At 36.6% G+C, this 72,089-nt stretch overlaps 3 protein-coding genes, 1 non-coding gene and 1 pseudogene across 4 annotated transcripts; 3 read left to right on the forward strand and 2 right to left on the reverse strand.

The window, feature by feature from the left end:
• Positions 1–9,220: 9,220 nt before the first annotated feature.
• On the reverse strand, positions 9,221–9,323 carry LOC116594578. Its single transcript, XR_004287292.1, has one exon. It is a non-coding gene; the product is annotated as a U6 spliceosomal RNA (small nuclear RNA).
• Positions 9,324–9,976: 653 nt separating this feature from the next.
• On the forward strand, positions 9,977–10,927 carry LOC116592509 (olfactory receptor 10A7). Its single transcript, XM_032345692.1, has one exon. It carries the CDS (start codon positions 9,977–9,979, stop codon positions 10,925–10,927), a length of 951 nt encoding a protein of 316 aa, XP_032201583.1.
• Positions 10,928–22,832: 11,905 nt separating this feature from the next.
• LOC116593568 lies at positions 22,833–23,518 on the forward strand (annotated as a pseudogene).
• Positions 23,519–24,450: 932 nt separating this feature from the next.
• On the forward strand, positions 24,451–25,389 carry LOC116592448 (olfactory receptor 2AP1-like). Its single transcript, XM_032345646.1, has one exon. It carries the CDS (start codon positions 24,451–24,453, stop codon positions 25,387–25,389), a length of 939 nt encoding a protein of 312 aa, XP_032201537.1.
• A 28,068-nt stretch (positions 25,390–53,457) lies between these two features.
• Positions 53,458–54,393, reverse strand: LOC116592449 (olfactory receptor 6C74-like). Its single transcript, XM_032345647.1, has one exon. It carries the CDS (start codon positions 54,391–54,393, stop codon positions 53,458–53,460), a length of 936 nt encoding a protein of 311 aa, XP_032201538.1.
• Between the last annotated feature and the right edge of the window lie 17,696 nt (positions 54,394–72,089).

Genomic DNA, 72,089 nt, shown 5'->3' on the forward strand with positions numbered 1-72,089 from the left:
TGCTGCAGGGAAGGTGGGTGGGGGAATGGGCTAAATGGGTGATGAACATTAAGGAGGCACTTGATATAATGAGAAATGAATGTTGTATGCAATTGATGAATCACTAAACTCTACCTCTGAAACTAGTAATACACTGTGTGTTAATTAAACTGATTTCAAATTAAAAAATAGATAAAATACATTTTCTTATAACTTTTTCTTTGACATGGTTAGAGATTTTCTTACTAATTATGTATCCAATTGAAGATTAAAAAAATACTTTAAACCATCTTCCCATTGTTAGTGCACTTATTTGGAAAATAAGGATTAAGGAATAGTCCTTTAACTTTTGCAAATGTAGCAGGGAACTTCGTATTTCTTTTCGAGAAGGAAGTAAAACTAGGAAGTGTTGAAGTTTTCTATTCGTTAAACCCACTGCTCGTGTTTAGATTAACCTTGAGCTCCTATGGCCTTTTCAAGACTTTTTGTCCCCCTTAGATTTCATTAGAATTTTTAGGAATCATTCGCATTGTGCTAATTTGTAGGCATTTTAACGTTATATTTATTTATGAGTTGGTTCTACAACAAATACATTTTAATAAAATAGAGTGATTTCCATAGTTTTGTTAGCTCATTACAAAACACTGCAAAGAATAATGATGTCTCTACTTACTAAATGAAGTAGTCTGAGAAATTTCAAGGATAAAACATTCCAAGTGCTAAAAAAAGAAAGAAAAATTACTTAACTTCTTTATGACATTGACCATGTTAGATACTATAAGACACTGCTTCCATGGAACAGTATATGAATCTTGGTACTGTTTACAATATTCTCATATTAAAACAAACCAACAGCTAAACTATTTAAGGCTTAAGACAACAATAAATTACATGTTGATTATCAGCTTAATTAACTTGATGTGTTTAATCATTTGAAAAAGATGATTATTAGGATAAATTGTGTTTAAAATAACATTTTAAAATGAAATAAAACTGAAAATTAAAAATCATGCCAATTTCAAATACATGGTACAAATTTCTTTTATCAGCATTGGACCAAAATCTATTACACAAAAATGTACAAAAATCTTATGGGAAAAATTAAAATTTATGTTCTTCACGTAGTCTTGGCATATTGATAATTATAATCCTGAGGAACCTGACCAGTGTGCCCAATAGACTCATCAGAAAATATCTATTATTGAGAAATACATATTGAAATGCAAACATTATAACTTAAAGAAAATATAGATAGTTCCATGAAAATTCTATATCCTCCCCTATGAGATAAAACAGTCGTTTAATTAACAGTAGGTCCCTCTAATGTCCCTGGGATCATTTCCCCAAGGCCATTTATACTTTTAAGTATTATTTCTAAAATATATCAACCATTTAGTGCCAGTGCAAAGCAGGCTCGTCTGCCTAACATATTTGCTTAATTCTTTTTTTTTTTTTTTTAAGATTTTATTTATTTACTTGACTGAGAGAAAGAGAGTCATTCTCTCCCCTGAGCCGAGAGCCCTACATGGGGCTCAGTCCCAGGATCCCGAGATCATGACCTGAGCTGAAGTCAGACGTCTAACTGACTGAGCCACCCAGGCACCCTGGCATTTGCTTAATTCTGAAGATCTGAGCTAATCAACAAAATTTCTTGTTTTTAAAAATATCATTAAGTTTCCAATTAAAGAAGAAAATATGGGATTTTATTTGGTAAGATATATCCCAATATTCTTTATGACATTTCATTCTTCAAATTTAAGAAAAAAAAAAAACTAGTTTTATCAGGGTATCTGTATAGAATAATAACATTTTAAGAAAAATGAATATGGGACTTCATTTATGGAAAAAGGAGTAAGTTTATGCTTTATTAAAATAAAAAAAACAAAAACAATAGGGCTCTTGTTCTGTCTAGAAAGCTATAGTATGCTAAAGAAAAGAGCATTAAGAGAAAAAAAAATGAGAGTTGTATATTTAAGGAATGCTGGGGATAACAACTATACAAACTATTTCAGTTCAGATCCTGGGTTCGTTCATTCTCCAATTTACTAACTTATACTTTGTGTTGTTCTGTTCTAGTTAGAAGATTTAATAACAACCTGAGCTTTGGCTTGTTTTCCAAATACTAATGATGTAGTTGCATTGATCCATAATATTTTTTTTTTTAATGAGAAAACATGTATTTGTGAAAAACAGGCCAGAATGAAAGGTAAAATCTATTTCTTCAGAAACGTTTGAAGTTGACATGCTTAGGAGTTGAAAAGCTCTTTAACCTCATTAGACATAGCTAACTACAATAGTGGACTTGAGTAAATGTCATTAAATTATCAAAATGTCATTCAACAAGTAAAATAGTATATTCTCCAGAGCTATGCAGTAATCATGGCAACTCAGTCACAGTTTGAAAATTAAAAGGAAAGACATTAATATAAATCTGTGGTAGTGACTATAATCACTGCTGATGAATCTTTTTTTTAAAAAGGATATATATATATATATATATGTATGTGGATATATGTGTGTGTGTGTGTGTGTGTGTATGTGTATGTGTGTGTGCAATGTAATGTAAAGGCAAGGTGAAAAATGTACAGTGCTAATTATCAAGAAATCAAGAAACTGACAATTTTCTTGGGCAGCCTTGTTCATATTTACATTAGAGACCATGGATGGTACACTGTAGATTTTGATCACTCAGAGTTCAACCGTTCAACCTAGCATTGCTCTCTGCTACATCAATATCAGAATTCTGAGAGACAGTGGTGGTTTAGGCATTTTAGGCATACACAAAATCATAATATAGTAAATATAAATGAACAAATATCAATAAAATATTTATACCTTCATCAACCCTTATTCTTTTTTTCTCAACACAAAAAGTGGAATATTTTTAGACCCATAACAATTTTAGAGTTGTGGCAAAATATTGGTGAGCATGATGATACATATGAAGCTTTTTATCAGTTTTGCTCAATGTACCAACAATATTGTTGTTGCTATTACCAATGGCGAGAATGGTATTGAAGTAGTTTTGCAATTGTGGTGAGAGGGTATTGGGCACAGTCACTATTATATGTTATCTATTATCCTAGAACCCCTAGGGGAGTGGAGAGCATGGGATCACGAGAGTTCCTTCCTTACACTATTGAGGACTTTGGCTCAGAACTTACATAAGCAAAAAAGACAGGTGAGAGAGAACCAGGAGTACATATGTTTAGGGTGGAATTAAAACATGGAATCTTCAATTGAATCAATTGTTTCAGAGTAGATCTATATGCTGTGAGTTTCCAGCTCCTCCTTTCAGAGAGGAAGCCCATTTTAAATATAATTTTACTCTACAATGAAGTAGTTAGGTTTTTTCCTCAAAATACATATTTTAAATTTGAAATATGTATTGTAACGTAATAGATCCAATATTCACCTAGCTCCAATATTTGAAAAACACAGAAACATTGCTCATCTCAGCTTCAATGTACCATTATGAATAATTGTTTTTTCCAACATGTTTCTGTGATGATTAATGTTTGATATGTTATTGCTAAGTAAAATTTGTACAGAAAATATTTGTATAATTCTACTTTCAGTCAAAATATTTTATCCTAAATAAGATACAGTGCTTGAGTTCATAATAATTGAGTCAGTACTTTTATGACTGGACTAGATTTTTAGTGGACATTCAATAGGGGCTCTCACTTCTGATCATGTGATCTTGAAAACGATTGGCTGCTGTTGACGGTTTGGGTAAACTACTTCATAATGTTGCTGACTTGGCAAACATTTGGGGTATCCAAGTTGCTTGCAGAGACCTTGAACTGACATTAACCCTTCCCTCAAGTGTATGTCCTGGGTAACAACCCAAAAAGTCACAAGGAAATATAAGTTCCTGCTAGACCCTGCCCAATTGCCCTTGTGATAAATAATAGTCTCCCTTATCTCCCAGGTGCTTCTCTTTATATGCCCTTAGATAAAACTGCTGGGAAGCATAACAAAATCCTGTTCTTTTCCATTTAAATTGACCAACATGGACTTAGCCAGGGAATCCCCAAGTACTCCACACTTGGGCTCTAATAAAAGCATGTGCCCTAGCTCCTGTTCCACTCTTTCTGCCTGTGCAAGTGTTGACTTCCTGATGTGCCTCCTTGAGAGAACCTTGTGCCTCTTCCAGAAACCAGTGGGTAAAAAATTCTGTTTTCTTTCCCTTGTGGTCTTTTGTTGAACCATGCTCAACATGGTACACACCAACTTTACTTAATAAATGATAATTTGACAAAGTCACAACACAGTGGGAAGCAGATCTGTTTTGATGGACAGAAATTAAAATGAGTGTTGGAAGGTGGACTTCTCTATTGAATGTCATATTCATTCAGAAGTTTTGTTTTGTTTTCTATTTATCATGAAAAAAATATATATCTTGCATGAATCTTATTCATTGCTTATCACCTTGGTGCATATTTTGTCTTATCAGTGATCACTGTCTGAAGCTCATATTCTTCACCAGAAGCATGCTATTATCATAATTAAGTGGAAGTAGTTTAGGCAGATAGTCATTACAATAGGATCATCTACTACGTTTTTTTTCCCTTTTTTAAAAAAATTACTTTTCAGCGTAATAAAATTCATTGTTTTTGTACCACACCCAGTGTTCCATGCAATACGTGCCCTCCTTAATACCCCCCACCCCTTCAAAGCCCTCAGATTGTTTTTCAGAGTCCATAGTCTCTCATGGTTCACCTCCCCTTCCAATTTCCCTCAACTCCCTTCTCCTCTCCATCTCCCTATGTCCTCCATGTTATTTCTTATGCTCCACAAATAAGTGAAACCATATGATAATTGACTCTCTCTGCTTGACTTATTTCACTCAGCATAATCTCTTTCAGTCCTGTCCGTGTTGATACAAAAGTTGGGTATTTATCCTTTCTGATGGAGGCATGATACTTCATAGTGTATATGGACCACATTTTCCTTATCCATTCATCCATTGAAGGGTATCTTGGTTCTTTCCACAGTGTGATGACCGTGGTCATTGCTGCTATAAACATTGCGGTACAGATGTTCCTTCTTTTCACTACACCTGTATCTTTGGGGTAAATACCCAGTAGCACAATTGCAGGGTCATAGGGAAGCTCTATTTTTAATTTCTTAAGGAATCGCCACACTGTTCTCCAAAGTGGCTGTACCAACTGACATTCCCACCAACAGTATAAGAGGGTTCCCCTTTCTCCACATCCTCTCCAACACACATCGTTTCCTGTCTTGCTAATTTTGGCCATTCTAACTGGTGTAAGGTGGTATCTCAATGTGGTTTTAATTTGAATCTCCCTGATGGCTAGTGATGATGAACATTGTTTCATGTGTCTGATAGCCATTTGTATGTCTTCATTGAAGAAGTGTCTGTTCATATCTTCTGCCCATTTTTTGATATTATTGTCTGTTTTGTGTGTGTTGAGTTTGAGGAGTTCTTTATAGATCCTGGATATCAGCCTTTTGTCTGTACTGTCATTTGCAAATATCTTCTCCCATTCCGTGGGTTGCCTCTTTGTTTTCTTGACTGTTTCCTTTGTTGTGCAGAAGCTTTTGATCTTGATGAAGTCCCAAAAGTTCATTTTCGCTTTTGTTTCCTTTGCCTTTGGAGACATATCTTGAAAGAAGTTGCTGTGGCTGATATTGAAGAGGTTACTGCTTATGTTCTCCTCTAGGATTCTGATGGATTCCTGTCTCACGTTGAGGTCTTTTGTTCATTTTGAGTTTATCTTTGTGTATGGTGTAAGAGAATGGTCGAGTTTCATTCTTCTACATATAGCTGTCCAGTTTTCCCAGCACCATTTATTTTTTCCTGCTTGGTTGAAGATTATTTGACCATAGAGTTGAGGGTCATCTGTGAAAAGAGAGACTTTGACTTCTTCATTGCCAATTTGGATACCTTTTATTTTTCTTTGTTGTCTGACTGCTGTTGCTAGGACTTCTATTATTATTTTGAACAAGAGTGGTGAGAGTGGGTATCCTTGTCGTGTTCCTGATCTCAAAGGGAAGGCTGTAAGCTTTTTCCCATTGAGGATGATATTTGCTGTGGGCTTTTCATAGATAGATTTTATGAAGTTAAGGAATGTTCCCTCTATCCCTATACTTTGAAGTGTTTTAATTAGGAATGGATGCTGGATTTTGTCAAATGCTTTTTCTGCATCAATTGAGAGGACCATGTGGTTCTTCTCTCTTCTCTTATTGATTTGTTCTATCACATTGATTGATTTGCGAATGTTGAACCATCCTTGTAGCCCAGGAATGAATCCCACCTGGTCATGGTGGTAACCTTTTTAATGTGCTGTTGGATCCTATTTGCTAGGATCTTGTTATCCATCAGTGATATTGGTCTGAAATTCTCCTTTCTGGTAGGGTCTTTGCCTGGTTTGGGGATCAGGGTAATGCTGGCTTCATAGAAAGAGTCTGGAAGTTTTCCTTCTGCGTCAATTTTTTGAAATAACTTCAGAAGAATAGGTGTTATTTATTCTTAAAAATTTTGGTAGAATTTCCCCAGAGAATCCATCAGGTCCTGGGCTCTTGTTTTTTGAGAGGTTTTTGATCACTGCTTCAATCTTGTTACTAGATATCAGTCTATTCAGGTTGGCAGTTTCTTCCTGGTTCAATTTTGGTAGTTTATAGTTTTCTAGGAATGCATCCATTTCATCTAGTTGCTTAAGTTATTGGTTTATAACTGTTGATAATAACTTTTGATGATGGTTTCTACTTCTTTGGTGTTAGTTGTGATCTCTCCCTTTTCATTAATAATTTTATGAATTTGAGACTTCTCTCTTTTCTTTTGGATTAGTGTGGCCAATGGTTTATTGATCTTACTGATTCTTTCAAAAAACCATCTTCTAGTTTCATTGATACGTTCTACTGTATCTCTGGTTTCTACCTCATTGATCTTTGCTCTAATCTTGATTATTTCCCTTCTTATGTGTGGAGTTGGTTTGATTTGTTGTTGATTCTCCAGTTCTTTAAGGTGTAGAGGCAGCTGGTGTATTCTGGATTTTTCAATTTTTTTGAGGGAGGCTTGAATGGCTATGTATTTCCCACTTAGGACCACCATTGCTGTATCCCATAGGTTTGGACCAAACTCTCTTCATTTTCATTGGTTTCCATGAATTGTTTAAGTTCTTCTTTGATCTCCTGGTTGATCCAAGCATTCTTAAGCAAGGTGGTCTTTAGCTTCCAGGTGTTTGAGTTCCTTCGGAACTTTTCCTTGTGATTGAGCTCCAGTTTCAAAGCACTGTGATCTGAGAATATGCAGGGAATAATCTCAGTCTTTTGGTATCAGTTGAGTCTTGATTTGTGACCCAGTATGTGGCCTATTCTGGAGAAGATTCCACGTGCTCTTGAGAAGAATGAGTATTCTGTTGTTTTAGGGCAGAATGTTCTGTATATATCTATGAGGTCCATCTGGTCCAATGTGTCATTCAATGCTCTTGTTTCTTTATTGATTTTCTGCTGCAATGATCTGTCTATTTCTGAGAGATTCATGTTAAGAGTCATATCTTGACTTTTTATCTTGATTAACAGTTTTCTTATGTAATTGGAAGCTCCCATATTGGGGGCATAGATATTTACAATTGTTAGATCATCTTGGTGGATAGTCCCTTTAACAATTATGTATTGTCCTTTTGTATCTCTGACTACAGTCTTTAGTTTAAAATCTAATTTATCTGATATGAGAATAGCTATCCAAGCCTCTTTTTGAGGCCCATCGGCATGAAAGATGCTTCTCCATCCCTTAACTTTCTGTCTGGGTGTATCTTTAGGTTCAAAATGGGTCTCTTGTAGACAGCATATGGATGGGTCCTGTCGTTTTATCAATCTGCAACCTGTGTCATTTTATGAGTGCATTTAGGCCATTCACATTGAGAGTGATTATTGATAGATACATTTTTATTGACATCGTGTTACCTTTGAAGACTTTCTTTCTGTAGATTGTCTCTATATTTCTATTCAATGCTATTCTTAAGATTTTTCCTCTTTTATAGAACCCGCCCCCTTAATATTTTCTGCAGTTTTGGCTTGGTGGTCACATACTCTTCCAAGCCTTGCTGGTCTTGGAAACTCTTTATCTCTCCATCCCTTTTGAATGTCAGTCTTGCTGGATAAAGTATTCTTGGCTGCATGTTCTTCTCATTTAGTGCCCTAAATATATCTTGCCAGCCCTTTCTGGCTTGCCAGGTTTACGTAGATATGTCTGATGTTATTCTGATGGGCTTTCCTCTGTATGGAAGAAGCTTCTTTGTCTTGCTGTCTTCAAGAGAGCCTGTCTACAATTATGATTCCTCATTCCTACTATCAGGTAAGGACTTTCGAGAATCTATAATCGTGGGGGTAGACTGTCCTGCCTCTAGTATATGAACGCTGGTTCCATTTGTGAGATTGGGAAAATTTTCATGGAGAACTTGTTCCACTATATCTTCTAGACTTCTTTCTTTCTCCTCCCCTTCAGGGATTCCAATAAATCTGACGTTAGAACATTTTATGGCATCATTTATTTCCCTAATTCTGTTTTTGTTGCTTCTAAGCTGTTTGTTCCAGGCTTCCTCCTGATCCTTTCTCTCTGTTTGTCCTCCAGATTACTAATTCTATCTTCTGTCTCAATTACCCTTGCTTTTAGAGAATTTAGATTAGATTGGAACTCATTGAGAACATTGTGAACATCATCCCTGGTGGCTTTCAGTTCTGCCCTAATCAATTCTGTTTTGTCATCCATGGCTTTCTCCAACCTAGCTATTGCCTGGATAATTGTTAGCCTGAATTCCCTTTCCAACATATTGTCTATGTTGACAGCCATTAGCTCTGTTGCAGAAGGCCCATCCTCTGAATTTTTCTTTTGTTGGGCATTCTTCCTACTAGTCATTTGGGTGAGAGATGGCTGAACAGATGTAGCTGGATGTATTGACCATGGTGCAGTCAAAGTGCACCCTGGAATGCTTCTGAGCAATCAAGAGTCCCCACCCAAATGAAAGAAAAAAGAAAGAAAAAGAGATAGAGAGAGAGAGAGAAAGGAAGAAAAGAAAGACAAAAAAGAAGCCTAAGCCCAAATGGGCCCCAAGGTAAGATTTATGAAGTATACAAACAAAAACAGACAAACAAAAAGACTGATAAAAGTATATGACAAGAGAAAAAATATTTATATATATATAAAAGCAAAAAAAAAAAAAAAAGAAGAAGAAGAAGAACCTCATCAGCAAGAACCCCAAGTATAAGATTTAAAAATATGGAACGCTTCACAAATTTGCATGTTATCCTTATGCAGTGGCCATGCTAATCATGTATTGTTCCAATTTTAGTACATGTGCTGCTGAAGTGAGCACCATCTACTACTTTTTAAAAGTATGAAGTAAGTCCAGGGAACAAAAAGATAAATTATGAGCTAGTTTCAATTTTCTAATTTTTTATTATATTAATTACATGTTTCTACCGAATGGAGTACATTCCACACCATTATTCACTCTGTGCATACGTGAAATAAGTCAAGCAGAGATAGTCAATTACCATATGGTTTCACTTACTTGTGGAGCATAAGGAATAACACAAAGGACATTGGGGGATGGAGAGGAGAAGTGAGTTGGGAGATATTGGAGGGGGAGACAAACCATGAGAAACTATGGACTCTGAGAAACAAAGAGAATTTTGGAGGGGAGGAGGGTGGGAGATTGGGTGAGCCTGGTAGTGGGTATTAAGGAGGGCACGTATTGCATGGAGCACTGGGTGTGATGCATAAACAATGAATGCTGGAACACTGAAAAGTAATAAAATAAAATGAAATGAAAAAAAGATATATATATTTTTCTTAATTTTATCTTATTTTAAACATTCTTTCTGCTTCAGAGAAATAGAATGGTGAGACATGTGAGCACAGAGATGCAGTTATGGCTTTTATTGATATTTTAAAAATTATGTAGATATTTAAACAATATCCTTTGATGCACATATTTTGATTCTTACAGAGAAAATACTCTAAGATATGATTTGTGAAAATCACACCAGAGTCACTGAATTTATTCTTCTCGGTTTTACAAATAACCTTGAGATGCAAGTTTCCCTCTTTATTTTGTTCCTCATCATCTATACAGTTACTTTGTTGGGCAACTTCCTTATCATCACAGTCACCAGTGTGGATTCTGCTCTTCAAACACCCATGTACTTCTTTCTCCGAAACCTATCACTTCTTGAAGTCTGTTTTACCTTGGTCATGGTGCCAAAGATGTTGGTGGATCTACTGTCTTCAAGGAAAATCATCTCTTTTGTAGGCTGTGGGATCCAGATGTACTTTTTCTTCTTCTTTGGCAGCTCTGAATGCTTTCTCCTATCTATGATGGCATATGATCGCTTTGTGGCTATTGGTGACCCTCTCCGTTATTCAGTCATAATGAATAGGTCCTTATGCTTATGGATGGTTCTCGGCTCTTGGATGTCTGGTGTTCCTGTCTCTATGCTACAGACAGCTTGGTTGATGGCCCTTCCTTTCTGTGGACCAAATACTATAGACCACTTTTTTTGTGATGGTCCTCCAGTGCTGAAACTAGTCACTCAGGATACAACCATGTATGAAATGCAAGCACTTGCTTCCACACTACTATTTATCATGTTTCCCTTTTCCCTCATTTTGGTCTCCTATACCCGCATTATCATCACTATCCTGAGGATGTCCTCTGCTACTGGTCGCCAGAAGGCATTCTCTACTTGTTCTTCACACCTCATTGTGGTATCCCTTTTCTATGGGACAGCCAGTTTGACCTACTTAAGGCCCAAATCCAACCAGTCCCCCGAGAGCAAGAAGCTAGTGTCATTGTCCTACACTGTCATCACTCCTATGTTAAACCCCATCATCTACAGCCTCAGGAACAATGAAGTGAAGGGGGCAGTCAAGAGGACATTTACTCAAAAAGTCTTGCAGAAGTTAGATGTGTTTTGAGTTCCATTTCTTAGTGTTTCTAAACAAAAAAGAGACAGCAGAACCCACAGACAAAAGCTTAAAAGGAGTACAAGATTAGCTCTGATTTTTTCAGTGTCACTTGTTGTGATAGACGGGTCTTAGTGTATCAGTCAGACTCCCAGCAAGAGACAGATGGTACTCTTGGGATAATTGAGAGAATATTTATGAGGGCTCTGTTTGTGAATTGGGGGGCAAGACTAGATAATTGTCATACAACTCATATGATGGAAAATCCACAAGTCTTGATCTGAAGGTGTAAGGAGAAGAAGTATTACCTGGAACCTGGAGGATGCTACAACTATATGTAAAGCCACACAACTGGAGAGCCCTGTTCTTTAGAGGAAAAAGGCAGCCATCCTGGTCTTATGCTATTCTGAACCTCTCAAACCTGATGATGAAGATTTGATGATGTTTCTTCATCAAACCAAATCTGAGACAGAGGACAAGAATTTCTGCCGACGCAGTATATAAAGTCCAGCCTTGTGGGGCACAGATCAGAATAAAAAAGTTATGAAGCATAAATGAAAATACTTACCAGAGACCCCATATATTCTTCACATAATATGATGCAAGTATAATCTTGTAATGTGCTTTAGATAACTTTTAAAAAGATGTATCGAAAAGTGGGGACTTGTAGTTGCCAAGAATTCACGGTACAAATTCTTTACATAGGTTGCTGCTTTAAATGAGGTTACATAATAAGATTACCTTCATATGAATATTTTATAATATGGTTCTGGACCTCTTTGATCATTGGCTTAATCATCTATTAATTTTTATTTTATTTTTAAAAGATTATTTATTTGAGAGAGAGAAAGAGGGGAAGGAGTAAGGAAAGAGAATCCCAAGCAGACTGCATGTTGAGTACAAAGCCTGACAGGGGGCTCAGTATCATGATCCTGAAATCATGACCTGAACCAAAAACCAAGACTCCACACTCAACTGACTGAGCCATCCAGGGTTGCTTATTAATTTTTATTAATTAGCTCTTGCTTAGAATTTAAACAAGAAATACTTGCTTTCCACTATAGTAAAAGCAAGAATAGTGATAATAATAGCCAACATGATTTATCAAAGCATTAATAAATGCCCTCATGGGGTGTCCAGGTGGCTCAGTCAGTTGAACATCTGCCTTCAGTTCAGTTCATGATCCCAGGGTCTTTGGATCGAGTCCTGCATTGGGATCCCTGCTCAGTGGGGAGACTGCTTCTCATTACCCTTCTGCCCTCCCCATGCTCAAGCTCTTTCTCTCTCAAATAATTAAATAAAATCCTAAAAATCCTTAAATAAAATCCTAAAAAAAGATTCTCACAACAACCCAATGGGTAGATCCTATTATACATTTATTTTTCATAAAAGATGAATTAGGATCAGAAAATTTAAGAATCTTGACAAGATAGGGTTATTGAGAGGTAGTCACAGGAATTCAAATTCAGACCCTTCTACATTTGAAATTCAATATGTTAATTTTTTTAAAAATCTCTAGGACATTTTCATCCTGATAAAGCACCACTTATACATGGGAATATTGTCTGTAAGTCCATAAATGCCTTAAATCAACTAAGAAGACAAAATGAAATTGAGTCAAATGTAATTTTGGAAAATTTCACATTCCCACTCTCATAAAGATATATATTGAATATCCAGTTTATACCAATAGTATTTATTGCTCTAAATCTTCATTAGTCAGCATTTTTCTTAACTGTATAGGTTTTTCTTTAAGCAGCAACTAGCCTCTAGCCTTTAGAATAACATTCTTGGTCAATATCCCAGAGAAATTTAAAATCTTCACAAATTTGCAATTTGTGATGTTTATTTTAATTTTGATTTTCTGAAGTTTATATCCATTGAGCATAATGAGAGTTTGGGGTAGGAAATATCAGTGCCTTTAAATCTTTCTCCTTCAGTGGTCTTTTAATTGTTTAAGCTTAACTCACAATTCCAAATTAATGTTGCTAAATTCAGTGACCATCTGGTAAGACTATTGCAATGGTTTTCTTTTCTTTCCTTTTCTTTTCTTTTTAAAATAGATCTATTTATTTATTTGAAAAAGAAAGCACAGTGGGAGGGATAGAAGAAGAGTGAGAAAATCTCAAGTAGGTTTCCCACTGAAGGTGGAGCCTAACATGGGGCTCAATCCCCTGACCTTAAAATCATGACCTGAGCAGAAATCAAGAGTCAGATGCTCCCTGGTTTTTTACTATTTGAATGTGACTCAGAAGTAGATTGTGAGGTCGTAAAATCAGTTTAGTAGTGAATGTGTATGTGTTTAATAAGCTAGCATAATAAAATCAAGAATAGAATAACAGTAATTTATGAAAAGAGTTTATGGAAACACCTGATACATAATAAACCCTATTTGAGTGTATGATAGTATTATTTTTAGAATAACATAAAATATAGATTAGACCCAATATATGAAAGAGTATGCTTTAGTTATGCATTTTTATGTTTAGAGTGAAATGTAAAATTAATTTCATCCTGTAAGATGCAAGATAATTTTTCATAAGATATTCACTTATTTCATATCTTATCTGACTTAAAATCCATGGCTTCTTTGGGGAATTTATAATATAATTATTATGTTTCATATAATTTTCATATAATTTTTTAGTATAGTTATACATATATATTCATATAGTTTTATAAATTGAATGTAAGTATAAATAAATGTATAAATTTAGTGTAAGTATAAATAAATTCATAAATTTAATGTAAGTCACAGAGCCACAATCTCCTTGAAGAGACTTTTTTCAAGCTTGTCATCCTCAATTTACAAATTTACATATAGTTTTATAAATTGAATATAAGTATAAATAAATTTATAAATTTAAGTCACAGAGCCACAAACTCCTTGAAGAGGCTTTTTTTCCAAGCTTGTCATCCTCAATTTACAAATTGATTTCTTCTTTAGAGTTCCAAAAGCTAATTAATAGTCATTATTATATGTGAAGAGATGAATAAAAGGACTTATTTGATGAGTTGTTCACCCCCAAAATACTAAAATTGTTATCACTAACAATTCCAGAGTTTTCTTTGGACAAATATTTTCATCACTTTTTTTTTTATGGTGGTGATACAATTGTCTTTTTTAGTTGTATGAAAAAAAGGAATTTTTCTTAAGTTTAAAATTCCATAGATTTCTTCCATATATATGCCCCTATATTGTTATTTAGAAGACTTTCTGGAAATATTTCTTACAAATGTCTGTAATTTTGAGTGTCGAAGGATGTCTTAAAAGGCCAAAACTGGTACCTCTGGTACCCCTAAAATAAGAATTGGTTAGATCTTACTTTACATGTCATCCAATCCTGTCACATATATGAGAGCTGAGGCAAGAAGAACAATTAACATGTTGATATTTCAATGTAGTTTAAGAAGTCTATCTGGTTTATCACAAGGGTGGTCAGGTCAAATTAGTGAATCCAGTCCAATGTATAATATTGCTTTATATTTATATTTAACATGCAGGAAATAACACAGCCCAAAGAGAGTTTTAATTGTGGTTAGGAGACAAAACCTAAGAGCAATTAATAAAAATGTAATTATATAATGAGGAGATAAAGCAAAATTCTCAATTGCCAAAATCAATGCTACAAAATGCACATAATACATGTTTATAATCTCAGACTACAAAATAATATTGATAGTGAGTGCTGTGGACTTTCAGGTAGTAGAGTGAATGAAATATACTTCAAATGCTGATTCATTATGGTATGAAACCTACATATTTGATAGTCAGATAATCAATGTTTTGAACTCAGGACCCAATACTCAATAACTGTTTATCCCCCATGAACCATCATCTGTGCTACAGGCTTGTTGCAAAGTCCTGTGAGTTTCTATTGTATTACCACAATTCACTATATTCAAAAAGGAGGAAATAGTGATGAATTACTGACCACTTAGCCTCTGGACTCCATATTTTGAGTCTTAGGGAAGGCAAAACCATTTTCCATGGATAAAGTGAAGGCCAAACAGTATTTTACCAGACTCCCTTAGAGCTAGTTTGTGGGCTCGTACACTAAGCTTAACTAGTTCATCAAAATCAAAAGCTTCTGCACAGCAAAGGAAACAGTCAAGAAAACAAAGAGACAACCCACGGAATGGGAGAAGATATTTGCAAATGACAGTACAAACAAAAGGTTGATATCCAGGATCTATAATGAACTCCTCAAACTCAACACACACAAAACAGACAATCATATCAAAAAATGGACAGAAGATATGAACAGACACTTCTTCAATGAAGACATACAAATGGCTATCAGACACATGAAAAAATGTTCATCATCACTAGCCATCAGGGAGATTCAAATTAAAACTACATTGAGATATCAACTTACACCAGTTAGAATGGCCAAAATTAGCAAGACAGGAAACAACATGTGTTGGAGGGGATGTGGAGAAAGGGGAACCCTCTACACTGTTGGTGGGAATGCAAGTTGGTGCAGCCTCTTTGGAGAACAGTGTGGAGATTCCTCAAGAAATTAAAAATAGAAATTCCCTATGACCCTGAAATTGCACTACTGAGTATTTACCCCAAAGATACAGATGTAGTGAAAAGAAGGGCCATCTGTACTCCAATGTTGATAGCAGCAATGGCCAAACTGTGGAAAGAACCAAGATGTCCTTCAATGGATGAATGGATAAGGAAGATGTGGTCTATATACACTATGGAGTATGATGCCTCCATCAGAAAGGATAAATACCCAACTTTTGTAGCAACATGGACGGGACTGGAAGAGATTATGCTGAGTGAAATAAGTCAAGCAGAGAGAGTCAATCATCATATGATTTCACTTATTTGTGGATAATAACAAATAGCATGGAGGACATGGGGAGATAGAGAGGAGAAGGGAGTTGGGGGAAATTGGAAGTGGAGGTGAACCATGAGAGACTATGGACTCTGAAAAACAATCTGAGGATTTTGAAGGGATGGGGGGGTGGGAGGTTGGGGTACTCGGTGGTGGGTATTATAGAGGGCACAGATTGCAAATAGCACTGGGTGTGGTGCAAAAATAATGAATACTGTTATGCTGAAATAAACAAAAAATAAATTTAAAAAATTAAGCTAAAAAAAAAGTTTTCATCCTACACAAAAATAAATGCTGTAATTTTGTATTGTGATGGGTTTTACTCATTTGAGAGAGCTACAGAGACAGAGAAAGAGAGAGCACAAGCAAGGGGAGAGGTAGAGATAGAGGGAGAAGCAGACTCCCCACTGAGCCAGAGCCTGACACAGGACTTGACCCCAGGACCTGGAGATCATGATCTGAGCCAAAGGCAGATGTCCAACCATCTGAGCCACCCAGGGACCCTCAATTTTTAAAATTTTAATGTGCACAGAAATCAAATGTGAATAAAGCAAATTCAAACAAGTGGTAGGAAAAAAAGTAATCTTACTTTTAAAAAACTAAATGCATTGACATCAAGTAATATTTGATGGGGGAGCTAAGAGTACTCAATGGAGAAAAGACAGTCATTTCAATATTGTGCTAAGAAAATTAGATATTCACATGTAAAAGAATAAAACTAGACCTTTATCTTATACCACTCACAAAATTTAATCGGATTAAAACTTAACTGTAAGACCTGAGACTCACTTTGGTCATCCATAAAGGAACACATTCTAAAATTATATGAAACAAAAATTTGACAACAATAAAGAGTAATGTATGGATTATAAATGGCAAAGTGGTTAGGAGACGGTGTAGGAATTTTCATGGACAAGTTTGCAAAAGGAGCTTAACTTTAAGTTGAAAAAGAAGCATGCTTGGTGTTTAGCAAGAGAACACAGACAGCAAAGATCCAAAAGAAAGTAAAAGAAGCTGTTTGCATATTAACTGGCATTTTCTCTTTTTCTTATACACTTGTTTATAGATTGGGCTTTTATTTTATTTATTTATTTTTTAATTTACAGGTTTATGTTTTTAATGATTCTCAAGTATTGATTTCTCTTCAGCATATTCCATACAATATATATGATCATTGTTGTGAATGGAATTGTGTCCTCCTAGAGATAAGTCGAGCTCCTAATAACGGATATGTGTGAATATGACTTTATTTGAAAACAGGGCATTTACACGTGTAATCAGTGATGATAAAGTTATGCTAGATTGGGGTGTGACATAAATCCAATGACTAGGGTCATTATTTAAGGTGAGATTCAGAGACACAAAGATATACAGATCCACAGGACTGACAGCCATGTCAAAATGGAGGCTGAATATGGAGAGATGTGACTGTAAGCCAGGAGTACTACAGCTTGTTGGCCAGCACCAGAACCTAGAAGAAAAGCATGCAACAGATTTTTTCCTCAGACCCACCAGACTTTTGGCCTCCTGAACTGTGAAAGAATGAATTTCTGTGGTTTTAAGTCACTGGTTTGGGGTAATTTGTTATGGCAGCCCTAGGATAGCAATATGGTTGCCACAGCTTTTTAGTGATTAGATGATTCTTCATGAGCTGTATGGTAGATGGGTAGGAAGATGGCCATGTCCTTTGCAATGTTACGCTACAGGTCCATTCAGCGGGAAAATGTCTGTTTATCATTCTTTGAATTTAGCTTAGTCCTATGACTTGCTTTTGCAAAGAGATGCGACAGAGGAATATTGTGACAGTTCAGAGTGTAAGAATCAAGAAACCAAGAATGCATTCTCTCTCTGCTTCTTGAACCCCACAATTCGCATGAGAACAAGCAAAGGTCAGTCAGCTGGAAGAGACAGCTATTGAAGCTGAGCTGATTCATCCCTCCTGAAGCCATTCTAGATGAGCTTACAGCTAGTTGATTCCCCAGGATGTGGGAGAACCATGTCCATATCAGCAGAACTGCCTAGCTGAACCATAGACTCATAAATAATAATATATGCTTGCTGTTGTAAGACACTAAATTTTGGGGAGCTTTGTTATATAGAACTGGCAAAGTGATAAAAGATGCATGACTAATTCCAGATAATTCCTGGTTAAGGATCACATTCGTCTTGACTCTAACTAAATTGTTCCTACTGTAAAGCACGGTGCAGAGAATGTTAACCACGTATTGTAACAGAGCCTACTTACCATTTTTGTTACCCACGTGATGTATTGAAATCTCCCTGCTTTCATATATCTCTCTGAATAATAACTTCATTAACTCAAGATTCCAATATTGTTTTCCATTTTTTCTTGGACTTTTTTACATGGCTCAGATTTCCACTTACTTTCTGGATCTCATCACTACACTGATCTCAGCAGGAACTCTAGCTCCAGGTAGAAAATATTCTTAACCACCCCATTAGTCCCCAGATACCACTACTCTCAATATAGTCTCGATACATCACCTTTTAGAAAATAAAACCTGCATTTACTCACTGAGGTTTATGACCTAAAAAAAAAAAAAAAGTGATTAAGAATAGCTATTTTAAAAAGAATAGTTATAAATAACATTTGCTGTATGCTATATTTTAAAACCAGAAAAAATGGTAATGCTATGATGTTGAGTATTTTGGGAAAATATACAAAGGAAACAGAATATCGGAATAGCTTTTTGTTTATAATGCTTAATTAGAGAAATTAGATTAGCAGTTGGTCAAAAAATCGGCCCTTTATTCCTTCTCCTTTTGGAAAATACCCACACGGTTGCAAAGCTTAATAATCCTTTCCCACTGAACTTATCTACTATGTGAGAGTATGGGGTCGGTTGCAAGGTAAGAATTAAAAGGGGTATGAGAAAATTTTAAGATTGGTGAGTATATTTATTTTCTTGATAGTAGTGAAGTTTTCATAGGTTATGACATATCTCAAAACTTATGGAACTATATATTTTAACCATGTAAAATTTACTATAAATCAACTATACCTCAATAAAACAGAGTATCTAATTTAGACATCTAATTTGGCTTAAATAAATCCTCAACAAATATTTACTCAGCAAAGATATCATGCTGTGTGTCCTTCTTGTAGAGATTACATATATATATATATATATATATATATATATATATATATGCACACTCTCTGATATATCATAAAGAAACTGGTAGTTGCCAAAAACTTGCACAGGCATACAGAGAAGCTAGTACATAAAGTCTTTCATTTATTGGAGCTTACAGTTTAGTGAGGATGCTAGATGATAAGCACATAGCAAATAAAGAAATAACAAAATCTAAGAGTGGTGTGAACAACAACAAAAATATCTATTATGCATAAAATATCAAGCCAGCTAAGTGTTAGACAGTGATTGAGTAGTGGTTATCTTGATAGTATGATCAGAGAAACTTCCCTTGAGACATGCCCAATTCTGAGATCTCGGTGATGTGAGGGAGTTAGTCATGTGATGTTTAGAGAAAGAACAGCCATTGCAAAGTCTTTGAATTGACTTTGAGTGGGCTTTGAGTTGACTTTAAGTGGGCATAGGAGACAAAGAAATAGCAAAAGATCCATTCACATAAACCAAAATGAGTAAGAAAAATAGTGGTAGATAAATTCTAAGAGCAATGGAATGACAAGAAAGGCTTGGCGGGGGATTTCAATCTGCTTATATGCTCTTGGTTTCTTTTTCTTCTTCTTTTTTTAAAAGATTTTATTTATTTATTTGACAGAGAGAGAGGTCACAAGTAGGCAGGGATGCAGGCAGAGAGAGGGGGAAGCAGGCTCCCTGCTGAGCAAAGAGCCCAATGTGGGGCTCAATCCCAGGGTCCTGGGATCATGACCTGAGCCAAAGGCAGAGGCTTTAACCCACTGAGCCACCCAGGTGCCCCTTTGTTTCTTCTTTTTACCTGCTAGTTTGACCTATGTTTGTTGGGACAGAAAGCCAGGCATTCCAGAGTATTTTGAAGCAGACAAATTTTGATGACCCAAGGACCATTTCCCAGTGGGTCCTAAACCTTTATATTCTCTGATTTAGCCATGGAAGGAGCTCATTTGAAACTAAGGCAGAACCAATTCACCTGTTTGAGGTAGGAGAGGGTTGGTAATGGCTGCATTGAACTACAGATGTATATAATCTCTTTATTGTTTTGTCTGTTACCTTTCATATGTGCTTGTTGACACAACTGTGTACACATTATTTTTAAATAAAATGTTGATTGATGTAAGCAAATGCAGGTAAAAATTTCACAATATGACAGTTTAGCATATGTACCTATTTTCAGGCAGAAAATGTTACACCACCCTTACAGAATAGAACTTAAAATAAATCAAATCACACTTTTTTCTGTTTTTCCATGATGCCCATTTCCACTTGTCATGGATTCAATGACAACAAATTCAACTTTCCTCCTAAATGCTTCTTAAACTAGCAAAGAGGTCCACCACAGAAGGAGGCAGAGGGTAAATATGAAAGTTATATACAATTCATTGTAGAGATGATTTTACTTTAGGAGAAGGAATTGATATCCAGGAAAGTTGGGAAAGGTTTTCCACACCCTTTTAGGTACAAATAAACCTTTTTTTTTTTTTTTTTTTTTAATTTTAAGAAAAGAAAAGTTTCCTAGCAGTAAATCTTTTGAGTAAATATATCCTGTTTGGGTCAAGTATTTATTATTTGGTCATTTATTATTTGATCACATATGGTATATACATTATTTTTCTGGGAATAGCACTTATCTTTATTATAAAAGGTTTTCATTTTTTATTTTGCTGAAAGAAATTTGTTTGATATAAATTTTTCTTCTTATATACAAGTTCTCATTTTGTTCATTTTTTATCTAGTAGATGATGATGTCACTAATACATTAATGTTTTTGTTCTCATTTTTGGACTTGTTTATTTAATCAATAAAGTATTACTATTATGTGGGAATCTCTTACAAAATCTTCATTTTATCAAAAAATGATTATAAACAATGGAAATCTCAGGGTTTTAATGGTGTTTAGTGAATGCAATTGCTTGAATACTTTCTAAGTTAGAATTTTCAGTCTTAATAGCTAGGATCTCAAACTGGAAGATTAACAACAATATCTCCAAATTATCTGACACTAGCTATTCTCATGTAGAAACAGAATATCATTACCAATTATTCAAATCCCCAAATTTATTTCAACCTTTGGCAATATTTCAATTTAATGAGCTGTTTTGTCATAGTGGAAAGGTGTGCTCTGATATTTTTCTGCACATAAAATATTGTTGTAAAGCTCATTATTTGTGTGTAATTTTTATTTCCTACATTTTTTTATCTATACTCATTATGAAGCAGTCAAGATAATACTTTCAGACATAGATAGCCATTATTTCAACTAAGACTTAAATTTACATTCTTAATAAATTAATCTAATTGTCCTTAGCAAAACAGAATTTTTAATAACACTGATAAGCATATAGCACATTTTGCCTTTAAAATTTGTTTATATAGAGGTATTTAACAAAAGAAAAAATTTGTACAAAAGCACAAATTGATTGACGTTATATTAGGAACCCTGAAATTTTCTGGATATAATTCTAGACGATCAGTCTTCCTAACTTGGCAAAACTATTCTTTTGTTGTATGAAATTTTGGGAGTTTTCACCTTGATAGGATTATATTATGTGTGACTATTACTAACTTATTACATAGTATGATATGAAAATATGTCAACATATGTAGTAAAACAGTAGTTGAAAATAATTTTATTTTTTGAGTAGACAAAAGCATTCTTAATAGAATTTCCTTGTGTCTGATGATGAAAAATATTAAGAGAATATCCTGAAGAACTGTATGGATAAGCTTAATTGGAACTTTTGTTTGCATAAAAAACATAGCCTTTAATAATATAGGGATATGCCTCTAAAAAAATAAAAAAATATTTTACATTAACATTTTTACCAAATATGTATAATTTTCTGGACTCTGTATAAAAGATGTACATAAATAAGACTTTATTTTTATGGGTAATCTCTTTATGTTAAAGCTGGACAGATAAAGTGTATGTACTCGATATAACTGGAAAATAATTTGACTTTATGACCAAGTGTTATGTTGTGGTGAATTAGAATAAGAAGAGGAGAACCAATTATGGTTGATTGCAATCGTTAGATACAATTGTATGAAGAGCTGAGCTTGAGCTGACATTTAAGGAACTGTAATTTGTGGATGGGCAGTTCTTGCATATAGCAAAAAAGCACAATCAGTGAGATTATTTTGATTTAATGTTTTGCCAAGTACTGACTAATCCACATATCTACATTAAATGGTGATAGCATTTATTGAGCCCTTTCCATGATCAAAGTACTATAGGTAATATGAATTCCTAACACTTTTTTTGTCTTTTAGATTTTTTTAATTAACATATAATGTTTCAGGGGTACAGGTCTGTGTTTCATCTGTCTTACACAATTCACCGCACTCACCACAGCACATAGCCTTGCCAGTGAATTCCTAACACTTCATTAAGAATTACGGAAAAGGGGTGCCAGGGTGGCTGAGTTGGTTAAGCGTTTCCCTTCGGCTTAGATGGTGATCCCAGGGTCTGGGGATGGAGTCCTGCCTCAGGCTCCCTGCTTAGCAGAGAGTCTGCTTCTTGCTCCTACTTTCTTTCTCTCACTTGCTCACTCTGTCACTCTCAAATAAATAAATAAAATTAAAAAAAAAAAAAGATGAAGAAGAAGAATTAAGAGAAAAATCATCAGGCCTGGAGCCAGGGCTCTGCTACTGCAAGGAGGGTACTGGGTGCAGGGAGGTGCCTGGGCCAGCCATTGCCACCTCACTAGGTGAGCACAGCCCTCTGGCAGAGCAGGGCCCCGGCAGCCGCAGCATCATGGGCCAGGGCAGCATCACTCCTCCAAGACTCTGCTGGTGTTTCTCAACCTTATCTTCTGGGGGGCAGGTGACATTTTATACTATGTGGGAGCCTATGTCTTTATCACTTATGATGACTGTGACCATTTCTTTGAAAATGTGTATGTATACTCTTGCCTGTGGTAGTGATCATAGCTGTAGGAGCCCTGCTTTTCATTATTGACCTAATTGGCTGCTGTGCCACAATCTGAGAAAGCCACTGTGGACTTGCCATGTTTGTCATCATCCTATGCTTGCTTTTGTCACAGAGGTTGTTGTGGTGGTTTTGGGATGTGCTTACAGAGCAAAGGTGGAAAGTGAGGTTGATCGCAGCATTCAGAAAGTGTGTAAGACCTACAATGGAACAGAACCTGATGCTTCTAGCCGGACTCTTGATTATGTACAGAGACAGCTTCACTGTTGTGGAATTCACATCTAGTCAGCCTGGGAAAACACAGACTGGTTCAAAGAGACCAAAAACCAGAGTGTCCCTCGTAGCTGCAGCGGAGAGGCCCAGCAGCTGTAATGACAGTCTGGCCCACCCCTCTGACCTCTGTGCTAAGGGATGTGGGGCTCTAGTTGTGAAGAGGTTACTAGAAGTCATAATGCCTATTATCTGGGCAGCCCTGGCATTTGCAGCTATTCAGCTGCTGGGCATGTTGTGTGCCTGCATCATATTGTGCAGGAGTAGAGATCCTGCTTGTGAGCTTCTCCTCACCAGCAGAAGCTCATCTACTGTGCATAGTAGAAAACACAAGCCTGAGCTTGTTAGTCCTGTTCTGATTTGGAAGGTGAATAGAGCAGGTCTACTCTGTTGGCAGCCTGAGTTTGTTTAATTAAAGCACACAGGTATTGGACAAAGCAGCTTGGCTCTTCAATGGGCCGCCCTGCTTCCCTACCCACCTAGGACTTTCCTTTCCTCTATTCTAGCTGACTCTCCATGTCCCTAAGTTTTTTAGTATAGCAGTACATGTTCTAATTTCAGAACCATTTGCAGTTTGCATAGTGTGGGAGAATTGAAGGCAGCCTAAGCTCCTTCTGCTACCTCCATGGAATAATGGCGCTGCTGCCAGAGTATCACCGGACCCTTTCAGTCTTCACGATGGAGAAGTCTTGGCCAAAGGTCTTTGCGGGGAGGAAAAGGAAGCTGCCATTAAAGTTAACACCAGATGGTGCCCCTTGTCAATGTCCTTTTAAATAACATATACTGTAGTGCAATAAGATAGCAACCGCACAAAATTGCTAAGATAGATTTTAGAATCATAAAAAAAGAGAGAAATCATTCTAAGTTTAGACCTTCTGTAGGTGCACAGAATTATTATTCTAAATGAAAAAATTGAAAGAAGAAAAAAATATAAAAGAATAAAAAGAAGAAAACAACCAATTTCAATTTTAATTCTGTAGTTCATACCTTAATTTATATTTACTTTATTTGCTAATAAATTGAGAGTTAAAAGGCTGATTTAAGAAATCTATTTAATCAAATAAAATCTACCCTCTAAATTTATTTTAGATTTGTCTATATGCATATGACATATAATATATATATACACATATACAGAGTATGCACATGTACTCATAATAACTTAGAGGAAAAACAAAATAGAAAGATTAGGAAGGAAAAGATAAATTAATGAAAAAAATGGTGAGAGCAATTGAAAATGTTCCTAAGAAGCAAGGCCTTTGTTAATTATAAAGTAAAATAAGGAAATGTGTTAATCACTTCATGTCATTATTATTTTCTGTCTTAATTTGTCTGAAGTTAGTGATGAGAAACCAGACATCAGTGGTAGAATTCATTCTCCTTGGACTGACAAATGATGCTGAACTTCAAGCTGTGCTTTTCCTTTTTCTGCTGCTAACTTACATCTTAAGCATCATGGGAAACTTGACCATCATCATTCTGACCCTGCTGGATTATCGACTCCAGACTCCTATGTATTTCTTCCTCCGGAATTTTTCTGTTTTGGAAATATCTTTTACCTCTGTTTTTGTCCCCAAAATGCTAGTCAATATTGGAACTGGAGATAAGACTATCTCCTTTGCTGGTTGTTTCACTCAGTACTTTTTTGCCATTCTTCTGGGAGCAACTGAATTTTATCTTTTAGCTGCCATGTCCTATGATCGCTACGTTGCCATTTGTAAACCCCTACATTATACCACCATAATGAGCAGGAGACTCTGCATTCAACTCGTCCTGTGTTCCTGGTTCTCTGGTTTTTTGGTTGTCATTGTGCCACATGTAATGACTCTCCAGCTGCCTTTCTGTGCATCCAATGTCATCAATCATTATTGCTGTGACTATACTGTGTTGTTGCATCTGTCCTGTTCAGACACACATTTCATAGAAGTGATAGAGTTTATCTCTGTTGGAATCACCCTCCTCTTCACCTTGGTATTAGTGATTCTTTCCTACATGTACATAATCAGGACAATTCTGAGAATCCCTTCGGTTCAACAAAGAAAAAAAGCTTTTTCTACGTGTTTCTCTCACATGATTGTGGTCTCACTTTCTTATGGAAGTTGTATCTTTATGTACATAAATCCTTCTGTTGAGGATGCAGAAACTTTTAATAAGGGAGTGGCTGTCTTAAATACCTCAGTTGCTCCTCTGTTGAACCCTTTCATCTATACCCTAAGGAACAAGCAAGTGAAAATAGCCTTCAAAGATATGGTCAGCAAGATAACAGTGTTTTCAAGAAGGTGAAGCTAACTGAGGTTCATAACAATAATAAATAATAAATAAAGGTTTGAAGGACTTTAGATGTATATTATTATAACATTAAAGTGCTTGTTATTATATATTATCAATACTGTTTACTGAACACCAAAACAGTAAAACTATTTATTTAATGAAACCTGTTGTGCCATCACTGTATTTCTTAAAATTTTACAAGCCTGTAAGAAGGTATATGTGTGTGTGTGTCCTCTTATACTTTTGTGCTACTTTTCTTTATTTGTACATTATTTTAAAGAAAAGATTTGGGAGAATTGTGAATATGACTTCTAATAGTGTGTTTTTTACAACAGAGCTTTTCTTATCTTATCCACTGCCATATAGTATTCAATCTCTGTATTTGGTAATTGAATAATCAAATAAACACCCAAGGGAAATCTACTTTAGTTTGCTAATAACAGTTTAAATAATATATTAGTGAATTAAAGTTAATTTTCAAGTTATATTTTTCAGATTTAAATTTAGTGTTTCCACAATAATCAGTTACTTAGAACTTAGGCTACTCAATGTTTGAGATAAAGAAAATTCTGAAGAAGGGAAAATCAATATATGTTTGTTTTCTAACTGATAGGAAAATGATTAATAATGATTTATACACACTTTAAACTCAAGTGAATCCAGGAAAGAGCTAAAGGAATGATTCTAATTTAGGTTAACTAGCACTATATCATTATAGTAAATTCATACAAATTTAGCGTTGTGCCTAATCATTGTTCTGGTTCTCTTTTAGAAGCATATGGAATAAAGCTATATTAATAGTATCTACGGTGTTAATAGTTTTATAAGCTTAAATCATATTTTTCCTAAATTTCATACTAAACTTTAATTTTTTAAAAATATTTTATTTATTTATTTGATAGACAGAGATCACAAGTAGGCAGAGAGGCAAGCAGAGGGAGAGGAGGAAGCAGGCCCCCTGCCGAGCAGAGAGCCCAATGCAGGGCTCGATCCCAGGACCCTGAAACCATGACCTGAGCCGAAAGCAAATGCTTAACCCACTGAGCCACCCAGGCGCCCCAAACTTTAAATTTTGATAATCTAATATCCTCAGGCAGCATGTGCATCACAACCTGATATTTCCTGAACACTTTTTGTCCATATTAATTTTTCAGGAAGCATGAGCCAGATGCATAGTATGGGTAATTTTAAAATGTAAAGAAGCCAAAAAGAAAATAAAGAAGCTACAGATGTTTCTACTTCAATCTCTTCAATATACAGATGAAGAAAATTGAGTCCTAGAGATATTAACAAACTTTCATTAAAGCATATAGTTAAGTTTGCACTCTTGAAGTCTTTACTCATCCGTCTAATAATGCAAAATCTACTAAGTTGCAGAGATACTAAAAAAGAACCCTGGGAAACCATGGAGGAGAAAGATGATTGAAAATGTAGAACTTGTTAAGTCATATACACCTTGTCATAATTTCATCAGTAAAAACACCTACAGGCCAGACACATAGCTGATGTTAACAAGTGAGTAAGTTTGATACTTCTTTAGTTTTTTAGATTGACGGGTAACTTCTCATTTGTTCCCTTGATTATTTGTTTTCTACATCATCAGTAGTACATCAATCATAGTCCCCCAAAACATTAAGTCAGATTATGGTGGCTGTTCAATTTCAAAAGACAATCAAACAATAATATGTAGCTGAACACTATTTGCCAGAAGTAATTATTTTTAAAACAGATAAAATTCCATTAATCCCTGATTCAATTAAAATACAAAAGTAAATCAACACACCAACCAAGCAAAAATCTAGGAATATTATGCTGAAGTAGTTGAGAATCTGCAGAAGATAGTTAAAAAAAAAAAAAAGTCAATCAGGTAGAGGAATCATAATGTACAGAGGAATAAGAAGGAGTAATAATTGCATCTCTTAAATTAATTAGAATCTGAATTTGAGTTCAGGCTGTTTTGTTTTGCTTTTTTTTGTCTTGTTTCTTTATTTATTTTTACAATTTTATGCAACTTACAATTTATGGAAAACAAAGTACATCCAATAAAGTTTATAATTCGAGATTTGATACATGTACACACCACTGAAACCATTACCAAAATCAAAATAATGAACTTCAAAAAGTTTCTTTAGGCATTCTGGCAATATATCTCTGGAGGCTTTTAATATTTCAACTTGGCCAGGCTTTAATGTTTCAACTTGGCCAGGCTGAGTTATTTTTCTAGGATTTCCCTTCCCTGTTTGTTTCCTGTTACAGTGGGCCACCAGAGAGATTATTTGGGATATTTGGAGAATGCAGTAAAGCAGAAACCATTTTGTAGCTCACAGATTGTTCATCTGCTGGTTTATTTTGTTGGTAGGAGACAGCTGGGTTTATTTTGTTGGTAATTCTTCCCTTTACACCTGCATCTTTTTCATTTTCTCCAACTCCAGATCCGTTATCTATGTTTAGCTCCATGGCAAAGTTCCCAAGCTTTTATAGGATACCAGTAAACCTGAGTTCAGAGGCACCAAGAGCTAACCCAGGTTTCAGTTCTTCCTCATGTGATTCTGCCCAAGTTAGACACAGATTTTATATTGACCACAAAAATGAACTCAAAATGGAGGGTGGACCTATATGTACAAGACAAAACTTTAAAACTTCTCAAGATAGCATAGAGAAAACCCAGATGACTCTGGGTTTAGCAGTGATCTTTTAGATACAACACCAAAGGCATAATCTATGAAAGAAATAATGGATAAGCTGGCATTCATTAAAATTAAGAACTTCTGCTCTGCAAAAGACAATGAGAGGACAAGCCACACTGGGAGACAATGAGAAAACACATTTAAAAATGTTGTCAACTCAAATACACAAAAACTCTTAGAATTCAACAATGTGGAAATGAGCAACAAGATTAAAAAATGGGCCAAAGATCCAGACACCCCCATTACCCATGATGATATAAAGATGGCAATTAAGCACATGAGAAGATGATCCACATCATGTATAATCACTGAAATGTAAATTAAAAGGAAAAGGAGAAATCACTGCATACATATTAAAATGGTCCATTCTGGAACATGACAACACCCAATGTTCATGAACGTGGAGCAAAAGAAACTCATTTGTTGCTGGTAGAATACAAAATGGTACTGCAACTTTGGAAGACAGTTTGATGATTTCTTACAAAATTAAATATACTCTTACCATACAATCCAGCAATCACCCATCTTGGTATTTGCCCAAAGGAAATGGAAACATGTCCACACAAAACCTGCACACATATCATTATAGCAGTTTTATTCATAATTACCCAAACGTAAAAGCAGCTAAGATACCCTTTAGAAGGTCAATGGATAAACTATGATACCTCTAAAAATAGATTTTCATCAAGAGATGAAAAGACAGGGGAAACTTATGTGCATGTCACTAAGTGAAAAAAGCCAATTTGAAAAACTACATTTTTTTACATCATTGATTTTTATGTATTTATTTATTTATTCATCAATTATTTATTTATTTATTATTATTATTTTTTTAAACATATATTTTTATCCCCAGGGGTACAGGTCTGTGAGTCGCCAGGTTTACACACTTCACAGCACTCACCAAAGCACATACCCTCCCCAATGTCCATAACCCCACTCCCCTTCTCCCAACTCCCCTCCCCCCAGCAACCCTCTATTTGTTTTGTGAGATTAAGAGTCACTTATGGTTTGTCTCCCTCCCAATCCCATCTTGTTTCATTGATTCTTCTCCTACCCACTTAAGCCCCTCATATTGCATCATCCACTTCCTTCTATCAGGGAGATCATATGATATTTGTCTATCTCCGATTGACTTATTTCACTAAGCATGATACCCTCTAGTTCCATTCACCGTTCATCCCAAATGACAAGATTTCATTTCTTTTGATGGCTGCATAGTATTCCATTGTGTATATATACCACTTCTTCTTTATCCATTCATCTGTTGATGGACATCTAGGTTCGTTCCATAGTTTGGCTATTGTTGACATTGCTGCTATAAACATTCAGGTACATGTGCCCCTTCGGATCACTACATTTGTATCTTTAGGGTAAATATCCAGTAATGCAATTGCTGGGTCATAAGGTAGTTCTATTTTCAACATTTTGAGGAGCCTCCATGCTGTTTTCCAGAGTGGTTACACCAGCTTGCATTCCCACCAACAGTGTAGGAGGGTTCCCCTTTCTCCGCATCCCTCGCCAGCATCTGTCATTTCCTGACTTAGTTAATTTTAAGCCCATTCTTACTGGTGTGAGATGATATCTCATTGTGGTTTTGATTTGTATTTCCCTGATGCCAAGTGATGTGGAGCACTTTTTCATGTGTCTGTTGGCCATCTGGATGTCTTCTTTGCAGAAATGTCTGTTCATGTCCTCTGCCCATTTCTTGATTGGATTATTTGTTCTTTGGGTGTTGAGTTTGCTAAGTTCTTTATAGATTTTGGACACTAGCCCTTTATCTGATATGTCATTTGCAAATCTCTTCTCCCATTCTGTCAGTTGTCTTTTGGTTTTGTTAACTGTTTCCTTTGCTGTGCAAAAGCTATTGATCTTGATGAAATCCCAATAGTTCTTTTTTTAAAAAAATTATTTATTTATTTTCAGCATAACAGTATTCATTATTTTTTCCCCACACCCAGTGCTTCATGCAATCTGTGCCCTCTATAATACCCACCACCTGGTACCCCAACCTCCCACCCACCCCGCTACTTCAAACCCCTCAGATTGTTTTTCAGAGACAATAGTCTCTCATGATTCACCTCCCCTTCCAATTTACCCCAACTCCCTTCTCCTCTCTAACACCCCTTGTCCTCTATGATATTTGTTATGATCCACAAATAAGTGAAAACATATGATAATTGACTCTCTCTGCTTGACTTATTTCACTCAGCATCATCTCTTCCAGTCCCGTCCATATTGCTACAAAAGTTGGGTATTCATCCTTTCTGATGGAGGCATAATACTCCATAGTATATATGAACCACATTTTCCTTATCCATTCATCCGTTGAAGGGCATCTTGGTTCTTTCCATAGTTTGGCAACCGTGGACATTGCTGCTATAAAGATTGGGGTACATATGGCCCTTCTTTTCACTACATCTGTATCTTTGGGGTAAATACCCAAGAGTGTTAATTTTTGCCCTTGCTTCCCTTGCCTTTGGTGATGTTCCTAGGAAGATGTTGCTGCAGCTGAGGTCGAACAGGTTGCTGCCTGTGTTCTCCTCAAGGGTTTTGATGGATTCCTTTCTCACATTGAGGTCCTTCATCCATTTTGAGTCTATTTTCATGTGTGGTGTAAGGAAATGGTCCAATTTCATTTTTCTGCATGTGGCTGTCCAATTTTCCCAACACCATTTATTGAAGAGACTGTCTTTTTTCCATTGGACATTCTTTCCTGCTTTCTCGAAGATTAATTGACCATAGAGTTGAGGGTCTATTTCTGGTCTCTCTATTCTGTTCCATTGATCTATGTGTCTGTTTTTGGGCCAGTGCCATGCTGTCTTGAAGATGACAGCTTTGTAATAGAGCTTGAAGTCCGGAACTGTGATGCCACTAACTTTGGCTTTCTTTTTCAATATTCCTTTGGCTATTCGATGTCTTTTCTGATTCCATATAAATCTTAGGATTATTTGTTCCATTTCTTTGAAAAAAAATGGATGGTATTTTGATAGGAATTGCATTAAATGTGTAAATTGCTTTAGGTAGCATAGACATTTTCACAATATTTATTCTCCCAATCCAGGAGCATGAAATATTTTTCCATTTCTTTGTGTCTTCCTCAATTTCTTTCATGAGTACTTTATAGTTCTCTGAGTATAGATTCTTTGCCTCTTTGGTTAGGTTTATTCCTAGGTATCTTATAGTTTTGCGTGCAATTGTAAATGGGATTGACTCCTTAGCTTCTCTTTCTTCTGTCTTGTTGTGGGTGTAGAGAAATGCAGCTGATTTCTGTGTATTGATTTTATATCCTGACACTTTACTGAAGTCCTGTACAAGTTCTAGCAGTTTTAGAGTGGAGTCTTTTGGGTTTTCCACATATAGTGTCATATCATTTGTGAAGAGTGATAATTTGACTTCTTCTTTGCTGATTTGGATGCCTTTAATTTCCTTTTGTTGTCTGATTGCTGAGGCTAGGACTTCCAGTACTATGTTGAATAGCAGTGGTGATAATGGACATTCTTGCCATGATCCTGACCTTAGCGGAAAAGCTTTCAGTTTTTCTCCATTGAGAATGATATTTGCGGTGGGTTTTTCATAGATGGCTTTGATGATATTGAGGTATGTGCCCTCTATCCCTACACTTTGAAGAGTTTTGATCAAGAAGGGATATTGTACTTTGTCAAATACTTTTTCAGCATCTATGGAGAGTATCATATGGTTCTTGTTCTTTCTTTTATTAATTTGTTGTATCACATTGATTGATTTTTGGATGTTGAACCAACCTTGCAGCCCTGGAATAAATCCCACTTGGTCATGGTGAATAATCCTTTTAATGTACTATTGAATCCTATTGGCTAGTATTTTGGTGAGAATTTTCGCATCTGTGTTCATCAAGGATATTGGTCTGTAGTTCTCTTTTTTGATGGGATCCTTGTCTGGTTTTGGGATCAAGGTGATGCTGGCCTCATAAAATGAGTTTGGAAGTTTTCCTTCCATTTCCGTTTTTTGGAACAGTTTCAGGAGAATAGGAATTAGTTCTTCTGTAAATGTTTGTTAGAATTCTCCCGGGAAGCCATCTTGCGCCGGGCTTTTGTTTGTTTGGAGATTTTTGATGACTGTTTCAATCTACTTACTGGTTATGGGTCTGTTCAGGCTTTCTATTTCTTCCTGGTTCAGTTGTGGTAGTTTATACGTCTCTAGGAATGCATCCATTTCTTCCAGATTGTCAAATTTGTTGGTGTAGAGTTGCTCATAGTATGTTCTTATAATTGTTTCTATTTCTTTGGTTTAGTTGTGATCTCTCCTCTTTCATTCATGATTTTATTTATTTGGGTCATTTATCTTTTCTTTTTGATAAGTCTGGCCAGGTGTTTATCAATCTTATTTATTCTTTCAAAGAACCAGCTCCAGTTTCGTTGATTTGTTCTATTGTTTTTTTGGTTTCTATTTCATTGATTTTTGCTCTGATCTTCATGATTTCTCTTATCCTGCTGGGTTTAGGGTTTCTTTCTTGTTCTTTCTCCAGCTCCTTTAGGTGTAGGGTTAGATTGTGTACCTGAGACATTTCTTGTTTCTTGAGAAAGGCTTATACCGCTATATATTTTCCTCTCAGGAGGGAAGTGTCTTTGCTGTGTTCCAAAGATTTCAACCATTGTGTTCTCATCAGTATTTGTTTCCATGATTTTTTTCAATTCTTCTTTCATTTCCTGGTTGACCCATTCATTCTTCAGAAGGATGCTGTTTAGTCTCCATGTATTTGGGTTCTTTCCAAATTTCCTCTTGTGATTGAGTTCCAGCTTCAGAGCATTGTAGTCTGAAAATATGGAGGGAATGATCCCAGTATTTTGAAACCGGCTGAGACCTGATTTAGGACGGAGGATGTGGTCTATTCTGGAGAATATTCCATGTGCACTAGAGAAGAATGTGTTGTCTATTGCTTTGGGATGAAATGTTCGGAATATATCTGTGATGTCCATCTGGTCCAGTGTGTCGTTTAAGGCCTTTATTTCCAGTGTGTCGTTTAAGGCCTTTCTTGCTCTTTTGCTTGGATGATCTGTCCATTTCAGTGAGGGGAGTGTTAAAGTGCCCTACTATTATTGTATTATTGTTGATGTGTTTCTTTGATTTTGTTATTAATTGGTTTATATAGTTGGCTGCTCCACGTTGGGGGCATAGACATTTAAAATTGTTAGATCTTCTTGATGGACAGACCCTTTGAGTATGATATAGTGTGCTTCCTCATCTCTTATTATAGTCTTTGGCTTAAAATCTAATTGATCTGATATAAGGATTGCCACCCCAGCTTTCTTCTGATGTCCATTAGCATGGTAAATTGTTTTCCACCCCCTCACCTTAAATCTGGATGTGTCTTCGGGCCTAAAATGAGTTTCTTGTAGGCAATATATAGATTTTTTTTTTTATCCATTCTGATACCCTGTGTCTTTTGATTGGGGCATTTAGCCCATTAACATTCAGGGTAACTATTGAGAGATATGAATTTAGTGCAATTGTATTGCCTGTAAAATGACTGTTACTGTATATTGTCTCTGTTCCTTTCTGATCTACCACTTGTAGGCTCTCTCTTTGCTTAGAGGACCCCTTTCAAGATTTCCTGTAGAGCTGGTTTGGTATTTGCAAATTCTTTCAGTTTTTGTTTGTCCTGGAAGCTTTTAATCTCTCCTTCTATTTTCAATGATAGCCTAGCTGGATATAGTATTCTTGGCTGCATGTTTTTCTCGTTTAGTGGTCTGACCATATCATGCCAGCTCTTTCTGGCCTGCCAGGTCTCTGTGGATAAGTCTGCTGCCAATCTAATATTTTTACCATTGTATGTTACAGCCTTCTTTTCCCAGGCTGCTTTCAGGATTTTTTCTTTGTCACTAAGACTTGTAAATTTTACTATTAGGTGAAGGGGTATGTACCTATTCTTGTTGATAATGAGGGTGGTTCTCTGCACCTCCTGGATTTTGATGCTTGCTCCCTTTGCTATATTAGGGAAATTCTCTCCAAAAATTCTCTCCAATATACCTTCTGCCCCCCTCTCTCTTTCTTCTTCTTCTGGAAACCCAATTATTCTAATGTTGTTTCGTCTTATGGTGTCACTTATCTCTCGAATTCTCCCCTCGTGGTCCAGTAGCTGTTTGTCCCTCTTTGCTCAGCTTCTTTATTCTCTGTCATTTGGTTTTCTATATCACTAATTCTTTCTTCTGCCTCATTTATCCTAGCAGTGAGAGCCTCCATTTTTGATTGCACCTCATTAATAGTCTTTTTTTTTTAATTTCAACTTGGTTAGATTTTAGTTCTTTTATTTCTCCAGAAAGGGCTTTTATATCTCCTGAGAGGGTTTCTCTAATATCTTCCATGCTTTTTTTCGAGCCTGGCTAGAACCTTGAGAATCGTTATTCTCAACTCTAGATCTGACATATTACCAATGTCTGTACTGATTAGGTCCCTAGCGTTCGGTACTGCCCCTTGTTCTTTTTTTTTTGTGGTGAGTTTTTCCACCTTGTCATTTTGTCCAGATAAGAGTATATGAAGGAGCAAGTAAAATACTAAAAAGGTGGCAAAGACCCCAGGAAAATATGCTTTAACCAAATCAGAAGAGATCCTAAATCGAAGTGGGGAGATAGGGGATAAAAAGAGCTTCAGGAAAAAAAAAAATTAAAAAAAAAAGAAAATGAATAAAGAATAAAATATAAAACAGATATATATATATATATATATATATATATATATATATATGATAAACTAATTAAAATACGTTAAAACAGAAACGGGTAAAAACACACATAGAATTCTATAAAAAACATATTTAAATGAATCAGGGAGTTGCTAAATAAACAACAAGGATGTGAAAAAAGTACCAAAATTCCAATATTGGGAGTTAGATTGTCTGTTTCAGTGTTATTAATATTGACCATAACAGACTCCTGATAAAAATCACTACTTTTAAAATCCTACAAAATGTAATACTTTGTTGGAAATAACTATTTTCACTTCCTGTTCAAGCAATAAAAAATAAATTAAACAGTAAGAAAACATTTTTCTTTTCAGTTCATTGTGTCTGAAGTATAAGAGAAACATATACAGCATAAATAAAATTCACTGTAATACCTCAAATCCTGGCTTAGAGGACTAATATATTTACACTCATACTGAAGTTTGTTTCAGCATTTTTAGTGGAGTTGCAAACTTTCTCAGCCCCACTGGACTATTAGCAAGCACATTTGGAAATGTGTAGAGACAAACCAAGACTTTCACAAAAAAGGCTGAAAAACAGAAATGCATATATTAAAAAATAAACCCTTACAATAGTGTGGAGTACCATTTATGCTTCTTAACCTCATCAATGCCCATGGAGTAAAAGTAAACAAAAATAACTGTATTGTTTCTAAAGCCAATGTCAGGTGTATACAGTTTAAATTTAAAGAACTATAGAGTTCTGTTTGACCTTAGAATTATATTAAGTCAACCAAATGATACACTTTGACTTGGTATATTTCATCTTGTTCCTTTGTCTTCATCTATTTAAAAGAGAACATTCGTGAATGAAGAAGCTGCAGCAATGCAGTTCTACTCTTGTATATTTAACTGTGATCTTCATGCAGATCAATCCAGTCTCTCGAATGAATTTACTCACAAAACTAGTGTTTCCCTGTAAATAGGAAAATTCTTTATGTTCAGGGCTTCATGAATAGATCTGCCTGCTGATGCCAGAAAAAAAGAGCGGGGGTGGAGGGGTGGGCGGGAACTCAAGTTTATAAGTCTTGCATATCTTCATCGAACTGGACAGTTTGGAGCTTGGCAAGCTCTTTTTTGTCTGTTTCCAGCTCTTCACAGACAGTCTCGATCATGCTTTCTAGGACATACTTGGAATTTGAGTCCAGCATCATTAAGTTGCTTGTGGCTTTGCCCTCGGAATTTGTTAAGAAATTATCTTTTATGTTAGCTACTGATTGCAGAACCAAACGATGTTCTCTGACAAAATCCTGGAGTACTGCTGGGTAAAGGTGACTTACCTGGTCTTCAGCCATAGGAACAATTTCCCCAAGGGCAGCCTGGGTCATGGGGACTGACAATAGATCTTGACCAGCAATGAGGGAACAGTTCTGAAGAGTTGCATAGTTAGTGTTGCTGACAGATGTCACAGTAGACTTGCTTGCCACAGGTGCAGACATTGGCTGGTTCTCAGCCATTTCAGGGTTTAGCTCAGTGGGATTAAGTAAAATAGGGAGAGTCAGGGAAAAATTATGAGTTGGGGATACATTAACTAATGAGGAAGCCAATGGATGGAGGCCACTCCCCGAAATATTTTCAGAAGACAGGTTTGCATTTATTTGTGGATTCTATAGAATTCTATGTGCCTTTTTACCTTGTGGCCTTTTGGGGGGAGGAGTTAAGATGGTGGAGAAGTAGCAGGCTGAGACTACTTCAGCTAGCAGGAGATCAGCTAGATAGCTTATCTAAAGATTGCAAACACCTGTAAATCCATCGGCAGATTGAAGAGAAGAAGAACAGCAATTCTGGAAACAGAAAAACAACCACTTTCTGAAAGGTAGGACTGGCGGAGAGTGAATCCAAAGCGAGGGGAAGATAGACCCCGGGGGAGGGCCCGGCTCCCGGCAAGCAGCGGAGCAACAGAGCACAAAATCGGGACTTTAAAAGTCTGTTCCGCTGAGGGACATTGCTCCAGAGGGTAAACTGGGGCAAAGCCCACGCGGGGTCAGCGTGGCCTCAGGTCCCGCAGGGTCACAGAAGGATCGGGGGTATCTGAGTTTCACAGAGCTTGCGGGTATTGGAACGGGAAAGCCGGCTACAGAGACAGAGCCGACAGTGAGCTCCCAGCCCAGGGGTTACCTTGAACCGGTCGCAGGCTCAGTGAGCTCGGAGGACGGCCGGAGGTCAGACAGACAGGAGTAACTGGATGCTGTTCTCTGAGGGCACACTGAGGAGTGGGGCCCCGGGCTCTCGGCTCCTCCGGGCCAGAGACCAGGAGGCCGCCATTTGTATTCCCGTCCTCCGGCTCTACAGAAAGCGCTCAGGGAACAAAGGCTCCTGAAAGCAAACCCGAGCGGACTACTCAGCCTGGTCCCTGGTAAGGGCGGTCCAATTCCGCCTGGGGCAAAGACACTTGAGAATCACTACACCAGGCCCCTCCCCCAGAAGATCAACAAGAAATCCAGCCAAGACCAAGTTCACCTACCAAGGAGTGCGGTTTCAATACCAAGGAGAGCAGAAGAGTTCCAGAGGAGGAGAAAGCAAAGCACAGAACTCATGGCTTTCTCCCTGTGATTTTTTTAGGCTTGCAGTTGATTTAATTTTTTTCTTTTTCATTTTTTTTTCTTTTCTGCTGCTAAAATTTTTTTAAACTTTTACCATTTTCTTTTTTAACTTTTTAAAACTAGTTTATCTAATATATATATTTTTTCTTTCTTATATTTCTCTTTATTCGTTTTCTTTTTTTAATTCTTTTATTTATTTTTCTTTCTTTCTTTTTGAACCTCTTTTTATCCCCTTTCTCCCCCCTCACGATTTGGCATCTTTTCTGATTTGGTTAAAGCATATTTTCCTGGGGTTGTTGCCACCCTTTTAGTATTTTACTTGCTCCTTCATATACTCTTATCTGGACAAAATGACAAGGTGGGAAAATTCACCACAAAAAAAAGAACAAGAGGCAGTACCGAAGGCTAGGGACCTAATCAATACAGACATTGGTAATATGTCAGATCTAGAGTTCAGAATGACAATTCTCAAGGTTCTAGCCGGGCTTGAAAAAGGCATGGAAGATATTAGAGAAACCCTCTCAGGAGATATAAAAGCCCTTTCTGGAGAAATAAAAGAACTAAAATCTAACCAAGTTGAAATCAAAAAAGCTATTAATGAGGTGCAATCAAAAATGGAGGCTCTCACTGCTAGGATAAATGAGGCAGAAGAAAGAATTAGTGATATAGAAGACCAAATGACAGAGAATAAAGAAGCTGAGCAAAAGAGGGACAAACAGCTACTGGACCACGTGGGGAGAATTCGAGAGATAAGTGACACCATAAGAGAAAACAACATTAGAATAATTGGGTTTCCAGAAGAAGAAGAAAGAGAGAGGGGAGCAGAAGGTATACTGGAGAGAATTATTGGGGAGAATTTTCCCAATATGGCAAAGGGAACAAGCATCAAAATTCAGGAGGTTCAGAGAACGCCCCTCAAAACCAATAAGAATATGCCCACACCCCGTCACCTAATAGTAAAAATTTCAAGTCTTAGTGACAAAGAGAAAATCCTGAAAGCAGCCCCAGTAAAGAAGTCTGTAACATACAATGGTAAAAATATTAGATTGGCAGCTGACTTATCCACAGAGACCTGGCAGGCCAGAAAGAGCTGGCATGATATTTTCAGAGCACTAAACGAGAAAAACATGCAGCCAAGAATACTATATCCAGCTAGAATATCATTGAAAATAGAAGGAGAGTTTAAAAGCTTCCAGGACAAACAAAACTGAAAGAATTTGCAGACACCCAACCAGCTCTACAGGAAATATTGAAAGGGGTCCTCTATATTCCTCAACAAGGAAATAAAGGCCTTAAAGGACACACTGGACCAGATGGACATCACAGATATATTCAGAACATTTCATCCCAAAGCAACAGAATACACATTCTTCTCTAGTGCACATGGAACATTCTCCAGAATAGACCACATCCTTTGTCCTAAATCAGGACTAACTGGTATCAAAAGATTGGGATCATTCCCTGCATATTTTCAGACCACAATGCTCTGAAGTTAGAACTCAACCACAAGAAAGGTCTCAGGTACACAACCTAACCCTACACCTAAAGGAGATGGAGAAAGAACAAGAAAGAAACCCTAAGCCCAGCAAGAGAAGAGAAATCATAAAGATCAGAGCAGAAATCAATGAAATAGAAACCAAAAAAACAATAGAGCAAATCAACGAAACTAGGAGCTGGTTCTTTGAAAGAATTAATAAAATTGATAATCCCCTGGCCCGACTTGTCAAAAAGAAAAGAGAAAGGACCCAAATAAATAAAATCATGAATGAAAGAGGAGAGGTCACAACTAACACCAAAGAAATACAAACTATTATAAGAACATACTATGAGCAACTCTATGCCAACAAATTTGACAATCATGAAGAAATGGATACCTTGTGGCCTTTTAATTATTCTTAAGGTACAGAAGTGTCAACAAAAGCACTGATGGCTCTTTTCTATCTAACAGGGTTATTTTCACCACAAAATTGCTTTAAATCTGCAGAATTAAGTTTCACTTATGTAATTATGTACATTTATGATGTAAATGGAATAACAACTGATATATTGTTGATGCTTTTCATTACGACGAAAATAAAAATCATAGATTACCATGTAAAGTGAATTCTGTAGACTATGAAAACAGCCTTTTTAAACTACAGAAAGAATTATGTAAATTCTCTGGAGCAAAACTCTGCCCTGATGAAACTTAGTTCTAGGTGTTCTGAATCAGTTGTTACATGATGACATACAACTGTTATTCGCACTATATTATCATATCTTGTTTAAGAGTAAATCTTTTGGGGTTTCTTTGAGAAGCTTTCTTGATAATGTTGTGAGCTGTGATTATAGTTTCTATCTATCAGGACCAAACACAAAATGGAATAATGCGAATACATTTAGGTAGGGAGTGAAGTCTTTTGGTGACTACAAAGCAAGAAATGGGAGAAAATGATCTCTTCGAAGATGACTTAAAGTCATCGAACATAAAGCTGTTACCAGTCTTGCTCTCTTCAAGATAAGAACAAAGAGTATACTCTTGATCCCAACAGGCCCATCCACTAAGCACCCTGAATAAGGGCCATAGAGGACTTCACTTTTCTTGTTATTCCAATTGGAAATCACAGATGTAGATGAAGAGCCCTATCAAGACCTCTTCCCATTGTTTTGTTAAAGAACTTAGATCCCCCCCCCTTTTTTTTTAATGGAATTAGTGAATGTTCTTAAACTGCTGAAACAACAGGTTTTCATCTTTTTTTTTTTTTTTTTTAAACAAAGTCAGGTGTTTTAGAGTTCTCTTCACTCCATCACTCCTTACTCAGCTTGGTTTTTTCTTTTTTTTTGCTATTATTATTATTTTTTTCTGTAGGTGTGTGCTGATCATGTTACTGAGATTAATTATATGGTTCTGTAGTGTAGTTTACATAAAAATGATGTTTTTTCACTTGATGGCTGCAGATATCGAGAGTTTTGGTTCATTATTTTACAATACTGATTTAATAAGGGAAACAGGAAGATTTAAAAAGTTATATATAGCATATAAATAACTGGAAAAGTTTCATATGTCTTCCAAAAATATAATAAGCCTCTCTTTTATTCACAATTCTTCCTCTTTTTTCCCCCTAAGAAAAAGGAAAGATAGCACAAGGCTTAAGACTTACCTAGGAAACCCATTCATACTCCTAACATGATGTAATTATACCCCTACAATGACTCCAGGTAGCTACACAATGTACCAGGTAAGAATCAATGCACATTATAAAGAACTTACTGTTCTTTTCTATTGTTTCAATAAAATAAGGGCCAATTGGTTTATAGCCCATACATATGTGAATGAAATAAGATAAACCCCATGATCTCCTTGCACAGAATTGCAAATGGTTTTTATTCAATACCAAGGGCCATACTCAGAACCCTTGGAGTTCATGTGGTAGACTTTCTTCTACATAAACCAATGCCTGAAGATGCTGCAAATGACCCTCAAATGATCCCCAAAGAGGAATCAAAATAGGGTAAAAACTCTCCCTGCAAACCCTAACCCCTGCTGCTGGCTGTAGGATTTTTGGTGTGAGGCTCTCGATGCACTCTATGCCAGAATGTGGCATTTAGCTCTTAGTTACAGCTATTAAAGAACAGTTTTATCATTTAAAGAGGTGGTGCATTTGTTCCTCAAGCAAGCAAGAACACCTGTGTTGTAGTATTTCCTAGCTCATGTATATTTATAGTAATGAAAAGACTGACTCGTAGATATGTTTCAGTGTCTTTCTTGTGTTATGAAAGGCAAGTAGACATTATAGCCATAGGTAAAAATGTGTAGTTAAATTGCACACTGACCTTAAATCTCCCTGTATATGCCCATGCATCTTGCATGTCAAAAGTTGGATTATTGGGCATTTGTTGCAGCCTGCCTGCTACATGTTAGGCAAGTGTGCATTAGTACATAGTCAGAAGTTCTTCATTCTTTTACAATGTTTTTGACAGATCATCTCATCATAAAAATATAAATAATTCAGGACATTTGTGGGGAAAAGAATTACATTTTATGAAAGATGTTTCAAAGTCTTCCTAGAACTTAGATGATAGAGCCTAAGAGTTATTTTGTATCTAGTTGATACATTTCATGTTAATTTAATATTACAACCATACATTTTATTAATCAAAATTATGAAGCATGTGACTCTTTTGGCTTTCAGGGTTCTCAATTTTTGTTCTTTTGTTGCATGTACTGTATGTTTAGAGGAGACCGCTTATATACTCAATATGGTTTTACTGTGCCTTACACAAAGAGAAAATCTATACAGAATGTATATCACGGGGTGGGGTAATAGAGTCTCTACTGCACTGTTAGGTGATGGCACACAGAGCATGTCCCAGAACACTTCTGTGCTTAATTACTCAACCAAAGAGATCTAAAGTATGTATGTTGTACTGTAATAGGGGTTTATGCCTGGACAATTAAGTGTTTTATTTGATTTCTGAAATGATGTGAACTTATTTTTCTAAACACTATGATAAATAAACTTTATATTTATACATAAAAAAAGAAAAGGGTAAAAGTTAAAAAAAATAGAAGAAGAAGAAAAAAAAAAAAAAGAAAAAAAATTAAATTAACTGCAAGACGAAAGAATCATGGGGAGAAAGCCATGAGTTCCATGCTTTGCTTTCTCCTGCTCTGGAATTCCACTGCTCTCCTTGGTATTGAACCTGCACTCCTTGGTAGGTGAACTTGATCCCGGCTGGATTTCTTGTTGATCTTCTGGGGGAAGGGCCTGTTGTAGTGATTCTCAAGGGTCTTTGCCAGAGGCAGAATTGCACTGCCCTTACCAGGGACCAGGCTGAGTAATCAGCTCGGGTTTGCTTTCAGGAGCTTTTGTTTCCTGAATGCTTTCCGTAGAGTTCCGGAGGACGGTAATGAAAATGGCGGCCTCCCAGTCTCCAGCCTGGAGGAGCCAAGACCTTGGGGCCCCACTCCTCAGTGCGCCCTCAGAGAATAGCACCCAATTACTCCCGTCTCGCGGGCCTCTGGCCGCGCTCCGAGCTCACCGAGCCTGCAACTGGTTCAAGGTAACCCCAAGCTGACAGCTCACTCCTTGGCTCTGTCTCTGTAGCCGGCTTCCCATTCTAATATCTGCAAGATCTGTGACACTCAGACACCCCTGATCCTTCTGTGACCCTGCGGGACCTAAGGCCATGCTGACCCCACGTGGGCTTCACCCCGGTTTAGCCTCTGGAGCAATGTCCCTCAGTGGAACAGACTTTTATTTTTTTAATTTATTTTTTATTTTCAGCATAACAGTATTCATTATTTTTGCACCACACCCAGTGCTCCATGCAATCCGTGCCCTCTATAATACCCACCACCTGGTACCCGGACCTCCCACTCCCTGTCCCTTCAAAACCCTCAGATTGTTTTTCAGAGTCCATAGTCTCTCATGGCTCACCTCCCCTTCCAATTTCCCCCACTTATTTGTGGAGCATAACAAATAGCATGGAGGACATGGTGAGTTAGAGTGGAGAAGGGAGTTGGGGGAAAGTGGAACACACTTTTAAAAGTCCTGATTTTGTGCTCTGTTGCTTCACCGCTTGCTGGGAGCCGGCCCCTCCCACCCCAGTCTATCTTCCCATCGCTTTGGATTCATTTCTCAGCCAGTCCTACCTTTCAGAAAGTGGTTGATTTTCTGTTTCTAGAATTGCTGTTCTTCTTCTCTTTGATCTCCCATTGGATTTGTAGGTGTTTGCAATCTTTATATAAGCTATCTAGCTGATCTCCTGTTACCTGAAGTAGTCTCAGCCTGCTACTTCTCCACCATCTTGACTCTTATGAAAAACTACATATTTTATGATTTCAATATCTGACATTCTGGAAAGGAAATCTATGAAGACAGTAAAATCGGTGGTTCTCAGGGGTTGAGGGGTGAGGAGTGATGACCAGGCAGGGCACAGAGGATTTATATCTATGTATTTATATATCTATATATATAATCAATATCTCTATATATCAGGAACAAATTTCTAAGAAATATCTTGCCTGATAATATTTACATAAACATTAAGTAAAAACTTAATAGACAAATGGAAATAGGAAGTAAAAGTTTTCTTAGTTTTTATTTTCTCTTGCTTTGTACCTGAGGACAAATCCACAAAGGGTCAAAAGGTACACGATGGAGTAGAGAGAACATTTAGAGGATAAGTCAATTAGATAGACTCATCTTGTTTATAAATATAGAAAATCCAACCTGAAATTCCAAGGGATGCTAGCTTTTGTTATTATTGGTTACAGAAAGTCAAATAAGTTGTTGGTCTTCATATTCTATCAGTTTATTTCCTGGTTCTGCTTTTCTTTACCCTGGCTTCTTAATGAGGTAAATATGCTCTTTTTAATGGATTTCTGAAAGTTTTGTGCTCATTTTTATAGTTGTAATTATGACAGAAAAGAATATTCTCTTTAACATTTACAAAAATTTATTGAATTGAGTTTTACTGAACTGACTTTGATCTCATGCCCAACACTGAGTTCTTATTTGTAGAGAGAATATGATTATTTGTAAAGTCTTGGATTTAAGTGTAATCTTGAACTAATCAGACTGTCCAAAGACTTGATTGGCTAATTGTGGCTTATGGACTCACATACAATTTATAGAAATCATTTTACCAAAAGGAAAAAAAAATAGGAAAGAATACAAAATTATTAAAATATAGAGAAAAAGATGTGTGTGTGTGTGTGTGAGAGAGAGAGAGAGCGGAAGAGGGATTAAAGAGAGAGAGAGAAAGCAAGAAGAGACAGCAAAAGAGAGAGGGAGATTATTTTGTGCATACAAAGTCAACTATCTACTTCAAGGCAATTTGATTCCACAATAGGCCTATGGTAAAACTATAAGAAGCATCCTCCAAGTACATAACTGTTATATTACAGAGCTTTCCAGATTTTTAAGTGGCATGTCGCATATATAAAATGACAAGGCACGTGATAAACTACAATACCAGCTAATGGAATCAGCTTGTGAGTCTCTTATTTATTCAGTCTTTATGCTTAACCCCAAAACTGAAGCCATCACCATTTTGGTATGCACACAAACCACTCTTTGTTACCAACTGATTGGATAGTTCTGGTAGTGGATAGACATAGCCTCTGGAATCAAGCAAAAGTGAATTTGAATTCTATCTTATTAGCCATGTGATGGGTCTAACTTTCTATACCTCTTTGAAATGTATTTTTTTACAAGGTAAAATCAGAAAAATTTACTCTACAAGTTTTCATGTTATTTTTAAAAAATCTGGAATATACTTATGCTTATTTTACACTTTCAAATTTGCCTAAAAATATCTCAAAATTTTAAAAAAATGGTAATTATTCTATTATAGATGTAAAATCTAAGGAACAAAGGTAGCTTCAAGATGAATAAGGAGTAGCTTGTAAAGTATCAAATGTAATCTCTCCAGGTTGCATTTTATTCTTTTTTATTTATCTGTGTCTCTATAATTTATTTAAAGGGTAAATAATAATAATAATTAATAATAATAATAATAATAAATTGAAGTGTCTGTTGATGTCTTCTGACCATTTCTTGATTGGATTATTTGTTTTTTGGATGTTGGATTTGAAAAGTTCTTTATATATCTTGGATACCAGCCCTTTATCTGTAATGCCATTTGCAAATACCTTCCCCCATTCCATGGCCTGCCTCTTAGTTTTGCTGACTGTTTCCTTTGCTGAGGAGAGCTTTTTATCTTGATGAAATCCTAAAAGTCCATTTTTGCTTTTGTTTCCCTTGTCTTTAGAGATGGGTCTTGAAAGAAGCTGTGGTGGCCAATGTCAAAGTGTTCTCCTCTAAGATTTTGATGGTTTGCTGTCTCACATAGAGGTCTTTCATCCATTTTGAGTTTATCATCAGTATGGTGTAAGAGAATGGGCCAATTTTACTCTTCTGAATGTGGCTGTCCAATTTTCCCAGAGCAATTTGTTGAAGAGACTGTCTTCTTTCCATTGGATAGTCTTTCCTGATTTGTTGAAGATTAGTTGACTACAGAGTTGAAGGTTGATGTCTGGGTTCTCTATTCTGTTCCACTGATCCATGTGTCTGTTATTGTGCCAATCATGCTGTCTTGAGGATCCCAGCTTTGTAATATAGTTTGAAGTCGGGCATTGTGATGTCCCCAGCTTTGGTTTTCTCTTTCAACATTTCCCTGGCAATTCAGGGTCTTTTCTGGTTCCATACAAATTTTAGGTTTATTTTTTCCAGCTCTGTTAAAAACATCAATGGTATTTTGATATCAGGGATTGCACTGAAAATGTAGATTGCTCTGGGCAGCAGAGACTTTTTAACAATGTTTATTCTTCCAATCCATGAGCATGGAATAGTTATCCACCCTTTTGTGTCTTCCTCAGTTTCTTTCATAAGTGTTTTGTAGTTTCTAGAATACAGATCCTTTACCTCTTTGGTTATATTTATTCCTTGGTATCTTATGGTTTCTGTTGCTATTATAAATGGAATTGATTCCCTAATTTCTCTTTCTACAGTTACATTGTTAGTATATAGAAAAGCAACTGATTTCTGTGCATTGTTTTGTATCCTGCCACGTTGCTGAATTGCTCTGTGAGTTCTGGTATGGGGGGGTGGAGTCCTTTGGGTTTTCCACATAAAGTATCATGTCATCTGTGAAGAGAGAGAGTTTCACTTCTTCTTTGCTAATTTGAATGCCTTTTATTTCATTCCATTGTTTAATTGCTGAGGCTAGAACTTCCAGTACTATGTTGAACAAAGGTGGTGAGAGTGGGCATCCTTGTCATCTTCCTGACCTTAGGGGAAAAGTGCTCAGTTATTCACCATCAGCTTATCTTATAGATCGTTGATTTGATCTTCTTACTCATTTACCCGGCTGTTAGAGTATCCAGTTTAGAGTGCATCTCATTTATGGCATTTTTAAGTTTGGTCTGATTAAACCTCATTTCTGCTATGCTACCTATAGAGATTCTATATTGTTACTAATGCTTTTTTCAAGCCTAGCTATTGGCTTCATGATTGCTATCCTAAATTCTGTCTCTGACACCTTGCCTATATCAACATCAATTAGTTCTATGGCAGAGGACAATGTCTCTGGTTCTTTTCTTTGTTGAGGGTTCTTCCTCCTAGTTATTCTGCCAAGGGATGGTTGAGCAAATGAACAGAATCCAAAATATCAATGATGATGCAAGCAAAATGCACCCTAGAAAAATTCTGAAGTGGTGAGAAGCTACCACAGATATGCAAACAAAGCCAAGATGATCCAAAATAAATTTTAAAAAGTGTGTGCAGTGGGGAGAGATTATACTATCTTAGGGCAGGCAAATCAGGGTGATCTACCTGTTCCTGCTTGATTTTTGTTCTGTTAGTGTTAGGAGACACCATATCAAAAAATTGCAAAAAATAAGAATATCTATATATGCATTGGACAGCTATATGAAGAAGAATAAAACTCGAAAGATAAACTCGAAATAGATAAAAGACCCCAGTGTGAGACAGGAATCCATCAGAGTCCTAGAGGAGAACATAAGCAGTAACCTCTTCGATATCAGCCACAACAACTTCTTTCAAGATATGTCTCCAAAGGCAAAGGAAACAAAATCAAAAATGAACTTTTGGGACTTCATCAAGATCGAAAGCTTCTGCACAGCAAAGGAAACAGTCAAGAAAACAAAGAGGCAATTAATGGATTGGGAGAAGATATTTGCAAATGGCAGTACAGACAAAAGGTCGATATCCAGGATCTAAAAAGAATAAACAAAACACACACAAAACAGAGAATCATATTAAAAAATGGGCAGAAGACATGAACAGACACTTCTCCAATGAAGACATACAAATGGTTATCAGACACATGAAAAAATGTTCATCATCACTAGCCATCAGGGAAATTCAAATTAAAACCACATTGAGATACCACCTTATACCACTTAAAATGGCCAAAATTAGCAAGACAGGAAACAACATGTGTTGGAGAGGAAGTGGAGAATATGGAACCCTCTTACCAATTGGTGGGAATGCAAGTTGGTGCAGCCACTTTGGAGAACAGTGTGGAGATTCCTTAAGAAATTAAAAATAGAATAAAAATGTATCTATCAATAATCACTCTCAATGTGGATGACCTAAAGGCACCCATAAAAATGACACAGGGTTGCAGATTGGATAAAACGATAGGACCCATCCATATGTTGTCTACAAGAGACCCATTTCAAACCTAAGGATATGCCCAGACTGAAAGTGAAGGGATGGAGAAGCATCTTTCATGCCAATGGGCCTCAAAAGAAGGTCGGGGTAGCAATTCTCATATCAGATAAATTAGATTTTAAACTAAAGACTGTAGTCAGAGATACAGGACACTACATAATTCTTGATGGGACTATCAACCAAGATGATCTAACAATTATAAATATCTATGCCCCCAATATGGGAGCAGCCAATTATATAAGAAAACTATTAATCAAGATAAAGAGTCATATTGATATGAATACATTAATAGTAGGAGACCTTAACATGCCTCTCTCAGTAATGGACAGATCATTCAAGGAAAAAAATCAATAAAGAAACAAAAGCATTGAAAACATATTGGACCAGATGGACCTCATAGATATATATAGAACATTTCACCCTAAAACAACAGAATACTCATTCTTCTCAAGTGCACATAGAACCTTCTCCAGAATAGACCACGTACTGGGTCACAAATCAAGACTCAACCAATACCAAAAGACTGGGATGATTCCCTGCATATTCTCAGATCACAATGCTTTGAAACTGGAGCTCAATCACAAGGAAAAGTTTGGAAGTAACTAAAAAATCTGGAGGCTAAAGACCACCTTGCTTAAGAATGCTTGGATCAACCAGGAGATCAAATAAGAACTGAAACAATTAATGGAAACCAATGAGAATGAAGACACTTTGGTCCAAAACCTATGTGATACAGCAAAGGCAGTCCTAAGGGGGAAATACATAGCCATCCAAGCTTCCCTCAAAAAAATTGAAAAATCCAGAATATACCAACTGCATCTACACCTTAAAAAACTGGAGAATCAACAACAAATCAAACCAACTCCACACACAAGAAATAATCAAGATTGGAGCAGAGATCAATGAGATAGAAACTAGAGATACAGTAGAACGTATCAATGAAACTAGAAGCTGTTTTTTTTTTTTTTTTTGAAAGAATCAGTAAGTTTGATAAACCATTGGCCACAAAAATCCAAAAGAAAAGAGGAAGGCTCAAATTAATAAAATTATGAGTGAAAAGTGAGAGATCACAACTAACACCAAGGAAGTAGAAACAATCATCAGAAGTTATTATGCCAGTTATATGCCAATAAGCTAAGCAATCTAGATGAAATGGATACATTCCTGGAAAACTATAAACTCCCAAAATTGAACCAGGAAGAAATTGACAACCTGAAGAGTGATATCTAATAACAAGATTGAAGCAGTGATCAAAAACCTTCCCCAAAACAAGAGCCCAGGACCTGACAGATTCCCTGAAGAATTCTACCAAACATTAAAATAGGAAATAATACCTATGCTCCTGAAGTTGTTTCAAACAATAGAAACAGAAGGAAAGCTTCCAGTCTCTTTCTGTGCAGCCAGCATTACCCCGATCCCCAAACCAGGCAGAGACCTCACCAAAAAGGAGAATTTCATACCAATATCCCAGGTGAAATTGGATGCTAAAGGGGGAGGAGTCAAGATGGCAGAGAAGTAGCAGGCTGAGAGAACATCAGGTAGCAGGAGGTCAGCTAGATAGCTTATCAAACCATTCTGAACCACTACAAATCCAAAACGATATCGAAGAGAAGAAGAGCAACAATTCTAGAAACAGAAAATTGACCACTTTCTGAAAGATAGGACCAGCATTACCCTGATCCCCAAACCAGGCAACGACCCCACCAAAAATGAGGATTTCAGACCAATATCAATGAGGAATATGGATGCTAAGATTCTGAACAAGATCCTAGCAAACAGGATCCAACAGCACATTAAAAAGATTATCCACCATGACCAGGTGGGATTCATCCTTGGGTTACAAGGATGGTTCAACATTTGCAAATCAATCAGTGTGATAGAACAAATTAATAAGAGAAGAGAGAAGAACCACATGGTCCTCTCAATTGATGCAGAGAAAGCATTTGACAAAATCCAGCATCCGTTCCTCATTAAAATGCTTCAAAGTATAGGGATAGAGGGAACATTCCTGAACTTCATCAAATCTATCTATGAAAAACTCACAGCCAACATCATCCTCAATGGAAAAAAGCTTGCAGCCTTCCCATTGAAATCAGGAACACAAGGATGCTCACTCTCACCACTTTTGTTCAATATAGTATTAGAAGTCCTAGGAACAGCAATCAGACAACAAAGAGAAATAAAAGGTATCCAAATTGGCAATGAACCCTCAGCTCTATGGCCAAATAATCTTCAACAAAGCAAGAAAAAATATCCAGTGGGGGGGGGAACCTCTTCAATAAATCAAGTCTCTTCAATAAATGGTGCTGGGAAAATTGGACAGCTATATGTAGAAGAATAAAACTTGTCCATTCTCTTATACCGTACACAAAAATAAACTCAAAATGGATAAAAAACCTCAACGTGAGACGGAATTCATCAGAATCCTCGAGGAGAACATAGGCAGTAATCTCTTCAATATCAGCCACAGCAACTTCTTTCAAGATAAGTCTCCAAAGGCAAAGGAAACAAAAGCAAAAATGAACTTTTGGGACTTCATCAAGATCAAAAGCTTCTGCACAACAAAGGAAACAGTGAACAAAACAAAGAGGCAACCCATGGATTGGGAGAAGATATGTGCAAATGACAGTACAGACAAAAGGTTGATATCCAGGATCTGTCAAGAACTCCTCAAACTCAACACACACAAAACAGAGAATCATGTCAAAAAGTGGACAGAAGACATGAACAGACACTTCTCCAATGAAGACATACAAACAGCTGTCATACACATGAAACAATGTTCATCATCACTAGCCATCAGGGAGATTCAAATTAAAACCACATTGAGATAACCATCTTACACCACTTAAAATGGCCAAAATTAGCAGGACAGGAAACAACGTGTGTTGGAGAGGAAGTGGAGAAAAGGGAATCTTCTTATACTGTTGATGGGAATGCAAGTTGGTGCAGCCACTTTGGAGAACAGTGTGGAGATTCCTCAAGAAATTAAAAATAGAGCTTCCCTGTGACCCTTCAATTGCACTACTGGGTATTTACCTCAAAGTTACTGATGTAGTTAACAGAAGGACCATCTGTACCCCAACATTCACAGCAGCAATGGCCACAGTCGCCAAACGTGGAGAGAGCCAAGATGCCCTTCAACGGACGAATGGATAAGGAAGATATGATCCATATACACTATGGAGTATTATGCCCCCATCAGAAAGGATGAATACCCAACTTTTGTAGCAACATGGATGGGACTGGAAGAGATTATGCTGAGTGAAATAAGTCAGCAGAGAGAAACAAGTAACATATCATTTCACTTATTTGTGGAACATAAGAAATAACATGGAGGCCATGGGGAGATGGAGAGGAGAAGGGAGTTGAGGGAAACTGGAAGGGGAGATGAACCATGAGAGACTATGGACTCTGAAAAACAATCTGAGGGTTTTGAAGGGGTGGGGCATGGGAGGTTGGAGGAACCAGGTGGTGGGTATTAGAAAGGGCACGTATTGCATGGAGCACTGGGTGTGGTGCATAAGCAATGAATTGTAGTACACTAAAAAGTAATTTAAAATTTTTTAAAATATTAAATAAATAAGTAAATAAATAATCTAAGTCCTTTAAAAAAGAATATCTATATATCTATATATTTATATAGGTCAAGATAAAGTTGAGTACAGTGAAAGATGGGCTAGTATGGGGCATAAATCTATAAAATGTACATAGTACAAAAATTAAAGTTAAAAATGATTTAAAAACATAAGTTGGTAAATGACTATTCCTGATACAGGAATATGGTAAAAAGGAAAAGAAAAGAAAAGAAATAAAAAGAAATGTAAAATTTTAGCCTGAAGTATAAACCAGTCATGACAGAACATCTGGACATCTCTATATCTGGACATCTCTATTTTCCCCTGTCACTGAAGTTTTACAGTCCTGTGTAAATAAGCTTATGATTCACTTGTTCTTCCAATTTGTCTTCTGGGGAGGGAGACTGCAGTTTAGCTTCTCAGGCATCTTTGCCTGGGTGTAGTTGCCCCACACCTTGTCAGTGGGTTGGGCTTAATGTGAGCTTGTCATCTGTCTGTCTGGCTTTTGCTCCCTGGTGGCTTTCCACTTCTCTTTAGAGGGTCAGAGCAAATATAGCTGTGTGGGAATCTCTGGCCCAGAGCCACAAGTTTGTAGTCCCTTTCTTCAATAAATCCTCCAGGCTAAACTGTCTCCACTTCTGTGTGTACCAAACTCCACAGACTCTCACTATTCATGCCTGCTGTAACTCTCCTGGGCGGATCTCTGAACATCTCTGCACTTTGTGACTTTGCAATTACTAGCAGCTATGGGCTCACATGTGCGCCCTCTTCCTCAGCAACCAGGTCATGGCTGGGTGCAGCTCCATTGTCCTTTCAGGGGTCACAGTGCCCTGAGAGCTGTTGCCCTGTCATGGATGCAAGGGGTTTTGTATCTCCCCTGGGATGTTAAACACCCCACACCTTCTAGTCCTTTTTGTGGTGTTCCGGCAGAGAGTCTTCTCCCTACTGACCTGGCTTAAGTTTTAGAATGACCAAACCCCTCTATGCTCACTGACCATAACTAGTCTCCCCGCTCCACGGTTTGGGTACTCTATCAGTTCAGCCTCCCGCCCCCCCACACAATTTCTGAGTTTCCTAGAATCCTGAGACCACAATGATCCAGCTAGAATTCTACCCTATTTATCCTCTGTACCTTTTTCAAAGAGGGATGTCTGTCACTGCAGCAGATTTCTAAGGGTCCTGATTTAGTGTTCATGTGTTCGATCACTTTCCAGTGGCTGGCTTATGGGAGGCTCCCTCCCCACTCCATTTATCTTCTGATATTTCCCTCAAAGATTCAAAGTTCCACACCTCTTACCTTTCAAAGAGTAGTCATTTTTCTGCTTGTAGACATCCAGATAAATCTTCTTACATCTCAGGTTAAATGCATGTGTGTTCAGAATAACTTGATAGATATCCTGCTAAATTCAAGGGACTAGATGAAACAAGGTCCCCTACTCTCCCACCATCTTCCCTGAAATTTGCTGCCTTTTATTCTTAATCAAAGTTATGTGATGGGGCACCTGGGTGGCTCAGTGTGTTAAGTCTCTAACTCTTGATTTTGGCTCGGGTCATGATCTCAGTGTTGTGAGATCAAGCCCTGTGTTAGGCTCTGTTCACAGTGTGGAGTCTCCTTCTCTCTCTCTTGGCCTCTTCCCCTACTCATGCTCTCTCTCTTTCTCTCAAATAAATAAATAAACATTTAAAAAAAAGTTATGTGATTTGGGACACACATGAGTCAACATTTACTTATTTACTTTTACAGCATAAAATATAAAATAAAAGTAGCACACCATATGATTTTTTATTATACTAGCATACCATATGATTTTTTATTATACTAGCATAGTGAATTTTCTTAATATAAGGACAAAGAATGACAGTGATATTTTAATTGCAACTTTCTACTTTTAAATACCTTTATTTAAATAGAGAATGTGTATCAGGACATCATAAGACAAGCAAAGGTAAAATCTCAAAGAAGACATCATAAAATTGTTTTGAACTGATCAAGATTTTACAGGAACTCAAATATAAAAACAAAATATACTACACAGATATGGAAATAATTAAGTCTCCATGAACTAATACATAAAGTGGATTAAAATAATCATTCAAATACTTGCTACATTTAAATGGAGGAATAAGAGAAAGAGGTCAAATTTTAGAACTCTTACAATGGAACAGAAAAATAAAGTTTCAGTATTTTGAAAGGGAAGTGTTATTAAGAAACAAGAGCTAATGTAAACATCATGACACTTCAGAAAGAAGTGAAAGGACAGATATGACTATATATTGGATGGTGCAATGGTAAAATTGGGACCCAATCTAAGCACTTCTTTTTGCAATTTTCCTTATTAACTTTCCTTATATATATCTCATTATGATTTTATTTGAATAAAAACAGAAATCTTTGTAGCAAGTTCTTAAATGCTTGCTTTACCTGCTGGTTCCTTAGAGTATAAATGAAGGGGTTTAAAAGTAGAGCAATAGAAGTATTGAGAATTGCCACTCCCTTCATTAAGGATATCCTCTGTTTGACTGAGGGTTTAATGTACATGAAGATGCAGCTGCCATATGAGAGGGAGATGACAATCATGTGAGAAGAACATGTGGAGAAAGCCGTTTTTCTCTGGTTGGCAGAAGGAATTTTTAAAATTGTCAAGGCAATGCATGTGCATGATAGAATCACTAATGCCAAAGTGACCAGCAGAGTCACCAAAGCTAAGAGGAAACTCATCATTTCCAACACACGTGTATCAGTGCAGGAGATTTGCAAGAGGGGAGCAGTGTCACAGTAGAAATGATCAATGATATTGGAGTCACAGAAGTCCAGGCTTAAGCCTAAAATGAGTCCTGGAAAGATGATGAGGAAACCAGTGATCCAAGAGCTAAGGACTAACTGGATACAGATTTTGCTGTTCATAATGGTCGTATAATGCAAAGGCTTACAGATGGCAACATAACGATCATTGGACAAGACTGCCAGGAGATAAAATTCAGATGCACCGAGAAGGAAGGCAAAAAATAACTGAGTTGCGCAACAGTTATAGGAAATCGTTTTGTCACCGGTTGCCATGCTCACAAGCAATTTGGGGATGCAGACTGTCATATAAGAAATTTCTAAGAAAGAAAAATTTCGAAGAAAGAAATACATAGGGGTCTTGAGATGAGAATCCAGCAAAGTGAGAGTAATGATAACTAAGTTTCCTGAGATGCTTAACAAGTAGGTGAGGAGTAGGAAGATAAATAACACAATCTTCAATTTGGGGTCCTGTGTCAATCCTGCTAAGATAAATACTGTCACAGTTGTACGGTTTTCCATCTTGACCTCCTGATATACTTTTGCTCTGGTAAAAATATTGAGAAAAAAATATTTACAGGTACCAAAGATAAAATGTGAAGATAACATTGTCAAAATATTAGTAATTGCTATTGGTTATACATACTAATGATTAATGTAAGATAAACTCTAGCAAAAGCCGTTACATTGCTTTTGAAGAAAGACAAATATTTTCTACAAATCTGGTGAAATAAAAACCATCTTATAAATCATCTTTAAATGTGGCTTACATTTATGGTAATGAGGTGAAGAAATGAACAGGCATGTGGAAAAAAATTATTTCCTCTTTTCTCAGTATGTAAGGACTAAAATGTCATTGTACTTATACTCAGCCTGATGACTATATAAATATCATTATCTCAAGGAACTGACCATATGTGCGACAGAGAAACAAAATGATGTATGAATGTTTAAGATGGTTGAAATAGAAATCCAGCTTTGGGTATAAGATCATCTTGGAAGCAATTCAGTATAACAACTGTAGCTCTTCGCAGGTTTGGCCTGTGTCACATCTACTCAGCTAATGAACACACTTTCTTGGTCCTATCTGATTTTTTTATTCCTATAAATCAGTGTAGTGGCTTTTGTCTCCATTTCTTCTCTTCATTTCTTCACTTTTATCATCTCCTATGCCACTATTAAATTTATCTGATTGCATAGTAAAACTAACTTGAAAAGAATTAAACAAATTCAGTGTTCCTTCTGGTTATAGTTCTCAAACAGGAAGAGAATAACACAATAAAATGCAAAATAAAGTGAATAAGCATTCAGAGAGGGGGAAATGAAATAGGGAAGGAAGAGAAGGAAGATGAAAGAAGTAGAAAAGAGGTAGCACCGTAGGGGAAGACCATAAAAAGAAAAACTTACCATTAAGATTAGAGTCTTCTTCAGATGAGACAGTGACTGGTATTTAGCTCTTGGCTTTTTACCTGATGTGTAGAAATGGGTTACAGCAAAGCTGAAGAGGAAAACAGAAAAAAAAAATTAGCAAATTTTACTGTGATGATCAGTCACTTGGCAAGTGTTCAGACACTTGCAGGTAATACTGACTGACCCCCAATAATATGGTAAGCCAAAAGCCAAGCCAATTCAAAACCCAAGGCAATTCAATGTCCTTGCCTATTGATTTGTCCCTGAGTTGATTTTGTGGTTGGAAATTATATAAGCTTTCATTAGACTGAATGTCATGAAAACTCCTGGGTATAAGCATTTCATCCCTTGGGGGCAAATTTCTTGTTTGATGACTTCATTATCAGTTATGCTTCTTTGTGGACTTCATTATGAATATGAAACACTCGTTAAACATTTTTTATTTTAAGTTTCAGGAGTAGAATTCAGTGATGATCACTTACATGTAACACCCAGTGTTCTTCACATCAAGTGCCCTCCTTAATGCTTATCATATACTTATCCCATTCCCCTGCCCACCTCACCTCCAACAACACTGTTTGCTCCCTATAGTTAGTGTCTTTTATGGTTTGCCTTCCTCTCTGTTTTTATCTTAGCTTATTTTTTGTTCCTTTTCTCTATGTTCTTCTTAAATTCCATGTATGAATGAAATCATATGGTATTTGTCTTTGACTTATTTTGCTTAACATCATACCCTCTAGTTTCATCCACATAATTGCAAATGGCAAAACTCATTCTTTTTGATTGCTGAGGAATATTCTGGGGTGTGTGTGTGTGTGTGTATCTCATATCTTCTTTATCAATTCATCCATTGATGGACATCTGGGTTCTTTCCATAGTTACTGCTATAAACATTGGGATGCATGTGCCCATTTGAGTCATTATGTTTGTATCCTATGTAGTAGTAATAGTAGTGCAGTTGCTGGGTTGGGGTAGTTCTATTCTTAACTTTTTAAGGCACCTCCATACTGTTTTCCAGAGTGGCTGCACAAGTTTGCATCCTCCATGGACCTATAAACATTGTTTACATTGGTGGGAATGTAAACAATGTTTATAAATCCATGGAGAATGCATTATTATATACTGAGGAATCAAAGAAGTATAAGTCAATGTTCCTGACTATTGTAGTTTGCCAATATATTTAAGAGACAGAATTTGTGCATGAATATAGCAATATACCATGTGCCATAAACTTAATAGTAAATAAGACTCATTCTTACTAAGGGGAGAGATTAAGAATGGATGCTTAAAAAAAACAAAGAAAAAGATGGATTCAAAGCTAAGCACTGGAGATAGATTAGGAAGTAGAGTAAGGTATTTTAGGTAGGATAAATTGTGGGGAAAAGGTACACACAAATGAAAACTCATGAATTACTAAAAATTTATCAGAGAGAATATAATACAGTTTTCTCCACGAAATACTTAAGGTCCTAGAGATTCTGGCTATTAGTACAAAAGTGTAATGATATCTTCTTAGTACTTACACACATTCTCCCAAACCTAAGGGACAATTCCTGAGGCAAGTAATTCTACTATAATGGCTATAGTAATTTGGGTCAAAAACAGATCTATCACCCCCACAAGTAAAAATTTTATCAAATCAGACCTAGTTTTTCTCCTGCTCTCCAATTCCCTAGATATACACTGGAACAGTGTATTATAATATGTTTAACAAGCCTATTACTTTTATTTATTTATTTATTTATTTATTTATGTTAAAAGATGTAAGAAAATTTTCCCTACCTTCGAAATCATGAACACATTTTTATTCAAAAATGATGTCTTTTAATAAGTTAATTTAAGATCCTCTATAATTAAGATAAGATCAGAATAACTTAAATCTATTAATATAAATAAATTACTCAGCGTTTTAGAGATGTTTATTTTCAGTATATAGATTATAAATCAGTCTTCAAAGCACAAAAACTTACAAACTGTTATCTTTTTAAAATATTTATTTATTTATTTATTCATTTGACAGAGAGAGAGAACACAAGTAGGCAGAGAGGCAGGCAAACAGAGTGGGGAGGCACTCTGAACAGAGAGCCTGATGTGGGGCTCGATCCTAGGACCCTGAGACCATGACCTGAGTGGAAGGCAGAGGGTTAACCCACTGACCCACCAAGTGCCCTTTATTCTTAAAGGTGTAAAAACAATTATACTGGCAAAGGATTTTGTTTGTTGATGTTCACGGTTTTTATATTCCTATTGCAGGATAAAGCACTTAGGCTTACTTTTTTTTTTTCTTCTTCTCAGGCAGCACACTGAAATATGTAATTCTTAAAATAAGTTTTAATACTTGTGGACATTTCATGATTAGCTATTTCTAGCTCAAATCAACAATTTAAACACCAAAGTATCTCTTTTATTCTTTATAGTCAATGTTTTTACGTTAATACAACAAGCACTAAAATTAAACAACTGTTATCCTATGAGATGATTATGGTTTATTTCCAGGGAATACCCTAAACTGTGTGCATATCTCTCCAAGGAATTCAGCTCCAAAGGCAATATTTCCCTGAGGGTCTTTGGTTTGTTTACTATATAAGAGATACAAAATATAGACTCCTTTCTATCTCCTTCAACTATGTTCTTAGGAGATTCTGTACAAAATATACTATATTAACATACTGGGCACACCCTTTATCTTCATTAATTTATTAGTTCATTTATTCTTTCCTAAAATACCTATTTATTGCATGCTTGAAATGTATCGAGCACTCCTGGATGTCCTGACAGCTCCCCTACCCACTTCTGCCATGTGAAGACCTAGAGACAAGTCTATGAAACCTGTGAAGCCAGCTCTTACTAGATACCAAATCTGCTGGCACCCAGATCTTAACCTTTCTAGCTTCTAAAACTGAGAAATAAATGTCTGTTGTTCAAGGCACTGAGTTACGGTATTTTGTAACAGCAGTCCAGATAGACTAAGACAGAAATAAAAGCAGAATTCATTGCCAACAGACTTGTCCCATAAGAAATGTTGAACAAAGTTCTTAGGGAAAACACAAATGATATAGGTCAGAAATCTGTCCTTCCTCAAGAAAATAAGAGTGTTGAAGAAGGAATAAAGGACTAAGTACATTCAACTGGATTTTCCACTAAAGTAACTCTTTCTGAGTAGAACCAACTATTAATTACCATTTATTAAAATTAATTATAAATCCATTGTTATTAGTGTGTTTCTGTCTTTAATAATTGGCAGTATTCTGAGGCCCAAATTAGATTATCTCTGACCACCTTCTTTCTTCATTCCCTATTTTCTTCTTCTTTATTTCCATCATATCCTTTCCTACCTTCCTTTTCCCTTCTTTATTATTGCTCCCTTTCTTGCGTTAATCAACAGACGGTTTTAAGGGGGAACATTATTGGACAAGATTGACAGACTTACAGAATTTACAGAATGCCTTCCATTTTGCCAACTTGGACACATGATCACTTAGATGAATCAATGTTTTCAAAGTCCATAACTTTGAAAAGTGACATAAATTTACAAAATCAAGAAACCAAGCGAGCTCCAAGCATGATAAAATGCCTACACACATTATAATCAAACTGTTAAAGAACAAAGACAGTGAGAAAAAGTGTGGCTAGCATTCATACCGTGAATGTTGGAGGACAATGGCTTGAACAATTTCTGACTTCTTTTCATAAGCTAGGGAGGCCAGAAACTAGAGAGGAATCTTTAGAGTGCTGAGAGAAAAAAAAAAAAAATTGTCACAGATAAAATAAAACCACAAGCATTTTTCAGTAACACATCAGCACTACAAGAAATGTAGCAGGAAGTTCTTCAGCTGAAGAAAACTGAATCTACCTGGAAAACTGGAATTTCAGGGAGGAATTAGAAATATCAGAAATTTTAAATATGGGGTAAATATCAGAGACTAACTTTTTTTCAATGAGCCTGAAATAAAATAAGAATTATTCACAAAGAAATGTAAATATATGTGTATTAAAAGAATTATTTTTAAATTAGTAACAAAAATTCTATCTAAAGTAGAAGTTCAATGGATGGGCTGAACAGCAGAAGGGTAATTATAAAACAAAAGAGTGAACTTAAAGATTGATAGAGACCACTCAATTTGAAAAACAAAACAAAAAAAAAGTAAATTATATATATTTAATGAATAGAGCCTCTGTGACCTAGGGACAATATCAAAAGGTCTAATATATACATGTATATAATTTAAACTTAAAAAAGCAAGAGATATTATAAATCAGCACTGTCCAATAGCAATATAATGCAAAACACAAATGTAAGCCACATTTGCAATTTCAAATTTTCTGATAACCTTATTTTTAAAAAGTGAAAGAAAACAAGTGAAATTAATTTAATTTAATTTTATTTTATTTATTTATTTTTTTTTTTTTTTTTTTTTTTTTTTTTTTTTATTTTTTTTATTTTTTATTTCCAGCATAACAGTATTCATTATTTTTGCACCACACCCCGTGCTCCATGCAATCCGTGCCCTCTATAATACCCACCACCTGGTACCCCAACCTCCCACCCCCCGTCCCTTCAAAACCCTCAGATTGTTTTTCAGAGTCCATAGTCTCTCATGGTTCACCTCCCCTTCCAATTTCCCCCAACTCCCTTCTCCACTCTAAGTCCCCATGTCCTCCATGCTATTTGTTATGCTCCACAAATAAGTGAAACCATATGATAATTGACTCTCTCTGCTTGACTTATTTCACTCAGCATAATCTCTTCCAGTCCCGTCCATGTTGCTACAAAAGTTGGGTATTCATCCTTTCTGATGGAGGCATAATACTCTATCCCCAGGGGTACAGGTCTGTGAATCACCAGGTTTACACACTTCACAGCACTCACCAAAGCACATACCCTCCCCAATGTCCATAATCCCACCCCCTTCTCCCAAACCCCCTCCCCCCAGCAACCCTCAGTTTGTTTTGTGAGATTAAAAGTCACTTATGGTTTGTCTCCCTCCCAATCCCATCTTGTTTCATTTATTCTTCTCCTACCCACTTAAGCCCCCATGTTGCATCACCACTTCCTCATATCAGGGAGATCATATGATAGTTGTCTTTCTCTGCTTGACTTATTTCGCTAAGCATGATACGCTCTAGTTCCATCCATGTTGTCGCAAATGGCAAGATTTCATTTCTTTTGATGGCTGCATAGTATTCCATTGTGTATATATACCACATCTTCTTGATCCATTCATCTGTTGATGGACATCTAGGTTCTTTCCATAGTTTGGCTATTGTGGACATTGCTGCTATAAACATTCGGGTGCATGTGCCCCTTTGGATCACTACGTTTGTATCCTTAGGGTAAATACCCAATAGTGCAATTGCTGGGTCATAGGGCAGTTCTATTTTCAACATTTTGAGGAACCTCCATGCTGTTTTCCAGAGTGGCTGCACCAGCTTGCATTCCCACCAACAGTGTAGGAGGGTTCCCCTTTCTCCGCATCCTCGCCAGCATCTGTCATTTCCTGACTTGTTGATTTTAGCCATTCTGACTGGTGTGAGGTGATATCTCATCGTGGTTTTGATTTGTATTTCCCTGATGCCGAGTGATATGGAGCACTTTTTCATGTGTCTGTTGGCCATCTGGATATCTTCTTTGCAGAAATATCTGTTCATGTCCTCTGCCCATTTCTTGATTGGATTATTTGTTCTTTGGGTGTTGAGTTTGCTAAGTTCTTTATAGATTCTGGACACTAGTCCTTTATCTGATATGTCGTTTGCAAATATCTTCTCCCATTCTGTCAGTTGTCTTTTGATTTTGTTAACTGTTTCCTTTGCTGTGCAAAAGCTTTTGATCTTGATGAAATCCCAATAGTTCATTTTTGCCCTTGCTTCCCTTGCCTTTTGCGTTGTTCCTAGGAAGATGTTGCTGCGGCAGAGGTCAAAGAGGTTGCTGCCTGTGTTCTCCTCAAGGATTTTGATGGATTCCTTTCGCACATTGAGGTCCTTCATCCATTTTGAGTCTATTTTTGTGTGTGGTGTAAGGAAATGGTCCAATTTCATTTTTCTGCATGTGGCTGTCCAATTTTCCCAGCACCATTTATTGAAGAGGCTGTCTTTTTGCCATTGGACATTCTTTCCTGCTTTGTCGAAGATTAGTTGACCATAGAGTTGAGGGTCTATTTCTGGGCTCTCTATTCTGTTCCATTGATCTATGTGTCTGTTTTTGTGCCAGTACCATGCTGTCTTGATGACGACAGCTTTGTAATAGAGCTTGAAGTCCGGAATTGTGATGCCACCAACGTTGGCTTTCTTTTTCAATATCCCTTTGGCTATTCGAGGTCTTTTCTGGTTCCATATAAATTTTAGCATTATTTGTTCCATTTCTTTGAAAAATATGGATGGTACTTTGATAGGAATTGCATTAAATGTGTAGATTGCTTTAGGTAGCATAGACATTTTCACAATATTTATTCTTCCAATCCAGGAGCATGGAACATTTTTCCATTTCTTTGTGTCTTCCTCAATTTCTTTCATGAGTACTTTATAGTTTTCTGAGTATAGATTCTGTGTCTCTTTGGTTAGGTTTATTCCTAGGTATCTTATGGTTTTGGGTGCAATTGTAAATGGGATTGACTCCTTAATTTCTCTTTCTTCTGTCTTGCTGTTGGTGTAGAGAAATGCAACTGATTTCTGTGCATTGATTTTATATCCTGACACTTTACTGAATTCCTGTATAAGTTCTAGCAGTTTTGGAGTGGAGTCTTTTGGGTTTTCCACATATAGTATCATATCATCTGCGAAGAGTGATAATTTGACTTCTTCTTTGCCGATTTGGATGCCTTTAATTTCCTTTTGTTGTCTGATTGCTGAGGCTAGGACCTCTAGTACTATGTTGAATAGCAGTGGTGATAATGGACATCCCTGCCGTGTTCCTGACCTTAGCGGAAAAGCTTTCAGTTTTTCTCCATTGAGAATGATATTTGCGGTGGGTTTTTCATAGATGGCTTTGATGATATTGAGGTATGTGCCCTCTATCCCTACACTTTGAAGAGTTTTGATCAGGAAGGGATGCTGTACTTTGTCAAATGCTTTTTCAGCATCTATTGAGAGTATCATATGGTTCTTGTTCTTTCTTTTATTGATGTGTTGTATCACATTGACTGATTTGCGGATGTTGAACCAACCTTGCAGCCCTGGAATAAATCCCACTTGGTCGTGGTGAATAATCTTTTTAATGTACTGTTGAATCCTATTGGCTAGTATTTTGTTGAGTATTTTCGCATCTGTGTTCATCAAGGATATTGGTCTATAGCTCTCTTTTTTGGTGGGATCCTTGTCTGGTTTTAGGATCAAGGTGATGCTGGCCTCATAAAATGAGTTTGGAAGTTTTCCTTCCATTTCTATTTTTTGGAACAGTTTCAGGAGAATAGGAATTAGTTCTTCTTTAAACGTTTGGTAGAATTCCCCCGGGAAGCCGTCTGGCCCTGGGCTTTTGTTTGTTTGGAGATTTTTAATGACTGTTTCAATCTCCTTACTGGTTATGGGTCTGTTCAGGCTTTCTATTTCTTCCTGGTTCAGTTGTGGTAGTTTATATGTTTCTAGGAATGCATCCATTTCTTCCAGATTGTCAAATTTATTGGCGTAGAGTTGCTCATAGTATGTTCTTATAATAGTTTGTATTTCTTTGGTGTTAGTTGTGATCTCTCCTCTTTCATTCATGATTTTATTTATTTGGGTCCTTTCTCTTTTCTTTTTGATAAGTTGGGCCAGGGGTTTATCAATTTTATTAATTCTTTCAAAGAACCAGCTCCTAGTTTCGTTGATTTGTTCTATTGTTTTTTTGGTTTCTATTTCATTGATTTCTGCTCTGATCTTTATGATTTCTCTTCTCCTGCTGGGCTTAGGGTTTCTTTCTTGTTCTTTCTCCAGCTCCTTTAGGTGTAGGGTTAGGTTGTGTACCTGAGACCTTTCTTGTTTCTTGAGAAAGGCTTGTACCGCTATATATTTTCCTCTCAGGACTGCCTTTGTTGTGTCCCACAGATTTTGAACCGTTGTATTTTCATTATCATTTGTTTCCATGATTTTTTTCAATTCTTCTTTAATTTCCCGGTTGACCCATTCATTCTTTAGAAGGATGCTGTTTAGTCTCCATGTATTTGGGTTCTTTCCAAACTTCCTTTTGTGGTTGAGTTCTAGCTTTAGAGCATTGTGGTCTGAAAATATGCAGGGAATGATCCCAATCTTTTGATACCGGTTGAGTCCTGATTTAGGACCGAGGATGTGATCTATTCTGGAGAATGTTCCATGTGCACTAGAGAAGAATGTGTATTCTGTTGCTTTGGGATGAAATATTCTGAATATATCTGTGATGTCCATCTGGTCCAGTGTGTCGTTTAAGGCCTTTATTTCCTTGCTGATCTTTTGCTTGGATGATCTGTCCATTTCAGTGAGGGGAGTGTTAAAGTCCCCTACTATTATTGTATTATTGTTGATGTGTTTCTTTGATTTTGTTATTAATTGGTTTATATAGTTGGCTGCTCCCACGTTGGGGGCATAGATATTTAAAATTGTTAAATCTTCTTGTTGGACAGACCCTTTGAGTATGATATAGTGTCCTTCCTCATCTCTTATTATAGTCTTTGGCTTAAAATCTAATTGATCTGATATAAGGATTGCCACTCCTGCTTTCTTCTGATGTCCATTAGCATGGTAAATTCTTTTCCACCCCCTCACTTTAAATCTGGAGGTGTCTTCGGGCTTAAAATGAGTTTCTTGGAGGCAACATATAGATGGGTTTTGTTTTTTTATCCATTCTGATACCCTTTGTCTTTTGACAGGGGCATTTAGCCCATTAACATTCAGGGTAACTATTGAGAGATATGAATTTAGTGCCATTGTATTGCCTGTAAGGTGACTGTTACTGTATATGGTCTCTGTTCCTTTCTGATCTACCACTTGTAGGCTCTCTCTTTGCTTAGAGGACCCCTTTCAAGATTTCCTGTAGAGCTGGTTTGGTGTTTGCAAATTCTTTCAGTTGTTGTTTGTCCTGGAAGCTTTTAATCTCTCCTTCTATTTTCAATGATAGCCTGGATGGATATAGTATTCTTGGCTGCATGTTTTTCTCGTTTAGTGCTCTGAAAATATCATGCCAGCTCTTTCTGGCCTGCCAGGTCTCTGTGGATAAGTCAGCTGCCAATCTAATATTTTTACCATTGTATGTTACAGATTTCTTTTCCCGGGCTGCTTTCAGGATTTTCTCTTTGTCACTGAGACTTGTAAATTTTACTATTAGGTGACGGGGTGTGGGCCTATTCTTATTGATTTGGAGGGGCGTTCTCTGAACCTCCTGAATTTTAATGCTCATTCCCTTTGCCATATTGGGGAAATTCTCCCCAATAATTCTCTCCAGTATACCTTCTGCTCCCCTCTCTCTTTCTTCTTCTTCTGGAATCCCAATTATTCTAATGTTGTTTCGTCTTATGGTGTCACTTATCTCTCGAATTCTCCCCTCGTGTTCCTGTAGCTGTTTGTCCCTCTTTTGCTCAGCTTCTTTATTCTCTGTCATTTGGTCTTCTATATCACTAATTCTTTCTTCTGCCTCATTGATCCTAGCAGTGAGAGCCTCCATTTTTGATTGCACTTCATTAATAGCTTTTTTGATTTCAACTTGGTTAGATTTTAGTTCTTTTATTTCTCCAGAAAGGGCTTTTATATCTCTCGAGAGGGTTTCTCTAATATCTTCCATGCCTTTTTCGAGCCCGGCTAGAACCTTGAGAATTGTCATTCTGAACTCTAGATCTGACATATTACCAATGTCTGTATTGATTAGGTCCCTAGCCTTTGGTACTGCCTCTTGTTCTTTTTTTTGTGTTGAATTTTTCCGTCTTGTCATTTTGTCCAGATAAGAGTATATGAAGGGGCAAGTAAAATACTAAAAGGGTGGCAACAACCCCAGGAAAAAATGCTTTAACCAAATTAGAAGAGATCCAAAATCGTGAGGGGGGAGAAAGGGGATAAAAAGAGGTTCAAAAAGGAAGAAAGGAAAAAAAAGAAAAAAGAAAAAAAAAAAAGAAAAGAAAAGAATTAAAAAAAAAAAAGGAAAACACCTAAGAAAAATGTAAAAAAGAAAAAATATATATATTAGATAAACTAGTAAAAAATCGTTAAAAAAGAAAAAGGTAACAGTTAAAAAAAAAAAAATTTTACCCGAAGGTGAGGAAAAAAAAAAAAAAACAAAAAAAAAACAAAAAATGAAAAAGAAAAAAATTAAATTAACTGCAAGACTAAAAAAAAATCACAGGGAAAAAGCCATGAGTTCCGTGCTTGGCTTTCTCCTCCTCTGGAATTCTGCTGCTCTCCTTGGTATTGAAACTGCACTCCTTGGTAGGTGAACTTGGTCTCGGCTGGATTTCTTGTTGATCTTCTGGGGGAGGGGCCTGTTGTAGTGATTCTCAAGTGTCTTTGCCCCAGGCGGAATTGCACCGCCCTTACCCGGGGCCGGGGTGAGTAATCCGCTCGGGTTTGCTTTCAGGAGCTTTTGTTCCCTGAGCGCTTTCCGTAGAGTTCCGGAGGACGGGAATACAAATGGCGGCCTCCTGGTCTCTGGCCCGGAGGAGCCGAGAGCCCAGGGCCGCACTCCCCAGTGCGTCCTCAGAGAACAGCGCCCAGTCTCTCCCGTCTGCCCGACCTCCGGCCGCGCCCCGAGCTCTCCGAGCCTGCGACCAGCCCAAGGTAACACTGAGCTGTGAGCTTACTGTCGGCTCTGTCTCTGTAGCCGGCTTTCCCGTTCCAATACCCGCAAGGTCTGCGACACTCAGACACCCCTGATCCTTCTGTGACCCTGCGGGACCTGAGGCCACGCTGAACCCGCGTGGGCTTCGCCTCGGTTTAGCCTCTGGAGCGATGTCCCTCAGCGGAACAGACTTTTAAAAGTCCTGATTTTGTGCACCGTTGCTCCGCCGCTTGCCGGGAGCCGGCCCCTCCCCCCGGGGTCTATCTTCCCGTCGCTTTGGATTCACTTCTCCGCCGGTCCTACCTTTCAGAAAGTGGTTGTTTTTCTGTTTCCAGAATTGCTGTTCTTCTTCTCTTCGATCTGCCGATGGATTTTCAGGTGTTTGCAATCTTTAGATAAGCTATCTAGCTGATCTCCAGCTAGCTGAAGCAGTCTCAGCCTGCTACTTCTCCGCCATCTTGACTCCTCCCTTTTTATTTTATTTTTTTTAAAGATTTTATTTATTTATTTGACAGAGAGAAATCACAAGTAGATGGAGAGGCAGGCAGAGAGAGAGAGGGAAGCAGGCTCCCTGCTGAGCAGAGAGCCCGATGAGGGACTCGATCCCAGGACCCTGAGATCATGACCTGAGCCGAAGGCAGCGGCTTAACCCACTGAGCCACCCAGGCGCCCCGTGAAATTAATTTTAATAACATATTTAACCCAATATATCCCATGGATTGTCATTTCATCATCTAATACATATTAAAAATTAGTGAGATCTTTTACATTTTTGTACTGCCTTTGAAACATGATATACATTTATATTTATAACACATCTCAGTTTGGACTAGACATATTTCAATTTTTAATGGCTACCAAATTGGATAATGTAAACATAGTTAGATAATATAAGGCATTTGTTGTTTGTGTCTTCATTTTGGCTTCTCAGTAGTTTCAGACCAAAATTCTGGTATGTATGAAAAACCTGTGGATATTAAAAACAACCCCATAAACAACTAATGGGTCAAAGAATAAATCACAAAGAAGATTAGAAAACACTGGGAACAAATGAAAACAGACACCCAAGCTATCAAAACTTACAAAACACAGTAAGAGCAGTGTACAGAGTGAAATTTATAGTTTTAAGCATCTGCTTTAACAAAAAAGATGGATCTCATATCAGTAATCTAAGTTCAAACTTACAGATTTAAGAAAAAAAAGAGTAAAAGAAACCCAAAGCCATCAGAAAGAAGTAAATAATAAATAGTAGAGTGGAGATAAATGAAATATAGGAAAGGGAAAAAATAGAGAAAATCAGTAAATCCCGAAGTTGTTTCTTTCAAAAGGTCATCAAAGCTGACAAAACTTTAGCTGGATTGACCACGAAAAAAAAAAAAAACAAAAAAAAAAGAGAAGGCTCAAATTGCTAAAATCAGGAATCAAAGTTGGTTCATGACTATTTGACCTTGTAGAAATAGAGAGGAGTATAAGAATATACTATCAGCCACTGTGCATCAACAAATTAGATAGCGTAACTGAAACACAGTAATTCATAAAATCCACAAATTACCCCTTACTCAGGTGACACAGATATCTAATAGACCTATAGTTATTGAAGAAATTGAAACAGTAATTCAAAACCTCTATATAAAGACTATCTAAGACCAGATGAATTTCCACAAAGCTTTAAAGAGTTAACACTAATCCGTTTCAAACTCTTCCAAATACTGGAGATTATAATACTCTTCCTCTTTGATTGTATGAGGACAGCATTACTCTGATTCAAAAACCAGATAAAAATATCAGAAATACAGATCTCTATCCCTTATGAACATCAATGCAAAAATCCTCAGCAAAATACTAAGAAAGCAAATTCAGTTGTATTTAAAGGTAAGATACCATGATAAAGTGGGGTAGAATGTAAGGTGATCCAACATTAAAAAAAAAAATGAACTTACATAATATGTCAATGATAGAAGATGACGGAAGATGAAATAAAGGGAAAAAACTCATGATTATTACAATTGATGCAGGAAAAGTCAAGCTTTGACAAGATTTGAAATCCTTTCATAAGAAAAATACAGTAAATGCAGAGTAGAAAGGAACTTCCTCAAACTGCTGAAAAGCATGCATGAGAACCCTACAGCTAATGTCCCATTCAAGGCTGAAAGACTGAAAGCCTTCCCCCAAACATCAGGAACGTGACAAGGATGTCCACTTTTTCCAACTGCTATTCAACATTGTGCTGGAAGTTCTAGACAGAACAGTCAGACAAAAATAATAAATAAATAAATAAATAACACTTGAATTGGAAAGAACTTTTAGATCTTTATAGAGAAATCAAATAGAATAGGTAAGTCCAGAATAATCTCATACATCTAAGGCCAATTAATTTTTGAGTACGTTACAAGACTATTCAATGGAGAGAATAGTCTTTTACATAAATGGAGCTGGAATGACTGGATGGCCACATGCTAAGAATATTAGAGCCCTGGGTCATATTATCACAAATTAATATATCAATGACTTAGTTGTAAGAACCAAAACTATAAAATTTGTAGCAGTAAATGTTGGAATATATCTTACTGATTTGTATTTAGCGGTGAATTCTTCTACATGACACCACAGAAATGACCAAAAAAAGAAAAAAATTAAATTGGACTCTATCTAAATTAAAAGTTTGAGGTGCCTGGGTTAAGTGTCTGCCTTCGGCTCAGGTCATGATCTGAAGGTCCTGAGATTGAGCTCCTCCATCAGGCTCTCCCCTCAATGGTAAATCTGCTTTTCTCTCTCCATCTGCCTCTGTGATCTCTTTTGCTTTCATCCTCTCTCAAATAAATAAATAAAATATTTTAAACTATTTAATTAATTAAAAGTTTTTGTGCATCAGAAGACCTTGCCATGGAAGTATTAAAAAAAACCCGGAATGGGGCGCCTGGGTGGCTCAGTGGGTTAAGCTGCTGCCTTCAGCTCAGGTCATGATCTCAGAGTCCTGGGATCGAGTCCCACATCGGGCTCTCTGCTCAGAAGGGAGCCTGCTTCCCTCTCTCTCTCTCTCTCTGCCTGCCTCTCCATCTACTTGTGATTTCTCTCTGTCAAATAAATAAATAAAATCTTTAAAACAAAACAAAACAAAACAAAACAAAAAAAACCCGGAAGAAATATTTTCAGATCACTTATCTGATAAGGTTCTAGTATCCAGACTATATAAAGGACTATTACAAGTCAGCCACAATAAAAACACAAAAAGAATGCCAAGTAATCCAATTTTAAAATATGCAAAGTATTTGAGCAAACATTTCTCCAAATGGCCAAAAAGGACATGCAATGATGCTACACATCATTAGTCATTATAAAAAATGCATGTGAAAACTATGGTGAATTATATTTCAATTATGGTCACTGGGGTGGGGATTGGGGAACTGCTGAATGGCCATTATTTCAAAAAAAAAAAAAAAGATGTGAATATGAAGAAATTGGAAGCACAGTGCATTGTTAGTGGGAATGTAAAATGAAGAAAAAGTGGAAAGTTCGGGAGTTCCGTTAAAAAAATTTAAACATAAAATTGTCATATGATTCAATAACACCTTTCCTAGGTATTGACCCAAATAACTTGCTCACAAATGCTTGTAAGGATGCTGTTGTTCTAAGCAGCCCTATTCACAGTAGTAAAAATATAGAAACAACTGAAATGTCCATTGACAGATGAATGGATGAAGAAAATGTGATATATATGTATAATGGGATGTTATCCAAAGAGAAAAAAGTGAAGTATTAATACATGCTTCAATGTGGATATACCTCGATATCATGATCCTAAGTGAAAGAAGCCAGACATAGAGGTCACAAATGGTATGATTCCAATTATGTGAAATATCCAAAATTGGATATCCACAGAGAAAGAAAACAGATTAGTATTTGCCAGGGGATTGTGAAAGAAAGAATGGGAAATGACTGCTAAATGGCTACAGAGCTTTCTTTTGGGTGAGCAGTGTTTGGAACTTACTATGGGTGGTGGCTGCAAAACAGTATGGATGGACTAAATGGCCCTAAACTGTACACTTTAAGATGATCAATTAAAAAAAATCTATGGAAATATCATAAAAATACAATAAATATGTTACGGGAAAAAGGGTATTACAGAACTGTATCACATAATGCAAATTGTGTTATTTTCTGGATTTTATGATTTTAATAGCTTAATTAAATGTGTGACTGGTTATCACTGTTCTCATCCTAAATAAATCTCATATTTGTTCCTAATCCTCTATTTATAAGTGCGCATTCATAATTTGGAGGTTGTATTCTTAAAAGAGGGCACTGCAATTTGAAGAAACTTAAATATCCTCACACTCTATCCACACTTGGGAGTAGGAGAAAGGTAAAAATGAATCTCTATGTTGCCATATTGGAAACAAGCATCTCCATACAATAGTTGTGGATTAGGCCTTGAAAGCAATGAGTTCTGATGATGCTGGAAGGAAAAAGAGTTCAGAGACTCTTAGAACTGAGAAAAAAAGAAATAAATAAAGGTAGAGTTTGCTAAATGTATTTGAGTCTACTGAGGGTATAGCTGCGCTCCAGGAAGCTACCTGAACAGAGAATATTGAAGTTATGCAATTTTTCAATAATTGAGGTATAGTTGATGTATAATATCATATTGGTTTTAGGTGCCCAACATAGTAATTTGACACTGAGATGCATTACCAAATGTTTACCACATTTACAATTACCATGTAATTATTTTAATTACATTACATTTAATTACATTACATTATTTTAATGAGAAAATAAAGCCCAGTGGAAACAGAACATTGCTAAATAAAGAAACAGAATATAGGCCAAGATTTGGCTCAGATGGAAGAAAATTTTACACTGTCAAAATAATGTAAATTAGTATAAAAATCCAACTGATCATTACAATAAAGTTATTTTCAAATTATATTAAATATTAAAAAGGGATGTGGGTACGAAGGATGGGAAATGTACAAATTTCAAGTGCCCACCTTCCATATTTAAGCCAGTAAATATTTAAATAGTTTCTAACTCAAAATATTAAGAAGTAGTTACATATAAAATAGAGGATACGAACCTGTTTGTTAATAGCTGAGAGCTGTGGAGAATAGGAGTTAAGGTGCATGAAAGCCTCCTGAAGGCAGGAAGTTACTAATTTTCATTAATAGAATTCTGTTTCTTGACTTTTGAATTTGAATATGTGTATCTTTTTTTCAAAAGATTTTTATTTATCTATTTGCCAGAGAAAGGGAGAGAGAGAGAGGGAGTGAGAGAGAGAGGCAAGCTGAGGGGGAAGCAGGCTCCCCTCTGAGCAGGAACCTTGGATGGACTCCATCCCAGGACCCTGGGATCATGACCTGAGCTGAAGGTAGGCACTTAACTGACTGAGCCACCCAGGCATCCCAAATATGTATGCCTTTAATAAAAAATAATAAATTTACTGAATTAATATTCTGAGGAAGAATAACACAATAATGAGGTCATTTGGTACACACACAATTCCTTAGGGTCATAGTAAGCAGTTTTAGGGGTAATTTGTAATGCTTCCTTTAAGACAACAAGGTTAAAGCATTTGTAATGCTTTCTTTAAGACAATTAGGAACTAAAGAGGAATTGGAGATTTTTTTATTATTATTATTTATTATTATTTGTTTTTTGTGATATGAAACTTAGATTTTTTTCTCTCATATTTCTTTCTTTTAGTTAAGGCTTTTACCATTACTATTGTTATTACTTTAGGGTAGGTTTAGGTTCACAGCAAAATCAAGAGGGAAGTATAGGGATTTCCCATAACATTTTCACCCACATGTGCATAGTCTCCTCCAGTATCAACAATCCCCACCAGAGTGATCCATTTGTTACAACTCATGAACTTACACTGACTCATCATAATCACCCAGAGTCCAGAGTTTAAATTACAGTTCCCTCCTGGTGTGTACTCTCTTTGGGTTTGGACAAATGCATGAGATGTATCCATCATTATGGTATCACAAAAAGAATTTTCATTGCCCTACAAATCCTGTCTGCATCTATTCATCCCTAACCCCTTACCCCAACCCATGGCAACCACGGTCTTTTTACTATTTCCATAATTTTGCCCATC

Source organism: Mustela erminea, chromosome 6 (genome assembly GCF_009829155.1).
Source record: "Mustela erminea isolate mMusErm1 chromosome 6, mMusErm1.Pri, whole genome shotgun sequence".
NCBI lineage: Eukaryota > Metazoa > Chordata > Mammalia > Carnivora > Mustelidae > Mustela > Mustela erminea.

Coding starts and splice junctions, on each gene's coding strand:
- LOC116592448 (XM_032345646.1), top strand. CDS start 24,451: ATGAGAAACCAGACATCAGTGGTAGAATTCATTCTCCTTGGACTGACA.
- LOC116592509 (XM_032345692.1), top strand. CDS start 9,977: ATGATTTGTGAAAATCACACCAGAGTCACTGAATTTATTCTTCTCGGT.
- LOC116592449 (XM_032345647.1), bottom strand. CDS start 54,393: ATGGAAAACCGTACAACTGTGACAGTATTTATCTTAGCAGGATTGACA.